We start from the raw sequence: 72,089 nt of genomic DNA on the forward strand, positions 1-72,089 counted from the left end.
ACTAGACCCATCGGTCGCTGATGATGAATTGCTAGTTTTGGCTGTCGTTATCTGCTCCACCGATTCTACCTTCACTCTCTCACACTCTCTACGAAGCTCCGATTCGAGGTCTTCGATTTTGGACTTGAGCTCGTTGATGTACGAGACGGCGTCGGACAAGAGGGACGCTTTGTCCATGCGGGACACGTTGGGGACTACAGCTCGGAGTGCGTAGAATCTGTGGTTCAGCTTCTCCCGGCGTTGCCTTTCGGCTTCCACGTGGTTCAACAACGGCTCTCGTCCCGAACCGGGTTTTCTTCCACGTTTCTTTGGGGTTCTATTCTCCGTCTTCGTGTTGTTTCCGGCAAGCAATGGACAATCGGAATCCGAATGCTCTAAGTTAACAAAAGACGATTCCTCGGGTCTTGTAGAATCTTTCGCGGCTTCGTTGTTGTTGTCTTCTTGAACACCGGCGATTAGGCCGATGTCAGAAAATGAGATGCTTCTATCAAGGAACTGGATTTGATTTCGCCCTGGGTTTGGAGTTGATTGTTTTGGTAGCATGCCGTTGAGATCCGACCCGAATAAGAACTTCACTTGTTGGACTAATCCCCAGTTTTCCCTGATAATTTCCGAGGAGCCAAGTTCAAGAACGCCACAAGAAGTCGGTATACAGACCATCGTTTCAATGCCATTCAACTGTGCTTCTTTAGCCCTTTCGCAATTATAAAACTGCAACTCGCGGGCACCGGTTAACCACACCAAAGAGCCGGTCGTAAGAGACTTTCCCGGGATCCCTTCGCCGGCAGAGAAACTCCGGGTCAAAGACAACATGTAGAACCATTCAGCATCGCTGATATCCGTCCCGTCGATCATCGACATATCGAAGTCGTGGTTGTCTCCGACGAGGGCTTGGATTCCTTCCATCACCTTCCTTCGTTCATCGTGCAACCCCTGAATGTCTGAACTTTTGTTGGCACGTAATTTCGGGGACGTATCTTTGGTGCCTTGAAAATGACCGTCTCCCCAAGCCAAAAACAACCGACCCTGGTCATCGTTCGACGTTTGCCAAAATATAGCGTACGCCCACCAATCCAGCTGCCTTTCAATTACATGTTGAAGCCTCTGCTGGAGAGTCAGAGGAGGAGTTTCATGTGAAAAGGAAACTAATGAAGGAGATGAGGATGGTGAGATTATTACTTCTTCCATGGCCGACAGACAGTAAAAAGAAAGATCACGTGTGAACTGGTCGAGGTTTTTGTCTTTGGCTTTTTAATGATCAGTACTACAATGTTTTCCTACAGGTAGGAAACGGTGTATTGAGTGTATATATAGAGAAGCGACGTGGGAAGCCGATAAAAGGTTAAAAACAGAGAAATAAACAACAGTTGATGAGATTGATGTATACAAAGAAACCGTTGAGTTTGGTGTTAGGTGACCTGTGGTTCATGCAAGGCTATTAGCGAGTAGGCATAGGGGCGAGTCACACTGTGGGACCACCTACTCTGTGATTGACATGCGTAGGCCCAGTATTACTAATGTTGTTGGGCGTTCTTCTCTTTCCATTTACAGACTTAATTATTTTCTAATTTCTTAAATGATGTATTACTTCACACCTTTAATCGATTTGATGTTAGGTCAATCCAATCACATTTTAAAGTGCAATCTATCTTATTAGAATTAAATGTGATTGTTTTTGTTAATTATTAATCATCCATTTTAAAAACATTATATTTTAATTATTTATATTACTTTATTAAATTTTAATCATTTATATTATAATTTGTGGAATAAATTATTAAAATATCTAAAAGATTTTAAAGATAATTTTTGATTTTAGAAAATATACTTTATTTTTATTTTATTTTCCTATAAAATAAAAAAAACATTAAAGAAAACGTTGGTTGTGAAATTAGAAAATAATTATTGAAAATAAAAATAAGTAAATATATCAAAACATAAAAAATGCGTTTTCATTAAAATTATTTTGAAAAATTAGAAAATAAGAGAATATGAGATCTAGATTTTTTAACTTAATTTACACGAGTTTGAATCCTCCTAATATTTTTAAATTAATGGTATCTAAAATCTTCAAATTTAAAAAAAAAAAAATCAAAATGATCCCTGAATATTTTTACACTTAATGTAGTCTTTAAATTAATTTTTTAATACTTTATTTTTGTGGTATTTTTATATTTAATGTATTAATATCTTAATAATTGTTTATATTTTAAAATTAAATAGTTTCTTAATTTTTAAAAAATATATATATATAAGTCCTCAAGTTTTTTTTTAAAAAAAATCAATGATACCCTCAAACTTAACAAAGAAAAAAATAATTAAACTCATCTATCATATAATCATCCATCGTGTACTATTATAACAATATCATTGAACTATTACATTAAAATATTGTAGATTGTTATGTAAATTTTATAAATTGTCATGTAAGCATCGTGATGATCAACTTCTGTCGATTAAAGAGTTAGATTGATTTTATTCAGTTTAAGGGTCACATTAAATGTAAAAACGTATGGTGACTACACTATTTTTTTACTAAAAAGTTTAAAGGCCTCAATTATCACTGAACGTATTTATATTTTGATGTCACTTTTGTGTGCTCTTACTTACAATAATATTTTTCTTATTTTTAAATTTAATTGATGTCCATAAGCATTAACATTATATTCTTATTATAAATCAAAATAATTTTTATGTTATGAAATTTCTTATCAACTTTATTGTTTTATATTTGCATAACTCATATGTTAAATTTATATAATAATTTTAAGGATTATAATTTAATTTAATTATTTAATAACTATTTGTTCATTTCTATTTTTAAAAAATTAGATATCAAATATATTTTCATTATTTTTATTTATGAGCTCAAATGAGCATATAAAACAAATGAGCATTTATATGATAGCGTCCTTTGAAAGACTTTTCTCTAAAGAAGCGTTTCTGTTTACATGACAGATCGAAAAGTTTATTTCTTTGAACTCTAACATCTTCCTGAGTCTGTTACGTGAATAAAAATGCTTCTTTGAGAAAAAGTCTTTCAAAAGACGTTATCACATAATCACAACTTTATCTTATATAATTTAAACGACTAAAATATAAAATACGTGCTCAAACTATACATGTTTTCATAAATAAGTGTTAAAATATTTTTTTACTCATCAGATACCTAATATTACAACGTTATCTATTTAGGTGTTCAACTGTCAACGACGATAATTTTCTTGTGAAGTGTCCATTATGTCGTCCTTGCAATTATTGGTATTTTGGTTTCGCCTGAATTGAACGAAAGGAGGACTAAAATATTTTAACGAATTGCCATGGTCCCCGATATATTTGGAAATGTGCTTTTTCAGATGTAGTCAGAAAATTTAGAGCAATTTTTGCCTATATCATTACCCCTCATTATATCTTTCTTTTTTTTTCCTTTTTCTAAGATTTTTTATAATTGAAATGAATTGATTGTATAATATAAGCGATATGAGGATCTCCTCGATTGGAGTTTTTTAATATATTTTCTATTTAATATATTTTTATAAAATGGTCTAATACCTTTTTATCCCCTTACGTTTACTTGTTTTCTCATCTTGGTATTTTTTATTTTTATCTATAATGCCCTTTAACATTTACAAATGTCACCTCAAACCCGTTAAAAATCATCCGACTTCAAGTAAATAAATGACTTGTCAATTTTTTCAGATTTTTAAATTTAATTCCTAAAATATTTTATTATCTTAAATTGATATATATTTAATTTTAAATTTTATTATTTAATTCAATACTTATAATAGTAAAATATTTTTCTTTAATAAATTATCATCATCTTATTACTATAAAGTGAATAAAATATGTTTTAACATTGGTTAGGATCACTTACACCTAGCGAAAAGTTTTATACCTTTTTAGGATCGTTGGATAAGAGAAAATCAAAAGCATAGATTAACTCTTTACTTTTTCTAGTCAATATATTCTTATTTTTCTATTGTTAATCTCATTCATCGATCTTAAAAAAGTGATTTTTTTTAGTTTTACACTATGTAATTGGATCATAGTCCTTTAAAAAAGTTTTACACTATATAATTGGATCCTAGCACTTTAACGTTAGAAGAATTTATTCTAGGGCTTTGAAAATAATGGTTATGCAAAAATTGTAATTTTTCCCTTTTTCCTCAACACATTAAGTTAAATTTAACCACTTTTCCAAAATAATGAGATGTACTTGGCCCCTATGGGGGCTTAGTGCATCTGCCACTGACAAGACACACATATTTGATAAACACAATTACTCGAACCTAATAAGAGAGCATAATATTTTTCTTTTAGTATTGAAACTACTCAACAAATTCAAATCCCAAATGTTTAAAAGCATACAATTAATAGCAATATATGAGTTATTGTATTCAAATGCATCACGTTAATTGTGTATAAATCCAATAGGATCAAATGTTTAAAAACGTGCGATTGATAGTAATGTTCGTTTTCAGATTAATTTGGGTAAAGTTGACGTTGTTAGTGCAATTAGTTTATGCTTAGAATATATATCATGGACGGTGAATAATTGGAGTTTTCCCAAAGTGGTAATACTTTATTTATTTTTTGAAAGACAACTTCACATGTTTCTCGTGATCCACCACTATATTATATAGTAATATTTATGCCCGGTGAGGTTTAAATTTAAATTAAAATAACAAGCTTTTTAAAATTTATTTTTCTTTTAAGGCTTATATGATAAACATGTATTTAAAGTATACTGTTTTCATTTTAAGTATTTAAAATATTTATTAGTCAAAGTAATTAAAGTATATTAAAGTATTTAAAATATTTAAAGTTATTTTCATTTTAAGTTCGGTTGAATTTTAAGATAAACTCATTTGTTGTGTTATATTACAGTAGCTTAATAATGCTACCATGAATCCTGCCATGCCAATAAATATAGCTCTGATGCGTTATTTCTAGACAAATACAACAGTGACGATGAAGATGTTCGACTTAGGAAAGTATCTTGATATGCTTCATCACATGAAGTTGACCTTTTATTTAAATTACGGTTACAATCATATTTTTGGTTACGTTACATTTATCATAATTATGGACATAATAAATATTATTACGATCATTACATTTATGATCATGCAATAAGAGTTTCTAACTATACTATTATTGTTATATAATAACAACTGTTCTGATAGCAAACCACTATTTAAATATATGCCACAAGACGCTTATGTGGTCGATAAACTTTGATCGAAACCATGCAGTACCGACATCATGAGAAGGAGACGTGTGTTTCGTACCATTTGCTACAGAAGGAGAAAGAATCTTATATAGATCATTCCCTAACCTCTCTCTGCTAGTATGTTATAAATATATTTAAAATAACATATATATATATTATAAAAATTGTATTTTTAGTGACATTAAGAATAGTTAACAAAAGTATCAAATTTAGTCATTAAATATTATAATGGTAAAATTTTTGAGTCGTCAATTGTCGTCACTACTACATTAATTATATTTTTTGTGACTATGTTTTTTGATATAGAAAGATTAATAGCAATGATGAAAATTCAGTCACTAATATTATCTTTATTGGTGATAAATATTTTATCACAACTACATAATTAAATTTAAATTGATTAATTAAAAATTTTATTATGAAATCAATTATAGTAGATATTATATTTTTAGTTGTATCTAGTCTTCTTTAGGAACTTGCATTACAATCATTGTCCTCAGTTAGTTATTCAAAGACTAATCTGGACCGGGTACTACATAAGCGAGTTCGACCCTCTTAACTCAATTTGCTTAACTTATCTAGTGTCTCATCCCGCTAGATCAATTGTTTATTGACTCTACATGTTATTTTTTGATAAATTAATATAATACATTGATTTTAAGATGATCGAACTTGAGACCTTCAAGGAAGAGTAAACCTAATAACTATGCTAATAAAGAAATATTTGTTTTTTAATAAACAATTTAATGAAAACTTCACTTTGGTCTCCAAATTTATTTAAATTTCACTTTAGTCCTCAAAATTAATATTAAAAAAATTAAACAGTATTTTGGAGCGTGACAAAGATAATTTAATAATGAAATCAAACATTAAATATTGAAAATTTTAAAAATTTAAGAGACAATTAAATAAAATAAATATGCTTTAAGGGGAAATAGTTCATTAAGTAAAACAATTATGATCAGTAAGGTTGACAAGCAACAGTTGATTCTCTAGTAAATTGATATTTTACTGAGTGAAACAAAAAACATTTAATTATGAACTAATTAGGTAATGGATTAAAGCATATGCTATTAATATTAAAGAGACGTCAACTATATCAATTAAATATCACTTTCATTTCAGGAAAATAAATAGTCCAATTAGGCATTTTCAAATTGCAAGTGGAGTAAAAAGTTGATTAAAATAATATTTTTTAACCCATCAATTTGCTGTCCATTTCTTTAGGTTTATGGCGCAACCCCTAATGGTGAGTTTGATTGGAAAAATGTGAGATTCACATGGAAATGAAATTCATATTTTCCCGTTTGGTTTGTCGGGAATATCATTCCCGGTAATCTTACATTACCAATAGTGAATTTTTTTTGGATATATTACTAGAAATGTCATTACCTCCATTTCCTTAGGTATTATTGGATTACCGGTGTTTTTGACTAAAATGCCCTTAAAAAATTTTTTATTTCAAAAATATCATTTTTCTGTCATTGAATAATAAAAATTTTACGAATGTTAAATTACAAATTTATCCTTAAACTATTTTAGATTTATAAAAAAAAATCTATAATTAAAATTTTATATGAAGTTCAGGGGTTAAAATAAAATTTTACCCTTTCATTAAACCTTTTTATATTTTCAATTTTGTAAAAAATATATATAAATTTTATGAATTTAAATTTTTTAAAGAAAACATATAAATATTTTCCAACTTGTTAAAAAACAAATATATAATAAGGACAATTTGGTCAAATATACATTCCAATAATCTTTTACTTCTTTAACCAAAAACAATATTATTACATTCCTGCTAAACTAACCAAACACAAATTATAACATTCTTAGTAATGTTATTCCCTGATAATCTTTTATTTCCACTGGTAATCTTACATTCCGTGAACCAAACGCACCCTAAAAGGCAAGCTATTCATTTTTAAATACTAGCCTTTTTAAATTTAATCGAGATAGAGTTAGAAAAATATTTGTGAAAAAGAAAATTTTTAATGATTTATTTCAAAATAGTAAATATTTAACAAATTATGTTAATTTTTACAATATCTAATAAAATTTTAATTTATATTAATAAAAATTCATTGTAAAAGATATTTATACCACTATATTGAGTCGAAGATATTTTTACCTCAAATTTTAATCAGACTCAGATTTATCATTCACAAAATCTAATCCAACCTAAGCTCAGTTTAAAAAAAAACAATTCTATAGAATTAAATCGGATCGGAATCCATCATATTCGAATATCTAACCATCCTAACAATCACACAATTGATTGAGGCTTGATTTTGGGGAAAAAAAGGGATAATTTCTTACTCGGTTTCTCATACTTTTGTTATGTTTACTTTCATCCCTGAATTCTTACTTTAATAAATAATTTTTATTTTTTTATAATTTAATCCGAAATTACTGATAGCTAATAACAATTTTCTTAAGTTTTTTGGTCGTCTATGGCAATTTCTCAATGTCAAAAATTGAGCTCTAATTAGTTCAAAGTTGTCATCAATTATAGTCAATTTTTGTTAGGCACTACAAAATTTGACATAATTTATAAAATATTTTCCGGTTTAAGGTAAATTATTTTTTCAAATCATTTCCTGATTTTAACATTAATCGAATATATTCTTCTTTATTTTCTTAAATTTCATAAAAACATTTTTTCATCTTTTTCTCTTACATAATTAAACTTTAAGAGAAAATTTAGTGGGACGTCAAGACACTAGACCTCTTAAGCAAGGTCAGGGATTCAAATCCTCACGATTATTAATGAAGTAAACTAAGTTAGGAGGGTCGTACTTATCTTTACAGTAACTGACTCAGATTAATCAATTAATAGATTAGATACCGATGATTATAAAAAAAATTAAACCCTAGACCCCCTTAAGTAAGGTCAGAGGTTCAAATCCTCACGATTATGAATGAAGCAAACTGAGTTAGAAGAGTCGTACTTATCTCTACAGTAACTGACTCAGATTAATCAATTAATATATTAAATACCGATGATTATAAAAAAAATTAAACTCTAACATAAACTGTCCAACGCGAGACTCACAAGAATACGGGAAACTGTCCCTCTCAACTTTTGAAAATGATTAAATTAAGATTTATCCTTTCCTGGTTTATTGTCTAACCATGTGCCATATTGATTAAGAATATATTCATTCTTTAAAAAATAATATTTTTGTAAAAAGAAGGAAAGCATTTTTAACATTTATCATGACGTTGAGGTTTTGCTCGAGTTTATCTATTGCCAATTATGGATTCCATCATAGTAAAGAAAACATCATTGAGTTGTCTGTGAAAACAACCCAAATGATTCTAAAATAATAAAATAATATTATTATGGATTGAGTAGTTAAGGATATTAGTTGAAATCTCCACCAGTATGCATTGTCATTACTGCTGGACACATATTGTCTTTAATAAAAACATAATATAGTTGTGCAATCTAACCAACCCAACTGAAAAAAAATAACTATGTTTAGCTGTTGGATAACATAATTTTTAATGATAATTTTCTTTGGAAGAAAAGAAATGAGAATTTTTGATAAAGAATTCAAATAGAAAAGTGTTGGGTAGGATCGTCGGATGAATGAAAATAAACGGTTGAGATTGACAATAGAAAAGATAATATTAAAATTTATATGTAATATATTATCTATAACTAAAGTTGATGTATAATTTTAATATTTATCATTAATGTATAAATAGTGAATTCAATCCATGCTTAATATTTATCAGTGCATCACCTGCTCCGGTGTAAGGGAATCAAAAACTCCATTTTGAAGTTCTCAAAGCCATGCCTATGAAAACATTTCGAGTACATGTACAGCCGCCAATTAAGCAATTCTTGTAATGATCTCTTTCACGAAAGAGCATGGATTAGCAAGGCACGTTTATTGTTGTTTTGTTGAATCTAAACCGGAGGGGGAAAGGAACTTCAAAAGCGATGTTGGAAACAAGACTATTACGCCGGTGAGGTGAACACTGTAGTGACCGTGAACAGAAAAACAGTTATTAGCAGAGGAAGACGATGAACAGAAACTGTAACTAGAGAAATATGCAATGTAAACTACATGTTATTATCGTTGTTGATCCATCTCATGGCCCGACCAAATACAAACGTTTTATACCCAAATTATAACAAACTCTAACCATCAAGCCCAACTAACTCATAAAATGCCTAACTGCCAACTATTCATCTTAACATCATAACTAACAATCAGTCAACTACCTGAGCTTAATTGTCGATATTCACCCTGCTTCCTTTAAATTCGAATTTTCTTTAATTAATAACTTACTTTTTTTTATAGTGTTTATTCAAAAAAATTATTTGTACCCAGGAATGTAATGTCAGAAGTGACTGACATTAATGAAGAATTGGGTTTTGGGTGTTTCTGGATTTTGTTTGAAGAACATGAAGTGAATAGAAGAGGCAAATAGAAATGCAGATGGGCAAGGAAGGAGTTACAACCGTATGAACCCGATTTTCATCTAGTTCAACAACTATTTTTAAATATTATTATATTAAAACATGATAAAGATAATATTTTTGAATTTTATATTGATTTAAAATAATTAAATGAGCACGAATCAAACGTTCTCGGTGATAAAAAAATTGTTGTTATTTATTAAGGTTTTGGGTTCGAGTATCATGAATGCTAGAAGTGTGGGCGTTCAATGTCAAATGGTTGAAACTTAAAAATTATCTTTCAACATATATTAACTTATATTTATCCCAGAATAATTAAATAATAAGAATTGAGATAATAACTAAGATTAGAAAATTAAAAAATAAATTATTGGAGAAAAAAGAATAATTTCAATGATAATTTTATTTATCCAATGATCTAAAATTAGTGTACAATTTTAAATTTTTTATATTGCATAGGTGAATCTTATCCCATTAAAATAAACTATCATTTGTTTGTAGTTAATAGATTATTAAATATTAAAATTTCTTATTATGTTATACTATAAATATTTAATATAACTTTAAAAATATTATTAATTAATAATTTAAAGATTTAGCATAGTTATATTTCATATTAGTATATATAAATATTTTATGTTTATAAATATAATATGATCTATTTATATGTCTTTAAAATTTATTTTTGCATTATTTTAAGATCATCTAATAACTAAAAGTGAAAGAATATAATTATCTCTTTAATTTTTTTTATAAATCCCTTTATCTTCTATGTTAATTCCAATTATCAATGTTTACTTATGCAATCTTAAAAGTATACACCTTTTAATTTTACATTGATCCTACCTCTTCATAAATATAGCATATTACTATTTTATTTATAAATTATATTAAATTATTCGATACAGTCAATATACATGTATTCTATTAATAAAGAAATTTAAAAGTTCAACAAAAATATGTTTATTTTTATTTTATATCTATTTTTTTAATAGTAAGGAGGCAAAGCCATTACATTAGGTGGGGCAAGCCCTTACATGGGGAGGACCAAGAGTGTCCCGCAAAAGGAAGTCTGAGAAGGCGGAGGAGCTGTCTGAAGGGTTCTTAGAGAGACGTCAGTGTTGGTATGCTGTTTGGCGAGGAAGTCAGCTGCAAAATTTGCTTCACGTTTAATCAGGGCGAGGTCGTCCATCCAAGACTTCGAGCAGAGGCGATCAATGGCGCGTACAAGGGCAATGTGGTTAGAGGATGCGTTTGGGGGAAGTAAGGAGCTTGTGAGCTTCGACATTATCGGTTTGGTGTTGGATCTTTTCGAAACCATAATGCCATGCAAGAGTGAGACCTTCGTGGATCGCCCAAAGCTCGGTTTCAATGACAGTGGAAGGGCTAATAAGTTTGTTGAAACCAGCGATGAAGCGACCTTCATGGCAGCGGATGAGTCCCCCAATAGTTCCCACGGTTGTCAAGCAGTTGAGGGCACCATCGGTATTAAGAGTCATCTAGTTCTCTTTAGCGGCTTTCCATTGAATGATCTCAGGAGAGGAGTGAACCGCTTTTTTTAGGGAAGAGTCGAGTTAAAATGTTGCGCCCATGAGAGGCTGAGGGAGTAGAGCTCAGCATTAGACATGCCTTCTCCAGAGAAAATGACGGAGTTACGCCTCTTCCAAACCTTCCAAAGAAGAGAGGGAAACACAGATTTCCATGGAATAGCAGTGCCAAATAAAAGACAATTAGTTTAAAGGTTTCGAATTAACCAGTTCTCAAGAGGGAGGTCGAAAAAGTCAGGCAGTGGCTGGATCTGGCTAATGGCAAGCCAAAAGTCCTTCGTCATGGGGCAATCACTGAGGACGTGGGTGGTTGTTTCATTATCAATATCACATATGCTATAAATGGGACTGTCAAATGATTTTTCACTTAGTGTCTTTTGGTTCCCAAGAGCTAGAAACGAGTTGGGCATAGGCGGATTTAACCGAAAAATTACCATGTTTATCCTGAGGCCAAGTACAGCGATCGTGGCTAGAAGAAGGGGAAGGTGCAAGGATGTTGTGAAAGTGTTGAAGGATTGAGTTAGGGAGGAGGTTATTAAGGGCGTTCCAATTCCAACAACTGTTGGAGGAGGCCACATCACGAATCATGAGGTTATCATCTATAGGAGTGCTCTCGGTAGAGTGGTTGATTAAGGGACCAACTATTTTTCCTCTTTCTTGGATTTGGATTCCATAAAGTGAATACTTAATATATTTTCAACAAACCAAGCAAAATAATGTTATCCCTCATGTATTTAATTCAATCAATCAAGCAATATATTTTAATACAATTGTTTTTTTTAATGCTTTTGCAAAGGTTAAAAGGATCCATTCCCCACTGTTTTTAGAACAATAAAATGGCTGTTCCTTTTTCCCATATGTATGGGGTAAGGGGAGGTAAAATAGTAGGCTACCCCCAACACCAGGTTGAGAGCAGCTTCCGTAAGAGACATTCGAATTATGAAATGCCCTCCGTAAGACTCGATCCCACGACCTCAAAGTTTAGAATAATATGGAGAGAATAGTATAGAAAAAAAGCGACCAATAGGACGTATCTAAAATCCAGTGATTAGAACCAGATATAGAAACATTAATTGCTTTAAAGAATTTTTTTCTAAAATTTGGAAACAAGTTTTTAGTAGTTTTTTTTTAATTATATATCATCATTTATTTATAAAAATATGAAATTATATAGAAAGGAAAGGAGTGAGAAGCAAAACAAGTGGGATAAATAACGTGACATATAATCTAAAGCCTGTCAATCTTTCTAATCAACTGTTCCTTCATGTGTTCTGTTCCTCGTCCCCATGAGTAAAGCAAATTCCAAATTATGTAAATTTGATGTAAAATGATCTTCACACCTCGTTTTTTGTTCCCTAATTCCAAAATATGCACCAAAAGAAGCAGCAAGACGATTCAAACCCTGAACCTGGATTAAGATTCTAGGGTTTTTAGATTAAGATGTCATGGGCGTTCAATGAAAGCTCCATTATTTATTTTAGCTATAGCTATAGCTAGCTGGCTGGCTGTGTATATATAGAAACTACTATATAATAAATATACTGAGATATACAGAACTAAAGTCCTTCATTTCCATGGGATTTTCAAACTGTTGTCAATGTTGTAAAAGATCTTTAATTTCATGGGATTTTCAAACTGTTAAAGCAAGGGAGAGTCTTTCATTTCCATTTACCTTTGGTCCTGTACCCAGCCGAAGCATTGTTCAAAAAGGATTCATTTTGAGGAAGATCTAACAAAGCTCTCCACTTGAAACCCTAGAGAGATGAAAAAGAAGAAGAAAAATACCATAGCTCAAAGGTAGATCTAACAACAGCTGAAAGAGACAGATCTGATACTGGAAGCCATCATGATGAACCAGAAAGGAAGCGTTAGGCCTGACAAAATAAACCAATATCATAACATCACAGAAAAAAAAGAGTAATGATGAAACCTTTTTTCCATATGATGAAAAGAAAATTGGTCAAACCCCTTATCATTACTCCAATCTGCAAATAAAATAATACCCTTTATTGCTCTGGAAAAAAAAACATAACACCCAATGATCTAAAACCTCCAAATTTCCCATAACAGGCAAAGAAAAATACCCAAAATAATCGCTCGAGCTAAACATCAAACATTTTTTCACATGATTAGAATACAGCCTTTGTTGGGATGTTCGAAATAGGAGTAGTGATTGGGGGGAATGAAGCCTGGTCCGACGGCGCTGCCACAAACTCAAATCCCTTACAACAACAACAAGATCCATAAGAACAAACTAATGCAAGAAAAATTTGTTTCACAAAAACATCCTCGAGCCAGACAACATTCCCCTCAAAGAGAAACCCCTTTAGAACATCAGGATTAAAACTATGTTTCAAAAGAAACTCTTTTTAAAGTGCTTTGTGTATGTGTGTCTTCTCGGATTCTCTTATCTCTATAATCTATATCGCCCCAGGAGAGTCGCCTGCGTTCAGGGGGGGGGACTAAGACAGAGACAAGAGAAGATAACGAGAGATGAGAGTGATCATGTGATGAAGTGAATTTAGGGTGCGAGCAAAGGAGGGGGGTTAAAGATGAGTAAAACGGAGTGGAAAGCCCACGTTAAAATATGACAAAAACGTAGCTGCAGAATCGACCGACCCTACCAGCTGTTTTTCTAAGTTCCATAAATGACATGCACTCTACTCTCTCTCTCCACTTTGGGTGTTACCCAAATGTATCAGAGATCTTGTTTTCCAACCGTCGGATTCTATTGATGTGATGATTAAGAAGTTGATTGATGAAATGAGTACATTGCATCGAAACAAAACCCACAATTAGATTTAGGGGCATGATGGTTGATGCCTGATGGTGTCATCAAACATAATAAACAAATCTACACAGGCTGTACTGTCTAATCCCTTCATGAAAGCCTCCAGCCAGACCCCTTAAGAACCGTAGGATTTGTGAGATTTAGGGGCATGTATGGTTCATATTAAATTATTTTCCTAATTTAATTTTTAATACTTTATATATAATCTATTGAATATCTTAATAATTGTTTATATTTTATATTTCTAATTTAAATATTTTTTTTTATTTTTTAAAAATTAATAAGTCCTCTAACTTTCTAAAATAATCAATTAAGTTCATCCAACACATCATCATCCATCGAGTATTGTCACAACAATATCATCGTCCAACAACTCCAGCATGAATTTTCTTTGACTCATCTAGAGACATTCATTGCCTCGTTTAACCTCTATCCCAAGAAAGAAGCTTAGCTCCCCTAAATCTTTTAGCAAGAACCTCTCACTCAATATTCTGACAACCTCGTTAATTTGTAGAGACGAGTGTCCGATTTTGACTATATCGTCTACATACACAAGAATGTATATGCACTCATCACCTTTGCTCTTCATAAACATAGAGGAATAAGCTCGAGTGACACTAAAGCCCAATTGAAGAAGTGTATCTCTAAGCTTTGTATGTCATATACGAGGGGCCTGTCGTATGCCATACAACGTCTTCTTCAACTTGCATACAAGTTGAGCACCATCCTCATCCACCTGCTCGAAACCTGACGACTTTTGCATATATACATCTTCGTTTAAGTTGTTAAAAAAGACGTTGTTTATGTCTATGTGCCTTAATTTCCATTGGTTGTTCATAACTAATGCTAAAACGTATTAAATGAAGAAAACTTCACAACAGGACTGAAGGTGTCCATGAAGTCATAACTAGGAATCTATGAGTAACCTTTAGTAACTAGACGAGCTTTATAACTGTGCACCGAGTCATCAAGATTACGCTTTAACTTAAGCAGCCACTTGCACCCAATTGATGTCCTTTCTTCAGGTAGTTTGACAAGCGTCTAGGTTTTATACTTTTAAAGGTATCAAACTCATCACATACTGTAGAAATTTGTGGGATGATTGCATCATTTTTATAAAAAATATAAAATGTCGAAGAAAATATGTTTGGTTGTAAAATTAAAAAATAATTTATGAAAAATAAAAATAAGTGAAAATATGAAAACATATAAAAAGATGTTTTCACTATTTTCATTAAAATTATTTTGAAAATTTAAAAAATAAGGAAACATTATCTCTAGATTTTTAACTTAACTTACACATGTTTAATGGTATCTTAAATCCTCAAACTTTTGTAAACAATTCAATATGGTCCCTAAATTTTTTTTACACTCAATGTAATCCTAAAATTAAATTATTTTAATAATTTAATTTTTAGTACTTTATATATAATCTATTGAATATCTTAATAATTGTTTATATTTTATATTTCTAATTTAAATTTTTTTTTTTTTAAAAATAATAAGTCCTCAAACTTTCTAAAATAATCAATTAAGTTCATCCAACACATCATCATCCATCGAGTATTGTCACAACAATATCATCGTCCAACAACTCCAGCATGAATTTTCTTTGACTCATCTAGAGACATTCATTGCCTCGTTTAACCTCTATCCCAAGAAAGAAGCTTAGCTCCCCTAAATCTTTTAGCAAGAACCTCTCACTCAATATTCTGACAACCTCGTTAATTTGTAGAGACAAGTGTCCGATTTTGACTATATCGTCTACATACACAAGAACGTATATGTACTCATCACCTTTGCCTTTCATAAACATAGAGGAATAAGCTCGAGTGACACTAAAGCCCAATTGAAAAAAGTGTATCTCTAAGCTTTGTATGTCATATACGAGGGGCCTGTCATGTGCCATACAACGCCTTCTTCAACTTGCATACAAGTGCCTTAATTTCCATTAATTTCCATTGGTTGTTCATAGCTAATGCTAAAACCGTATTAAATGAAGAAAACTTCACAACAGGACTGAAGGTGTCCATGAAGACATAACTAGGAATCTATGAGTAACCTTTAGTAACTAGACGAGCTTTATACCTGTGCACCGAGCCATCAGGATTACGCTTTAACTTAAGCAGTCACTTGCACCCAACTGATGTCCTTTCTTCAGGTAGTTTGACAAGCGTCCAGGTTTTATACTTTTAAAGGTATCAAACTCATCACATACTGTAGAATTTTAGTGGGATGATTGCATGGCTTCATGCACATATGTTGGATCATTATCTTCAAAACACCTTGTAAAGAATTTAGGTTTAAAAATCTCGCATTTGCTTCTTGTCATCATATGTTGATTATTCTATTAAGTGACATGTGTATGAAAATTATCCCATGGTTCTTCACTAGTACCCATTTCTTCACATATTTCAACCTCATTTGTGCCTACTCCAAGTGTAGAGGTGGGAGCGTTAATCGAATTCACATAATTAGTTGTACTATGATTTGCATCACTTGTCATGTCAGGTGTTGAATTATACATACCAGGGCTTGTACTTAAATCCACATGTTGTTGCAGGTACGGAGTTGTGTTAGTTGCACTATTGGACACGCCATCTTCTATAGGCTCCAACACTTCACCTTGCAACCTCCTAGGATTGACCACATTATTAATACCTTGTGATCTTTGCCCTGTTGCCTTATTAGATTTTTTATGACTATAACTACTTGTAAGTGGAAAAACAAATTCATTGAACACCACATGCCTCGATATATATACACGTCCATCACTATAAGACATTGAAATCCTCTATGTTTAGGGTTGACTCCTAGATATGTACATGGCTGAGACATATAAGACATCTTGTGTTGCTGGAAAGGTCTTAAATGTGGAAAACATAAGCAGTCGAACCCTCATCTCTTTATAATTTGGTTTCTTCCCAAACAGCTTCTCATAAGGTGAAACACCCTGAAGTACTTTAGTTGGCAGTCTACTAATAAACTGCACAACAATCACAACTGCATATGACCAATGTTTAAATGGAATAGATGCCTAAGCTAATAAAATCATGGCTAGCTCAAATTTATGTCGATGTTTTTGTTCCACTACACCGTTTTGCTCAGACGTATGTGAGCACGTCAACCAGTGAGTGATCCCAGATTCAGCTAGCATTGATGAGAAGGTTCGAATTCTCCACCCCAATCACTCTACACAACCTTAATGGAGGCACCAAAATGAGTTTCTACCATTTTACGAAAATTTCGAAAAGCTGAAAGGGCTTGAACCTTGTCCTTAAGAAGATAAAGCCATGTGTATAGAGAAAATATATCCATAAAACTAATGTAATACCAAAAACCATTAGATGTTATATGAGAAGGTTCCCAAAGATAAGTGAATATAAGTTGAAAATGTGCATCATACTGAGTATTAGATTCAACTAAAGGTAGTTTATGACTTCTACCCATGTGACAAGCCACACACATCTTATTAACATCAGAAACAATTTTTACATTTAGTTCTTTTGCTATTATATCAAGAGTATGCTTGGCAGGATGTAACACTTTAAATTCTTCTTGCTTCTCAACTTTGATCTACCATGTTTGTGATTATTGCTTTGGCCATATTCTGTTGATCTCTCTCTCATTGTTGTCAACGTTTTTGCTTGTTGCAGATTTGCTTGTCTGTCTTCCTTGCTCTTACGTCGATTTTCTTCTTGTAGAACAACAGATGCAACATCATCGAAGACTAGAATGGTGACATTACTTTTTGTCAAGTTGATGATGAGTTGATCATACGAATCATGTAGACTTTGAAGTAGAAGTTCAACACGTTCTTCTCATGTTGTACAACTTAGGGATGTAAGTTAAGAAAATAAAGTGATTAGTGTGTTTAAGTGATCCGTCACTGAAGTAGATTCTTGCATCTGGAGAGTATATAGTTTCCTCTTAAGGAAAATTTTATTGTGCAACGATGTGGCCTCGTACAGTTTGGTGATATATCTCATATCTCCTTGGTTGTCTTTTTCTCCTCAATGCTTGACAATACTTTATCTACTAATACTAGATAAAGGTTTTCCATAGCATTCTCATCCATCTCGTTCCATTTTCTATCACTTGTGAAATCTACCAACCTTTCACTAATAGCCGCTAGACAACCGCCTTTCCTCATGATGACTTTCATCTTCAATTTCCACAATGAGAAGTTTCTCCCATTGAACTTTTTAATATCAAATTTTGTTGTCATAGCTTCTATTACGAATAACTCTAACTATTTCACTATCATGAATAGTTCTCTGGAATATTCAAGGAATGGGTAATACCTTTTTACTTTCTTATGTTGGAGGATTCACCTTTTGGTGGCAACCACAAAGACAATAAGTAGATATTACACACTTAAATCTGGTTCTAATACCAATTGTTGCGCAATACGGCTATCGAATAGGGCAAAATCGTAACTTATAATTTGAGAAAAAAAAAATGAAGATAAAGAAGACACAAATTTTACGTGAAAACCCCTAAATAATATAGGGTAAAAACCACGAGTAAAGGTAGAAGAATTTCACTATGAGAAAATAGAAATTACATCTTCTCTCGATCTAACAAGGAGAAAACAATGACAATTCTCTCTTGATAAAAAGGATAAAACAACTCTAAAGAAAACTCTCTAATTTCTCTAGTATTGGGAGAAATCTAGAATGATTTGGGATGATTTTGAAGCCAAAATGACTAGGGTATTTATAGTTAAAGCTTTGGGACTAATATTGTAAATAGGTTAAAGTTTAGGGACTAATATTGTAAATAGCCTAAAGTTTAGGAAGTAATTAGATATTTTTTCCTTGTCAATTTTCAACCAAAATATATTGTAAATCTTGAATTTTACCATTGCACCATTCGGTACATTAATGCACCAAAAAATTCTTTGACTTTTAACATTTGTTGGATTTATAAACCATGTTCAACATCTGAAAGATGGAAAGAAAAACACTCTTGCATCCCCACTGATACAACGAATGAGGATTATTTACGACATTCACCATATTTAAGAAAATAGTCATAGATGGATATAAATACATGCAATCATAATTCAGTAGTAAGAAAGTAGCTGCGAATATAAAATCATAATTACAAACCTTCATCAAAGATTTACAGAGCAAACAAAGATGAAAAAAACATAAAACCATAATGCTCAACAACGTGTTATTTGATCTCCAACAAAATTCTAAGCGATAGATCAACTAAATTAATCGTAGTGGCTATAGAGATATCCCAAAAACTTCGATCCCATTTTAAAAAAAATGAAATAAAGAAAGCATTGTTGGGTTGATGCGATAGTCATTGATTCGTAGAAAATGGAATTGACAACACCAATGTCTTCCCTCATGGAAAGGGTATTAGTTTCTGTCCAAAATATGATTATAACAAAAGAGCCGAAGATCCGATTTGACCAATAAATTCAAATGGAATATATGGTTGATATGAAGCTGAAGAGCTGCTGTGGTTTGGGGCGGTGAATATAGAAACCTACGGTCATTATATATGCTGCAACTTACTCCATTTTCTGTTCTCTTCTCACAGTTTTCATGAAAACGCTGCTCACATGCATAATTAAATAGTAACTGTGGATAACGTCGCTGGGAATAATACGAGACTAGTGATTTCTTTGTACATTTCCATATTCAGATGTCATTTAAATTAAGAACCGTACTGAACCCTAAACAATTAGTTAATTCGGTATTGATGGGATAACGGAGTCGGCGTTTTGATTGAGCGGTTATCGACAATTTTGAAAGAATAAATAAAGGGAATTGCCCGGGAGATGTGCTGCCATGCATGTTGTATCTATATGCGAAGGCTCCACCACTTTCTATCTGTGTCCACTGTTCATCAGGGTGATAGACGGAGACGACGATACTGGCTCCAGATTTCAACGCCTTTCAATATTGAAAGTTGTGTAAATGAGAAGGCCCTGAGAGCGACATGGGAAAGAAACAATACGTATCATAAATGACTTTTCAGTGCTTGGATTCTCTCGTTACAATATCAAATAAATATTTAGAAAGAAATCCAAAGGTACATTATTTTATTTATAGAATATTTCTCTCATCGGATATGTTTTAGTTACTCATCGATGATATTAATTTGATATGACGTGTCATTATTTATGCGAATAAAATAACAAAACTTCCATTTGCTCCCAATGTGATTCAAACCCTAATATTTTAGCAAGAGAGCCATCCGCCTGGCATAGCCAGTCATGATATTCGTACCAAATCTATTATTTGATTTTTCTATGTGATCTCACAAAATAAATGCATTTGGTAGGGCTTGGGATTCAAATCTAGGAGTATGATATTACACAAAAAAGTATATTTAATTTATATAAATGTATAATTAAAAGGGAGAAACAAATAAAGAAAGCCTAACCAACCAATGTCACAAAGTTTGAGCCACGCAAAGTTTAATAACACAAAATTTAAACAGACTCTTTTCTTTCCATTTTAAACCAGGAAATTAGCTGAGCTTGGTTATCATCGAAGTGCAAGAAATTCAAATAGAAATTTCTGAATGTTTACAAGTACCGCAGGAGAACCAAAGATGGTCGAACTGGCAAGGCTGTTGGCAAGACTTATCCCAACCTTATCAGCATGGTTGAAGCAGCCGATGGTTCTTTAACGTCTCCACAAGATTGCCCAAGTTTTGACTCTGTGATAAGCGCAGTACTAGTGTTCATCAGTGGTGCGATTTTCGGCATTGAACAAATGACTCTCCTCGAATTTTTCCTTTGGCCTTGAAACCTAGTTTTTTTCAAAGACAGTGGCCTAAATTTGCAAATCGAATACATCTAAAAGTGATCCCACTTGTATATCATAATAAATTTTTATTATTCCTTAAGGTTATAGGTTCGAGTACGACATTTGTAAAGGTGTATAGATGTTCATTATCGAATGATTAAGGTCTGAAGAAATGGAATGCTGGTGGAAACAGTAAGGTCTGGGAGCATTAGTTGATATGTTTTAGTTAACTACAGAAGAAGGAAAGAAAAACCAAAGTGATATAAACTAAATAATTTAAGATCCGATATCATTAAGAACAAAAATTAGATTTTAAAGTGTATTTAAATCCAACTTTTGCATTTTTTTAACCTTTGGTCAATATTGCTTACACTAATAAAATTTAATTTTGATGTGCGAAAAAAAATCTGTTGATAAATTAAAAAATTTAAAATTTAATGATGCAATCTCACATCTTTATGGATTTGATCTTTTAAATTAACGAACAAAAATTTTAAAATTTGCATCTTCATTTTCTAAAGACGGGATGTTATAAAAGTTAATTCATGTGTAATCTAGTGATTATAACTATCACACCCCAAAATTTGGGGTTGAATTGAATGGTTTATAAATTTTCAGAACTTTTTACAAGTTTTTAAAAGTTGGGGGCTGATAACTTAATTTACCCATTTCCAATTTTAAACAACCAACCACTCTTTCCCTCTTTTTTTTTTTTTCCTTCTTGAACCCGTAACTGTTTTATTTCTTTTATTTTTTCTCACCCAACCATTGTCTTTCCATTTTGCTTTGATTCGTCGTCGTCCATGCTGCCATGAGTCTAACTGCCAGTGCCGTTCGACTTAGTTCAACGGTTTCGTTCGTCCGATACCCTCGGTTTTTCGGTTGTCGTCGCCATTTGTGAGATAAGGAGGAAGTAGTTTTGGTCATTTTCTATTTCTTCACTGCCGCCTCTTTGTCCCCTTTACCACAATTATTTAAATTAAATGAGAAATCCAAAAAATTTAAATTAAAGTCATAATTATTTTTAAAATGTAATTAATTTTTTAAAAAATGGTTATTACACACCTCAATAAAAAATTATGGGACTATAACTTTTCTAAGCAAGATAAATAAGAAACTCCATTAAAACCCAAAAATAAAAAACGTGAAAAGAATTGGAAACAAACTCAATCTAACTGTCTGTGATAGGATTGTCTGCCGTTTTGGGACGCCGCCGCTCTACCCTTGTGGTTAGTCTTCTGAGTCTTGCTCAGTGTTTTTCTAGTCTTGTTAGTGTGTTTTTTTTTCTCTGTGTTAAATTTATATGAGTTGATGATTAATCTGCCACTTCCCCCTTTCCTATCCTCTGTGTCTGACATGAGAAGCTTGGTGTAAACTAAAATCCCAAAGCACATTTGGAATTGAAGGCAATAAACGTTGGATTTGGTATTTGTTGGGGTTATGTATGATGGTTGAACTTTTGTTCAGTTTCTTCCTGTAGAATGGGACTCAAGTTAGCTATAGCAGCAGATGGACCTAGGAGGGTGGGTAGAGTGTCATCTGAAATTTTAAAATTATAATTATTTTATATATTTTTTATATATTTTCACCCCTAAAATTTTATAAGTTTAAATCTGTCTCTTTCTAGCATAAAATAATGCATCCCTCCTTAGCCACGGGTTCACCAGCAGGATGCACAAGTTGCTTCGGTTGTTGACAGAAAAAGGAACACTATATGTTCTCTGGATTCGACAAAGACGATGAAAAACCGTTAATTTTTGGAGATGGGGTCTGTTGAATGCCATGTTTTGCGGGAAAAACAACAATGGCTTCGGTTATGATCCTCCTCATTAATGAATGCTAACAATGATGGGAAAGTTAAGCACCGAACATCTTATTTTTTTTGGCAATCTCCATCCATTATATGCTATAAAATTAATACCAATAGCAATATCTGGACACGTTAGCACCGATGTCGTGGGATTATGTAATAACGGTGCACGCCAAAATCGTTTAAATATTATTTTTGTGATTAAAAAAAACTAAATGCACATCACGTTCTTCTCACTCACCTCGATTCAAGAAACTCTCACGTGTTCTTCACGAGCTTCACGTCTTTACGAGTTTAGTATAATAAAAATATATTATTTTTATTATTAAACCAAATAATGTTATTTTTTTCCTTGGAGGGTTTGGTATAACTTCCATTGGTTTTGCCTTAGATTCTACTCAATTTAAACCACTGGGGTGTTTTATTATGGCCCTAATTACAAAATTAATCTTCAAGCCTTAAAGTTGCTGGTCACTTCCCTTGGGATTTATCTTTTGCTAAACTTTCAGTATAAAAGTCATATTCAGTACATCGTAATTTTAAGGCTTAAGAGTCGCTTCTATTTTATATTTGCCGAAAATTTAATTTATTATTTTTACCCTTATAATATTTCCGTATTAGTTTAATTTTTGAAATTACACAATTTACATCTATGTTTAAAATATTTATTATTGTTTAGGATTTTAAGTTAGGGTTTATATGTTAGGAGTTAGGAGTTAAAGATTTGTAATTTTTAGGATCTAGAATTTAGGATTTAGGAGATAATATTAGGTAATTAAATAGTTTTTGAGGACTATATTGATGCAAATATACTACAGGGATGAAAATGATAATTTTAGTCTATTACAGAGAAAAAATAACCCTTAACCCTAATTTTAATTAGACATTCATATAAACAAATATACATAATATAAAATTATTTTTTAAATTGTATTTTTTAAATTTATAATTTATTATTTTTTAAATTTGTAATTTTATGACTTTTATTTATTTTTAATTTTTTTATAAATACTTAGAATTATTCTAATATTTTTAAAATTACAATATTTCTATCCAAATATTAAATAAACTTTCAAACTTTTAATTAAAATTAATAATATATTTAATTAGTAAAATATCAAATATATTATACAATTTAACTAAATATTTAATTAATTTCTATATCAATCCATCATTATAATATTAATTTCAATTAAAATAATGGATTTAAAGATAAAATTGATGCACACTGAATTTAATTTAAAACAGAAATAAAACTATGTTTAAGAAAAAAAATAAAAAGATCCAAACAAATTGAAGCACGGTGAGTTTTAACCCTGAGTTGGAATGCTTAACCATGGTCCGCTTTTTGCAGTTACAAAAATGAACATTATACAACAAATCCTTCCCCTCTTCCCCTCTTACCCTTTCCCTCCCTATTCCTCCCTTAATTTTCTGTCTCGTGATTTGCTACAAAGAGGGAAATTTAACGGAACCCCCTTTTTACTTCTGCTTGCACCTCAACTCTTAACTGATCCTTTTGTTTTCTGTGGAAGTTTTCTTTTTACTCCTCAAAGAACACTGCCCAGCGACTTTTCGACACTCTTCTGCTGAACCGATACTTGCTTTTCCCTCTAAACCGGTGTGTATTACCGCCTCTCTTTTTTTACGCTTTGATTGAATTTTTTTTGGGTTCTCTTGATTATTTTTACAGGACCGTGAGATCTGGAAATGAAAAAAAATGGTTGCTTTATATTGTTCATGTAAAGAAAGCCTCCTGGTGGTTATAGTTTAGTTAGAAATGCATTGAGGAAAAGATTTGTTTATTTTTTAATTGTTTTAAGGGGTGAGATTTGATTTGGGTATTTGTTGAAAATTGCATCTTCATTGATTATTCAGTTTTATTGAGGTAGTTTAGGGGATGGAAATTGAAGTGGGAATGGGGGGTGAAGCATGGAAGGATGAAGAGAAGGCAATTATTGCCTCTGTTTTAGGAACAAAAGCATTTGACTACTTGATGTCAAGCTCGATTTCGAATGAGAACCTTTTGATGTCCGTATGTAGTGACGAGAATCTTCAAAACAAGCTCTCAGATCTCGTGGACCGACCCAACGCCTCTAACTTTAGCTGGAACTATGCCATTTTTGGCAAATTTCGCGGTCCGATTCGAGCGGTTGGGTCCTTGGCTGGGGAGATGGGTGTTGCAGAGAGCCTAAACAAGGAGAAGAATATGAAGCTATTCGGATTCTTAATCTGCGGCTCGAAGAAGAGACTCAGCAGAAGATGAGGAAAACTGTTTTGCAGAAATTGCACGATGTTTTTGGTGGATCAGACGAGGATAATTACGCACTTGGTTTGGATAAGGTTACTGATACTGAGATGTTCTTTTTAGCATCCATGTACTTTTCTTTTCCACCAGGAGAAGGTGGTCCGGGTAAATGTTTTGCGTCTGGGAAACATGTTTGGATTATGGATGCTTTGAAGTCGGGTTCTGATTATTGTGTTCGGTCCTTTTTGACAAGGTCTGCTGGAGTTCAGACCATTGTTTTGGTCCCTACTGATGTTGGTGTTGTTGAATTGGGATCCGTGAGACTGGTACCTGAAAGCTTAGAGTTGTTGCAATCGATAGTAAGTTCATTCTCATCTAAGTCGGCATTGTTTCGGGAAAGGCAACTGGAAGTAGCAATGCCGTTGGTGCATGAGAAGAACATTATTTTGAATTCAGCTATTGTGGAGGGATTGCAAGTGGGAGTAGCAATGCCAATGGTGCATGAGAAGAACGATGAAAATACTGTTGTTTTGAATTCGACAATTGTGGAGAGATTTCAAGGCATTCCCAAGATTTTTGGGCAGGATCTGAACAACACTTCGAATGGTCGATCCAGTTATCGGGAGAAACTTGCTGTTAGACCGACATGGGGAGCACATGTTAATGGAGGTAGGCTTTCATTTTCAAGTAATCAAAATGGTCATAATTGGTCACATGTTCATGGTGTGAAACAAGGGAGCCCAATAGAGTTTCAAGAGTTTGCCAATGAGGCTCGGGATGAGTTTCGGTTTAACCATCATCAGTCACAAAAGCCAGTTCAAAAGCAGATTGATTTCTCTGGGGCTACGTCAAGGCCTTACATGAGTACTCAGCCATTGGGTGCTGAATCTGAACACTCGGATCTCGAAGCACCATGCAAGGAAGAGAAGCCGAGTGCAGCTGATGAGAGGAAGCCCAGGAAAAGAGGTAGGAAGCCTGCTAATGGAAGAGAAGAAGCTCTTAATCATGTTGAAGCAGAGAGGCAGCGGCGTGAGAAGCTGAACCAACGGTTCTATGCCTTGCGAGCCGTTGTGCCCAACATATCAAAGATGGACAAAGCTTCATTGTTAGGAGACGCAATTGCTTACATCAATGAGCTTCAAGCAAAACTTCAGGCCATGGAAGCAGAGAGGGAGAAGTTTGGTAGTACTTCAAGACTTTCACCAGGGTTGGATCCTAATATAACCGTAGAGAGTCATAGCCGTGCTCCTGATATCGATGTACAAGCTGTTGATGGAGCAGTTGTTGTAAGAGTTAACTGCCCTTTAGATTCACATCCTGCATCAAGAGTAATCCAAGCATTCAAAGAGGCACAGATTAATATAGTCGACTCGAAACTTGTTGCAACAGATGATACCGTGTTCCATACATTTGTGATCAAGTCTCACGGACCGGAACCTCTAACAAGGGAACAGTTGATAGCCGCATTTTCAGGTGAACCGAATTCCTTGAAGCCATTTTCATCGCATGGATAGCACGCTCGGTTGCATTTAAAACAGTCCATAGGATTTAAAAAATTATAGCAAGGGAACGAGATTCGAAGCTCCTTCAAAGGTTTTTGACATACAAGGTAGTGCAGCAGCAAATTGTGTGTGATTGTTTATATTATATATTATGCCATAGTGAGGTATATTTGCAGGATTACTTAAAATGTTAAACTTTAAGTTTAACCAACTTATGCCTTGTTGGTTGCTTTAGAAACTGATTCCCCCTTCCTTCCTTCATTTTTTCTTTATTTACCCCTAGTCTTTTAAATATGGGTATACTCTGCTATGCCATTTTGAGAAAAAAGGAAACTTATTTGTCCAATTGAAACAGAATCTATGATAAGCTAGAGAATCATGTTTCGGGGGTATGAAATTTGACAGTGAAGATGTTTTGGGTTTTGTAAGCATTTGGTTACACTTTCCACTTTTTTCTCTCTTTAACTCTTCTGTGCCCTGATGCTCTCTCACAATTGTGGTACTCTTTCAACCGGGTATGAGCGATCGATCGAGTATAGTAAATTTTTTAAAATTATTCGACTTGACGAGTCTTATTTTACAATTCGAACTTGGTTTGAAAATTTTTCAAGTCGGGTATATAAAATTCTAGTGAAGTCGAATTTTTAAACTTTTGTTTAGATTTAATTATAAATATTTATAATATTATGATATAATTATATTCCAATCTAAATGATTTTTTATAATCATATACAATACATATGTATTTCTTCTTCACATTTTTTTTTCATGTGTGATATATAGTCGATTGATTCTATTCAAACTTAAAAATTAAACCATTAATTATTAAAAATTTATATTTTATAACTCGATTTGATCTTAATTTTTTAAAGTCAAATTATAATTTGAAGTCAATTGGGATTGAGTTTTTTCTTCTTTAGTTAAGTTAAAAATTTGATTTTTCGAGTTAAGTTGTGTTTTACTTACTCATTACTGAGTTTAATATTTTTTCGATAGAATACGTATTTAGTTCCTAAACTATCAGTTTTTGATTCGTTTTAGTGTTTAAATTTTTAATTTTTTCAAAATTATATCTAATGTGTAGTTTTTATTTCATTTAATACTTCACTGTAAACATTCAATATTTTTTTAAAAATTGATGTTAAATTTTGAACATAAGTATTACAATGAAACAAAAGTCAAATTATAATATAGTTTTAAAAATAAAAAAATTAAATATTAAAATAAATCAAAATAGATAATCTAAATATTAAATACGTAATCTATTTTAAAAAATAATTCACAACTTACCATTTAAAATATTTAAATTTGTTAAAATTTGAGATGATCAAAATCTAAATTCTCTCAAAAATATTTTTTTATTTATAATATGAAGTCGGATTTTAAACACACCAGTTATATAAGTAATATGAACTCTCATAATAAATGTCTGAGACTGAGAGTGTCTATTTACGTATATTTCAATTTTATGACGAATGGTAATTTCGACACCTAAATTCAATAATTATCCAAAATCGTAATATCTATAAAAGAACCTACAATCACGTTGGTCCCCAAAACATAAATAAACGTGGAAATCTCAATGTAACAAAATTTCAAAATCTTTATAAACTTATGATATGAATTTAAGATTAATTTATTCTAGGTTCAGGTTAACGTGTTATTCAAATTTTATTAAATGAAAATTTCAGTTCAGTACTATAATTAACAAATTTTAAATTTAATGGTATAAACAATATAATGTTAAAAGTTAAGTAATAATATCCAACGTAATTTAACTTTAAAATACATTAGTTTATTACATGAATCAATTTTGATGGATACAATAATTAAGCATTAGGATACCAAAATTCTAATAAATCTGGAGTAAGTATAATAAAACATCTATTCTAAAAGAACTATCAATCATTTGACATTAAATGCTTACGTTTTCTGACAATTTTGGTTTTCGAACCCTGAACCACAAATAATAATAGTAATTCTTAAACTAGTCAAGCTTTATATGGTAAAATAATTAATATAATTTTGTTTAAATTGACCTACTCAAGATTGAACCTATTCTTAGAGAGCTAGCGGTAACATTTACCCATTTGGGTTAAGATTTTGAATGCCGAAAGGGTCATAAGGATGATAAACGGGTATAATTTTGTGGATTTCGTATCGTGCCCACTCCAATTGGGGCGGGGATGAGTATAATTTTAGTGGGTAGTGGGCGGGTGTGGATTTATAAAGTGGCACCCGTCGCGGGTAGTGGGCGGGTGATGAGTTTGAGACCTTACTCGGCCCGTATCCGCCCGCCCTCTATCTGCCCACCCCATATCCGTCCGCCCACTAAATACTCATTAAATTTTGGACAATTATGAATTTATGTATAATTTTAGAGACTAATTTATAAATCTTAATATTGTATAAGATATAACTTGTAATTTATGTACTTTAAAATCTATGTTAACACTTAACTCAGATAATCCTTAGTTTATTTTATTATGCTTCTTAATGAATGTGTTTGTTTTATGTTTGTTGCTTATGTATAACTTAAGGTTGTTGTCAGGCGAGTCTAGTCGGATACGTCTCCAGTTGGGTAGTGAGTGTGAGGATGTATTTGAGAATTTACCCGCTTAGACAGGTGTGGATTTAAAATTTTTTATCTATCAAAAATAATAAACGAGTGGTAAATTTAAAAATATTAGATAGATATAAAGATGGAGAGTATCCGCGCACCCGACACGGTCATTTGTCATCCTTAGCCATCTTGAAGGTCTGCTTAATGAAATGCCACGTATATCAAGTTTTAAGCTCAGAAACCGCCTCTATCCAGTTGACTGTTGAAAATTAACAGAGGCTATAAATTTGGGATTTTGAAGAAAAAAATTAAGAGAGAAAAATTAGAGAACTGATACGATTGGGGAATGGCGATGGAGATGGAGGAGCGAGGAAAAGTTGGGACTTTGATAGAAAAAGCTACAAACTCGACGGCTTCCGAGGTTGATCCACGCTTCCTCAAAGCAATCAAATCGGTGGTCCGTTCATCCGATAAGGAACTCCGACTGGCGGCCCATACCCTCATGGACCTCATGAAGCGCGATCATTCCCAGGTCCTTCTATCCATCCTTCTTCAATGAGTTTCTAAAAAACATATTTTGATTTCAGCTACATTTCCGGGTTTCCCCCTTGCTTTAATCCAATTTTAGTTTCCTTTATGCATGTTGTGCAGTCGGATTTCAAGAGTTTCTAGTTTTTATTTTTGAATTGAAATTTCGGATCTGTTCCTTTTAATTATAATTCATTTAGTTTTATAAATTATGAAAACAAAAATCCAAAGAGACTGGTGTTGAGAGAATTTTAGCTTATGAGAGTTGTGATTGCAGGTTCGTTATCTCACGCTTCTTATAATCGATGAGCTTTTCATGCGGTCTAAGCTTTTCAGAACCCTTGTGGTTGAGAAGTTAGATCAGTTGTTGGCCTTAAGTGTTGGGTTTAGAAGAAATATGCCACTCCCAGCTCCTTCAGCAATTGCTTCCACTTTGCGTTCTAAGGCAATTGAGTTCTTGGAGAAGTGGAATGCATCTTTTGGGATTCATTACAGGCAGCTTAGATTAGGTTTTGATTATCTTAAGAATACTCTCAGGTTTCAATTTCCTAATCTTCAGGAGACCGAGGCCAGAATAGAACGAGAGAGAAGGGAAAGGGAGAGAAGGACTCGGGAGATTTTACAGAACAAGTTTGAAACACTGAAGACGAATTTTAGTTCTGTTAAGGAAGAAATACGGGCTACGGTTGATGAGATTAGACAATGTTTAGATATTGTTCGTACTAAAGAGGAATGTGTGCCTCCCATCCTATTGGATGATGAAGATTTTGTAGAGTTTCGTTCTGCTGAATTGAGGCAGATCCGCCTTGACTCATTGAAGGAAGGAGAAAAAGTACATGAGAACAATGATAACAAAGTGGTTTTCGATGCATTAAGAGAGCTGTATAAGCTTTTAGTGACTAAGCATCTGGTTTCAGTACAAGAAAGCATTTCTATTCTCATAAGGGTTGAAGTGGCTGACAACAGGTCACGAGATTCCATGCTAAAGGAGTTGATTGATATACGGAACAGTCTTATGTCTGTGAAGAAGGATTGTGAAGAATCTGGTTGTGCTTTACCCAAAACTGCAAAAAATAAAGAAGAGGAGGAGGAAGATTTCTGGGAGGAAGGTGACTTTGGATCAACCAACAATGGAGCTACTACTGAACCTGAGAAGCGTAAGGAGGTAGAAAGTTCTAATGCAGATGAGAAAAGTAGATCTGTTGAGGATAGGAATTCCAAGAAATCCAATAATCGAAGCGAAAATCTTGCTAAACTTCCAGCTTCAAGCAAGGTGAAAGCCAAAGATAAAGAACGCGGTAACTTGAGTTCTAAGGGCAAAGAGATTCTGGGACCTGAAAATTCTGTCTGGAGTGACCTTTTGGCCGAAGCTCCAGTTCTCAATTGGGGTTCTTTCTTGGATAATTGGGGCTCAGTCTCTAATAGGGATACATTAGCAAATCAGAAAGGCTTGGAGCTTGACAATCACTGGGGAAGAGTAGATTATGATGCTGTGATTCCAGCTGAGAAAATTGCTGAATTGAATCTTCAGGCTACTATTTACCTGGAAAAGTTGGGAGAAATCCAACCGTGCCGTGCACCTTTGAATAAAGGTGGACTTTGTCAGAGAAGAGATTTGAAGATTTGTCCATTTCATGGGCCCATTATATCTCGAGATGATGCAGGAAACCCAATCAATCAGAATTCTTCAACAGATAATACAGATCCTGATTTAGGCTCTGGTTTAGCAGAGCAGTTGGCAAAAAAAGCTGTGAATAATGTTAGGGAGCGAGATAAAGAGGAAGCAAGGAAGAGAAAACTTGCAAAACAGTCATTAAAGCGGGAAAAGCTTGCTAAAGTTCGGGAACACAATGAAGTTGTTCTTCGTGACGCTGCAATGGCTTCAACATCAATATCAGCAGCTTTTGGAGAAGACATGGAGGAGACTATTGGAGAGAGGTCAGTGGGGAGAAGAAACAAACAAACTCTGGCATCCATGCTGCGGAAGAAAGTTACGACAAAAGATAGGTTAGCTCAGAGGCTTCTAAACACCAGGGCAATAGATGCAACAATAAGACAGATGACCCAGGGTGAGGATGCAACTTATAAAGAAGCCTTTCCCAATCAATGGTAGATGGTTTCCTATTGAGTATGCAGGCATTTCTTGAAGGGCCATGCCGATAAATCCTTGGGCAAGTACTGGTCAAACAATTTCAATGGTGTTCGTGCGAATATATAAAGCACAAACTGATTGAATATTCATTGCATTAATGAAGCTATTTCAATCAAATTCCTCTTCGAGCTTGAGGAATCTAGTTGTACCATTGTGAATCAGGTATGATGAAACATTTAAGCAAAGAGTCATTGTATTGTCAGTTTTGTGACATTCACGTGTTTTACTCAGTTTTTGAGGATTTCATTTTACATATTCTTGGAAATAAATAAAGAGCTAGAATGTTAGGCCAGTGTTTTATACAATAAAGGAGATTTTCTCTCATTGCTAACTCCATCTGATATATTGACTGGAAATTGAGCAGGGACTGCTTGACAAAAACTCCAATGACAACTTCATGCAGGTTGATTGCTTGTATGGAAAATGATTCTGCCATGTAATTTTCTGTCAAAAACAAATTAAGAAAGCTATGGAGTTATATATTTTCATGATTTATCCGGCCTAGGACATAAGATGTAGTGTCCATAAAACTGTTTACATCATTTGGATAGGTACAATACAAGTTCTTCCAGGACACAAATTGCTATAATGTTCCTTACATACAAAACCAGGAGGAACCAAAAGGTATATTTTGTAAGCCAGCTCGGACTTGGGACATAGGAAGAAGGTTGGAACTGTTCTTTTTTTTTTTGCTTAGTTTATATGGCAGATTGGATGGCGACCGATGGTATTAGTTAATGTAGTAGGGTGAGCAGGTGACCTTCCTTATCAAACCAGTAAATATAAAAGTACCAACTTCAAGTTTAATTCAATTAATTCATGTATTCACTTAAAAAAAATCAACATTTACAGGGTTAGAATTGTTTGGTGCTGATTAGCCTGATTTCTCTGAAGTTTAAGTAACGTTGATCCCAAGTCACCTCTTTATGCTATTGTTATCCCAATATTTATATACGACCATGACAACAATGATGTTGACCTGAGAGAGACATCCCATTTTGAATATTCGGTTGCCAAAAATAGGATAAATTCTCAAGCAAAAATCATTGAGTACATTTTTCTCCATCCTAAATAAACACCAGGCTTTCACCATGACATGAATTTGAGCCTGGTTTCAACTCATGTCATATCCCACCGCATTTCTTAAATACTAAAGTGGTGGTATTGGGCTTCAAAATTTTTCTTTAAAATTTTAAAAATAAATAAATCAATTAAATTCAAAGTAACATATATTCGATCATACTAAAATAATTAATTGTTACAAAAATAAAAATACATACGAAAATTAATAAATATCTAATATAACATGGATTTTTAGGAAAATATATATATATATAGAAATAGAAAAGGTTTCACCCACCCCATACAATAAACTTAATCCAAGTCGTGGCTTAGACATGGTTGAGATGGAAAGAATTTAATGAGCAGCGCCCACTAGCAGTAAATATATAGCAAGCAGCCAAGAACATGATCGGGGTAATGGAGACAACTCACCGCAAAATCATATTCCAAGCTCTTTATATATACATATATTTTTTAACAAAGGCTGTTTAACTATTGAAAAGTTGAAAACTTTGAATCCTTTAATACTACGTAAATGCTACTAGACGCAGTAGTTCATCGTTCAGATGGAAGAGAACTGGTATCATTCAAATGGAAAAGAACTGGTATCCTAATAATTTTGACCTTTTTTAGTAAAGCTTTCTCTTTAACCTGAAACCCTTTGATGTTGATCATTTGTCTCTCTGGAAATATAGACGGTGACACTTACCGATGAAGAAAAGCAAAAGAGACTCCAAATGGTAGTTTTTTTCCCCTTTCTCCCTTCCTGTATAGAATCTAGATTCAATTAATCTTTTATAAGGTTCAACCCAGTTCATTCTTTGTTTGCTCTTCGATTTAACTCAAAAAAACTGAATCGCCATCCCACATCCAAAGAAAAGACCTTCTAGGGCTACGGAGCCTTAGCTTAGCTTTTAACCATTTGACTTTATTTCTTCTTTTAATTTATTATCGTTGATTTCTGCGTATTCTTATCTTTATATTTCCTCTCTTTAAATTTAGTCGGATCTTACGTTTCTGTCTATAGACAGAGACTTTTAAGTAGGGATTTATTTACGGGATTTATTTATATATTTATTTATTTATACATACATTGCATTTTATCTTTACTTTTAATTTCCACGTAACTTATTCTCAACCTGACATTGGGACAGCCTACTACCCTACCTCCCTTTATCTCATTGTATATTATATGGGAATAGAGTTTTGTTGTTGTTGTTGTCAAGATTTTAAATCACGGTCGCGTTTATGTTATTTCGAATTTACTGTGATTGCGACCGTCGCGAGCGCTATTACGACCTTCGCGAGCGCTATTACGATCTTCGCGAGAGCTATTGCGGCCGTCGCGGATAACTAGGACGGCGACGAAATTGCTATGTCGGAGCCGAAATCACGGTCGCGGACCATTTTTTAAAACCCTGATTGTTGTTGTTGTTATACCCATTGTGGAATAGCAGATCAAATTTGATTGCTTTTTATCTCCTTTCGTATGGAATAAGATAGCATAGATTGTATGACATCTTCAGATGTGATTGATGATGATGAGATCCATCATCAGAACCAGCTGCCTCCATTGTCGAAGCCCCGTAGCAACAATAAGAGTGCTGTGTCATCAGCGGTTCATCCAAGTACCACCAGTGTTCATGAACTCCTTGAATGTCCTGTCTGTACCAATTCTATGTACCCTCCTATCCATCAGGTCAGTCTTTAATCCAGTTTCTTTTGTGGGTTCCTCTTTTCTTGGAGAGAAATCACTTTCTTTTCGGGGTTTGAATAGTTTGGATTTCTTTCTTTTTTCTTGGTTCTTATGGTCACTTCCTGGTTTGAGTGATTCCTTTAAGTTTAATCTCTTATGTTGGATCTGTGTTTTATCGGGTTAGAATAGTACTAAGATTGTTGAAACTTGTTGCCTTGTATGTTATTTTTGGGAGACTTTGTTTAATTGATTCATTGATGTGGGGTTGTACTTGTGTTGGAGAGGCTGAATTGAGCATGGCATCAGTCTAAAGTTACATGTTCTGGGAATTCGATTTTTGGAATTCTTTAGTTCGGTTTTGATGGTTTACTTAGAAGTACGGTCCACTGTTTCATCAAGATGAATTCTTTGTCTTGCTTTTCTTATCAGCCCTTTCTATGAGTTGCCTACTGTCTCGGTTTTTATCGATCGATGAAGTAAACATGAGAACCCTTCGGCATATAATGATGAACTTTGATAGCTTTTCTATGACTAGTGTAGAAAAGGAGCAAATACAAAAGGACGATGAACTGATCACATTCTAATTGTGAGAAATCAACACTTTAGCTTTCTACCTATCTGGCCCTCTATTCATAACGATGTCTTTTCCGATCTGGCATAGCAATCTATGAATTGTAAACAGAAGTGACCTGTGTACATGTTTGTTATGGGCTTATGGGAAGGATATTAGAAATGTGAAGTTTCAAGTGATTTTCTGGAAGCTAAGAAGGTCAAATTGAAAAGAAAACTAAATGCTATCCAGTTAGGAAAATATATGAATCCATATCGATTCCCACGAGAGTTCACTAGGATGTTTCGTAAGACAAACCAGTGATATGTCTTTCAAGTTGCTTAATTTCACAGAAAAAATTAGAATAATAATTTCTTCTACAGGGTAAGAATGCTGATAAAAAAATGTGTTTATAACTATAGTAATTGAAGAGTGTCTTAGGGTCTGTTGTTTCATTCATCGTTCTCGCAACTGTATGCATTGCATTAGATGAAGCATTGCCTTGAAATCAAGTAAATACTGTTCATTCTTTCTGAGGATGAGGTGGCTGGTTAGGCTTTTGACATAAAGCTCTGCTGATGCTTAGAACACCCTTGTTTCGTTCGTCGTGTGCCAAAGTTTGGCATATTGTATTTTTTTTTTTGTTTTGGTTTAGACAAGTTGCACCTGCATGTTTCTATGTTTTCCCCTGTTGTGTTCTGATAGAACATATTGATCAGAAAATGGTTCACAAGTTGTACCAATTACTTAAATTGAACATTTCAATAGGACTGGAATTCTCATTGTCTTATGCGGAGCGAATCTACCTTCTCAAAACAATTTGGGACCTTATTATAGGTGTTTTAACTATTTGTTGTACCTTAGTACCACAATGGGCATACCCTCTGTTTAGCCTGTAAAACAAGGTACACAATCGGTGTCCTACTTGTAGACAGGAGCTTGGTGATGTTAGGTGTCTAGCACTAGAGAAGGTAACTGAATCACATGAACTGCCTTGCAAACATACATCGCTTGGATGCCCACTGTACCACAGTAAACTCTAACACGAAGCATTATGTAACTTCAGGCCATACAATTGCTCATATTCTGGATCAGAATGTTCCGTTTTTGGTGATATTTCATTTCTTGTTGCTCATCTAAGGGATGACCACAAGGTGGACATGCATTCTGAATGTACATTTAACCATCGCTACGTCAAATACAATCCTCGGGAAGTAGAAAACGCCACCTGGATGCTTACGGTGAATTACATTCATTTTAAAACGCCTTCCTTCTGATTAAGAATTGAGCTATGTATAATTTATAGATGATGAAAATGAGATGTACATCTTGCTGGTAGTCTATTTCATTCTTATGCAACATGGTCTTGCCAAATGTAAAACTCCATTTTTCTGCTTGGTCTCTTTGCCTCACTGAATCAGTTTGGCGATTTACTTTCTTTAAAAAATATAATGGAAATATATATTTAACTATGTAATCCTTCCTAATCTTCTTTGATGTTGATAACGAAGAACATGATGTCGATGGATGCTCGTTGCCAGTTATTCAAAATTTCCAGCCCTGAAATTGCAAAGTATATTAGTTTCTTTTAATTTCCCGAACATGAAATGGTTTGTATCTTTTGTCATGTATGTTCAGGTATTCCACTGTTTTGGCCAGTACTTTTGTCTTCATTTCGAAGCCTTCCAGCTCGGGATGGCCCCTGTTTGTATGGCATTCCTTCTTTCATGGGCGATGAGATCGAAGCTTGCAACTACGGTTACAGCCTAGAAGCTGGGGGAAATGGTAGGAAACTCATCTGGGAAGGCACCCCAAGAAGCATAAGAGAGAGCCACCTAAAGGTTAGAGATGGCCACGACGGCCTTATCATACAACGTAACATGGCACTTTTCTGTTAAAAGTCCAAAGGTTGCAATCAACTTTGAAAATGGTTTTTAAAGTTTGGTAAATGTTTTTTTGAAAATGGTTTTCAAAGTTTGGTAAATGTTTCTTGGAAAATTGTTTTTCAAAGTTTGGTAAATGTTTCTTTGAAAAATGTTTTTTAAAATTTGGTAGATGTTTGTTGAAAATAGGAATGTGTTAGGATTTTCGGAAGCTCGAAACGACAACCGGAACGATTTGCAAAGAGGGGTCGGAACGGTTTTGTGTTTAGGGAGTAAGGAGATTGAAAGATAGAGAATTGCACAGTGATTTATAGTGGTTCGAATTTCTCAAACAAAGTCTACGTCCACTACCTTAGCTCCTCACCAAGGATTTTCCAACAAATTCACTAATTTGTTCTTTCTTTTGAGGATAAAGAGTAACCTTACAAACTCCCTAGTTTTCCGGGCTAAACTAGAACCTTTCCCTAGCTTTTACACGGGATAGCTAGAACCTTTCCCCTTTACAAAAGGATAAAATAAGTAAACAAGAAAACCTCTCTAAGGTAGGTGTTTACAAGATTGAGCTCACAAGAACAAAATATTTACAAGAGAAAGATGAAATAAGATTGAAAAACTCTTCTCTTGTATTTGATTGCTTGGATAGTTGTTCTCTCACTTCTTCAAGTGTCCTTAGCTTGTATTTATAGCTTGGAATGTGTTTGAAGTCATATCTAGCCGTTGGGAATGTTTTGGAGCCGTTTGGGAATGATTTTTCAGCAAAAATAGGCTGCCCAGAATGGAGGGAATCGGTACCCCCTTGGGGGGAATCGGTTCCCCTTTTACATACTGGAATTTTTGAGCCTCGGGTTACTGTTCAAACAATGATTTACTGTTCAAATAGTAATTTACTGTTCAAATAGTAAATTACTATTCATAAAAACATTTTTGTGCTCAATTTTAAATTAAAAGAACTTTGAATTATTTTTGTAAATTTTGAATAAATTCAATTAAGTCCAAATACATTTTGTAAATTCAATTCAAGTCCAAAAACCATTTTGCCTTAAATTGTTATATCGAAACATAGTTCAACAATCTCCCCCTTTTTGATATAACAAAACATTTGAAAATTTATTTTTGGCAAAACTCTCCCTTAGTAAAATGTTTAATGAAAAAGATACTAGTTGTTGGAAAACATATGAAAATGTTAAGCTCCCCCTTTTTCATTAAGAAATTGAATTTTTCAAACCATAACTTCTCCCCCTTTTTGTTATATTAAAAATAATTCAATCTTTGATGTTCAAAATAACTTTGGAGAGTAAGTAGTAAATTTTAAATTTAAAATCATTTGAAAAATCAAAAGCTCCCCCTCAATAAATGCATTTCAAACAATATTAAGCTTTTTAAGATAATGACACTTAAACAAAATTGAATTTCAACAAAGAATAACAAACATGTTAGTAGTACATGAAATTCAATGTATCCAAGTCTAAAATACTTTATGCAATACCAATTGTTAAAATTAAGTTCATATGCATAAAGTTTTTCCAAAAATGTTATGCATTTGAAAATTTTGATATCAATTGTTAGAGAGATATCATTTTCATTTAAACCACATGCATAAACATTCAAATTTAGGTCAATTTTTTTTTTAAATTTGTAAAATCAAAGTGTTTGAAAAATTGATATCAATTGTTAGAGAGATATCAATTGCATTACAACCAATTTTGACCAAAATTTTATTATGATGAACTAAAAATTCTTAAAAATTAATATAACTTTAAAATGTTCATCATAATCATCTTTTCAACATACATGAGATTAAAACAATGATGCATAATCATTTAAAACCAAAACTCATGCATGCTTAAAATCAAATGAGCAACTAAATAACCAAAATTAAAAGCATTAAGCTTAGAGGTTACCCATTCCTTTTTCATGTGTGGCTAGAGCATCTTGAATATCATCATTTTCATCACAATTGCTTCCACACACCTGCAAGAGACATTTAAGTAGATTTTGGTATCCAAATTGCTTTGGATCCTTGAACGTTAGTTACAATGCCCCTTGTTCCTTTTGGAACCCATACTTGCCTAATTTTAAAACGTTTTCCCTTCTTTAAAGGACAAGTATGTTCCTTATGACCATGATAATGACAATGTGAGCATATTGTCATTATTGAACTAAATGAATTATTTAAAATGATTTCTTTTTCTTTTGTTAAGCATTCAAGCTTAACTTTTAAATCAAAATTTTCTTTTTCAAACTTTCAATTTTTATTTTGAAAGCTCTAAATCCTTTTTCAAAATTTCATTTTGTCTTTCAAAATCTATTTTTGTTTTCAAAAGAAAATCATTTTCGATTTTAAATTTTGAAATCATTTTCTTATATTTGGAGTTCATGGTCTCAAACTCCGAATATAACCTATTAAAAGCATCTTGTAACTCATCAAACGTATATGAATTAAATTCATTTGAGTTAGAAGATACCTCGGGCTCTTCACAAGCCATTAGAGACACCACCTTTGTTGGTTCTTCTTTCTTGTGGATTTCCTCAAGCTTATTCCAAAGCTCCTTGGCACTTGAACATGAAGAAACCCCTTCATAGATTTCATGACCAAATGCACAAAACAACATGTGCATGGCCTTGGCATTAAGTTGAGCTTTCTTCCGTTCTTTGTCACTCATCTTCTTCTCCTTCTTCTTTGGAGAAGAGTAGCCGTTCTCGATTATCTCCCATGCATCAAGATCATTGGATTGGATGAATACTTTTATTAATTTCTTCCAATGATGATAGTTGACTCCATTGAAGTATGGAGGTTTGTCGGTTGGTAGGGAGTCTTCCATGTGGAACGAGCCGGAGGTGGAAGCCATCTTCTCGGTTGTGTCGGGAATTGGTAGAGCTTCTTCGAGGATCGTCTCAAGGTGGTTAAACCTTCTTAACGAGTTAGGCTCTGATGCCAATTGTTAGGATTTTCGGAAGCTCGAAACGACAACCGGAACGATTTGCAAAGAGGGGTCGGAACGGTTTTGTGTTTAGGGAGTAAGGAGATTGAAAGATAGAGAATTGCACAGTGATTTATAGTGGTTCGACTTTCTCAAACAAAGTCTACGTCCACTACCTTAGCTCCTCACCAAGGATTTTCCAACAAATTCACTAATTTGTTCTTTCTTTTGAGGATAAAGAGTAACCTTACAAACTCCCTAGTTTTTCCGGGCTAAACTAGAACCTTTCCCTAGCTTTTACACGGGATAGCTAGAACCTTTCCCCTTTACAAAAGGATAAAATAAGTAAACAAGAAAACCTCTCTAAGGTAGGTGTTTACAAGATTGAGCTCACAAGAACAAAATATTTACAAGAGAAAGATGAAATAAGATTGAAAAACTCTTCTCTTGTATTTGATTGCTTGGATAGTTGTTCTCTCACTTCTTCAAGTGTCCTTAGCTTGTATTTATAGCTTGGAATGTGTTTGAAGTCATATCTAGCCGTTGGGGATGTTTTGGAGCCGTTTGGGAATGATTTTTCGGCAAAAATAGGCTGCCCAGAATGGGGGGAATCGATACCCCTTCATAGGGAATCAATACCCCTTCATAATATTCAAATATTATGACCGTTGGGCTGATGAACAGTGAGGGAATCGGTACCCCCTTGGGGGGGAATCGGTTCCCCTTTTACATACTAGAATTTTTGAGCCTCGGGTTACTGTTCAAACAGTGATTTACTGTTCAAATAGTAATTTACTGTTCAAATAGTAAATTACTATTCATAAAAACATTTTTGTGCTCAATTTTAAATTAAAAGAACTTTGAATTATTTTTGTAAATTTTGAATAAATTCAATTAAGTCCAAATACATTTTGTAAATTCAATTCAAGTCCAAAAACCATTTTGCCTTAAATTGTTATATCGAAACATAGTTCAACAGAATGAATAAATTCACTTTAGTCATTGCAATGTAGGGTATTTTCAAAGATTAGTCCCTAAGTTTCAACTATAAATACCCTAGCTCATTTAGCTTCAAAATCTCAAATCCCAAAAATCAGTTCTTTATCCCAATACTAGAGAGGTTTCTTGTGAGCAGTGAGTGTTTTTGTAAACACCTGTAAATTTTCTCTCTTAGTAAAAGATCTACAGCAGTCCGGAGACGTAAGCACAATTGGTTGAACTCCGTTATCAATTTCGGGTATTATTTTTCCGCTTTTATTTTGTATTCTCACTAATCTGGTTATAGGGAAATTACTCGTACTCGGTTTATTTCCCAATAACTGGTAATCAGAGCTTTTGGTTGTGAATTTTGTCAATTTTTGCGAGGTTACTATTCATAACTATTCACGTGAATAGTAAATTTTTCGTGAATAGTAAAAAAATTTGTCGGCGATACGAGTTTGTCGACGGAGGTGTTATAATATACGGTGGTTCGCACAAATTGTCAGAAACGATCCGAAGAAGCCAGATTCGAGTAGGAGCGATGACTGCAGACGAAGGGAAGGTGAAAATTTGAAAAGTTCGATGGTGCGAACTTTGGCTTTTGGAAGATGCAGATTGAAGATTTTCTGTACCAGAAAAATCTATATAAACCTCTCTCAGGAAAACAATCAGAGGGCATGAAGAATGAAGACTGGGCTCTTCTCGACAGTCAAGCCATCGGAGTTATCCGACTGACGTTGTCCCGAAATGTTGCTTTCAATATAGCAAAGGAAAAAACCACGACGGGTCTTATGGCGGCTCTCTCCAGTATGTATGAGAAGCCATTGGCCTTAAAAAAAGTTCATTTGATGAGACGATTATTCAATTTGCAGATGGCGGAAGGGGCATTAGTGACTCAACACCTAAATGAGCTCAACACAATCATAACCCAGTTGAGTTACGTGGAAATTGAATTTGATGATGAAGTTCGAGCTTTAATTCTTTTATCATCTCTACCAGACAGTTGGAATGCTACTGTTACAGCAGTCAACAGCTCGTCGGGAAACAGTAAATTAAAATTCGACGATGTTCGGGATCTGGTATTGAGTGAAGAAATTCGACGAAGAGAATCGAGTGAAGCATCAACCTCCTCAGCCTTGCACATGGAGTCTAGAGGGAGAACTTCAGAAAGAAATTCAAACCGAGGCAGATCGAAATCCAGAACGGGAAAATCAAGAACGGGAAAGAAATATTTTACCTGTTATAACTGCGGCAAGAAGGGTCATTTTAAAAGAGATTGTCGAGCACCGAAGAAAAATATCTGCGCAAAGGATTCTGCCAACGTGATAGGGGAGACAGGTGATGCTATGATTCTAAGCGTCAACAGTCCGATTGAATCATGTATCTTGGATTCATGAGCATCTTTCCACTCCACCCCATGCCGAGAAATCATGGAGAACTACGTCAGTGGTGATTTTGGGAAGGTTCATCTAGCCGATGATGAAACCTTGAAGATCGTCGGAAAAGGAGACATCCGATTAAAGTTACCAAACCAGACCACATGGATGTTGAAAGGAGTGAGACATATTCCTGGCCTCAAAAGAAATTTGATTTCTGTAGGACAGCTTGATGGTGAAGGATTTTGCACAACCTTTTCAGGCTGTGAATGGAAGATTACCAAAGGAGCACTCGTCATTTCTCGTGGTAAGAAAACTGATACTCTCTATATAACCTCAAATTTAGAGAATATCATTGCAGTAACATATGCTGATGAAATATCAAACATATGGCACCAAAGGCTTGGCCATATGAGCGAGAAAGGGATGAAGACACTTTTGTCAAAGGGGAAGTTGTCGGATCTAAAGAATGTAGATGTCGGACTATGCGAGGATTGCATCTTTGGCAAACAAAAGAAAGTCAGCTTTGCAAAGATTGGTAAGACACCCAATGCTGAAAAGTTAGAGTTGGTTCATACTGATGTATGGGGACCATCTCCAGTTCCATCTCTTGTCGGCTCATTATATTATGTCACCTTCATCGATGATTCTACAAGGAAGGTGTGGGTTTATTTTCTGAAGAAGAAATCAAAAGTCTTTGATACTTTCAGAAAATGGAAGGCCATGGTGGAAAATGAGACTAGTTTGAAAGTCAAGCGGTTGAGGTCTGACAATGGAGGAGAGTACAGAAATAGGATATTCAGAGATTTCTGCGCAAAAAAATGGGATCAAGATGGAGACAACAGTTCCCATGACACCGCAGCAGAATGGCGTAGCAGAGCGCATGAACAGAACTCTAAATGAACGTGCCAGAAGCATGATGATACATGCCGGATTACCCAAATTTCTATGAGCTGAAGCTATCAACACTGCAGCTTACCTGATCAACCGTAGGCCCTCAGTTCCTTTGGATGACAGAATACCAGAGGAAGTTTGGAGCAAGAAAGAAATAAACATTTCACACTTAAGAGTATTTGGTTGTATTTCTTATGTACACATAAACTCCGCTGAAAGAAGTAAACTTGATGTTAAGTCCAACAAATGTGCCTTTGTTGGTTATGGTGGTGATGAGTTCGGCTACCTGTTTTGGGACTATGAAAATCGGAAGATCATCAGAAGCAGAGATGTCATTTTCAATGAGAATGTGATGTACAAAGACAGGTCAACTGTAGAATCAAGCAGTTCCAATACCAAAGCTGAAACAAAGGAATTTGCTGAGTTCGATGAGATTTCTGGAAATGATGTTCAGATCAGTCCAGAAGCAGTTCAAGAAGAACCAAGCACACAGGAACTAAGACGCTTATCTAGAATTCCTAAACCAACCCAACGGTATTCTCCTTCTTTGCACTACTTGTTGCCAACTGACAATGGTGAACCAGAGTGTTATGATGAAGCAATGCAAGTGGATGATTCAGTCAAGTGGGAGTCTTCCATGAAAGATGAGATGGACTCGCTTATGTCAAATCAGACGTGGGAATTAGCTGAATTACCACCAGGCAAGAAAGCTCTTCACAACAAGTGGATTTACAGGATCAAGGAATAGCACGATAGGAGCAAACGCTACAAAGCGAGATTGGTTGTCAAAGGTTTTCAACAGAAAGAAGGTATTGACTACAATGAAATTTTCTCCCCAGTCGTGAAGCTGTCTACAATCAGACTGGTATTGAAAATTGTAGCTGCAGAGAATTTACATCTTGAGCAGTTAAATGTAAAGACAGCTTTCCTTCATGGTGATTTGGAGGAAGAAATCTATATGAGGCAGCTAGAAGGCTTCATAGAGACAGGCAAGAAAAACCTGGTATGCAGGTTGAAGAAGAGCTTGTATGGTTTAAAACAAACTCCTAGACAGTGGTACAAGAAGTTCGATAGCTTCATGGGTAGCAGTGGTTTTACCAGATGCCAAGCAGATCATTGCTGCTACATCAAGAGGTTCGACAATAGCTTCATTATTTTATTGTTGTACGTTGATGACATGCTCGTTGCAGGCTCAAACATGCAAGAGATTATACACTTGAAGCAAAAATTGTCGAAGCAGTTTGCTATGAAGGATCTGGGCGCTGCAAAGCAGATTCTTGGGATGAGGATCAAGAGAAACACAAAGTCGGGGACTTTGATGTTATCACAGGCTGAGTACATCAACAAAGTACTCTCCAGGTTCAACATGCAAGATGTTAAACAGTAATTACACCTTTAGGTGTTCATTTTAGACTCTCCAAAAAACAGTCACCAAAGACGGAGGAAGAACGTGCACACATGATGAAGGTGTCGTATGCCTCAACAATTGGAAGTTTGATGTATGCCATGGTTTGTACCAGACCAGATATTGCTCATGCAGTGGGAGCTGTTAGCAGGTACATGAATAATCCGGGCAAGGTACATTGGGAAGCAGTCAAATGGATCCTCAGATATCTGCGAGGTACCACAAACAAAGCACTTTGTTTCAAAGGTGGAGATACGATACTGACAGGCTATGTAGATGCTGACTTAGCTGTAAATGTTGACATCAGAAAGAGCACTACAGGGTATGTCTATACTCTAGGAGGAACCGCAGTGAGTTGGGTTTCTCAACTACAGAAGATAGTTGCTCTCTCCACAACTGAAGCAGAATATGTCGCTGTTACGGAAGCCAGCAAGGAGATGGTATGGCTCCAAAGTTTCTTGGAAGAGTTAGGCAAGAAACAAGAAAACAATATCTTGTATTGCAACAGTCAAAGTGCTATTCATCTAGCAAAGAATCCGTCTTTTCATTCCAAGACGAAGCACATACAATTGCGATATCATTTTATTATGTCTCTTCTGGAAGATGAGATTTTGAAACTTGAAAAGATTAGCGGAACTCAAAATCTGGCAGACATGTTGACAAAGACGGTGACCACGGACAAACTGAAGTTGTGTTCAGCTTCAGTTGGCATGCAAGAATAACAACACTAGAAATGTTGATGCATCGATCGAGGTGTGAAGACAGATTAAAATCAGTCTTCAAGTGGGAGATTGTTAAAAGTCCAAAGGTTGGCAACCAACTTTGAAAATGGTTTTCAAAGTTTGGTAAATGTTTCTTTGAAAATGGTTTTCAAAGTTTGATAAATGTTTCTTTGAAAAATGTTTTTCAAAGTTTGGTAGATGTTTGTTGAAAATATGAATGGGTAAATTCACTTTAGTCATTGCACTGTAGGGTATTTTCAAAGATTAGTCCCTAAGTTTCAACTACAAATACCCTAGCTCATTTAGCTTTAAAATCTCAAATCCCAAATCCCAAAAATCATTTCTTTCTCCCAATACTAGAAAGCTTTCTTGTGAGTAGTGAGTGTTTTTGTAAATACCTGTAAATTTTCTCTCTTAGTAAAAGATCTGCAGCAGTCCGGAGACGTAAGCACAATTGGCTGAACTCCGTTATCAATTTCGGGTATTATTTTTCCGCTTTTATTTCGCATTCTCACTAATCTGGTTATAGAGAAATTACTCGTACTCGGTTTATTTCCCAACATTTTCTTCTCTGGTGGGGATAGAAAAGAGCTGAAGCTACGAGTAACGGGGCGGATATGGAAAGAACAACAAAACCGCGAAGGCGGTGCCTGCATACCCAACCTTTGTAGTTAAAAACACTCCGTTTTGGAACTCTGTTGCAAAATTCGTTATGCTGTTTGCTGCATCTTCTTGTGTAATATTAGCAGTAACCTGCAAATCATTATTGAGAGTTGTTGATTTTGTATGTATATTGGAAGGCTTTAGCCCTTTCCTATAGCCCCAACAAAAAAGTTGAAGAAATGCAGTCTAAAAATGAAGTTGCTCCATTAATTCCCTAGCAAAAATCTATCTTTTTAGTATCAAATAAAGAAAGATAATGAAATCATCATATAATATCATGGTTTTCAGAACCGGATCGGCGAACCGGTCATGCTATCGATTTACTAGTTTAACCGGTTGAATCGGTTCGATCGGTCAGAAGAATCGGACGACGTCATAATTATTTAAAAAATTAAAAAAAAAATACCAAAAATATTTAATAAAAAAATAATTTTGTATATCACAAGTCATATTCAAAGCAAGTCATAACATATATAAGTTAAAAACCATAAAATCAAGTGAAACAAAATGATTCAAATTAACTACAACATAATATTTAAGGTAAAACATATTAAATAATAAATATAATTATATAACTATAATTAAAAAAATAAATTTGGGGCTAAAAAAATCATAACAAAATGATATTGTTTGGTTTAATTTTTAAAAAAAAAATAATCTCACATGGCTAAGAAACATAGAAGAGCATCCCAAAAGTCTAAAGAGTAAAAATATGAGAACAAAACAATCTCACATGGCTAAGAAACATAGAAGAGCATCTCAACTAACTTCTATAAATAATAGAGGTAATTTGACATTCAAAATCATAGAGCCTTTTAGTGAGCATAGAGTGAACTATTCTCACTTCAATCAAGCTCGAATTTTAGGCTTCAATCGAGCTTCTAAATTTTTTTTGAGTTCAAGCTTTTTCGAGTTCAAGTTTCAATATTATATTTCGAGTTCGAGTTAAACTTGATAATTTTTAGTTCGTGAGTTTGTGTCGAGTTGAGCTTACTTTTAAAGTTTGAGTTGATCTCAGCAATACTCGAGTTCGACTTGGCTCGTTTAACAAACGACGTCGTTTGGTTTAATTTTAAAAAAAAAACAAAATTTCTGATTTTTCCCTTTTTTCCGATTTTCAGCCGGTCCGGTTCGAACGGTCCAGTGGTTTTGGCCGGTTCACTAGTAACGGTTTAATCGGTGTAGTTTGAACCGAATTAGACAACGATTTCCGGTTGAACCTGTCGGTCCGATCCGATTTTCAAAACAGTGTATAATATCCAACGTCAAAACTTTGAAGACACATGGAAATACATGAATGGTTAGTTGCATAAACAATAAAAAAGATATCTTTTTTTTGTTTAAGATTAACCAAGTGATTAAGGGCTTAATTAAGTAATTAACTGGAAGGGGTGAGTTCTTTGGGGAGAAGAGAGAAAAACTGATGGTAATCCTAGAAAGTCGTAGAATAGCCAATCCTTTTCTTTCATCTTCCTCGAGGATGAAAAGAAACAAAAACAGGTCAGACCAAGACAACAATGGGGATCATCGCACTTTTGATCATCATTTTCCTTCACCTCTCTACCATTGTTTTAACGTCACCATCTTCTCAGCACAGAAATTCAGTGAGACATCCCATCTCTCGACCGCTCCCTCTCCCTCTCCCTCGAAGACCAGACGCCGATCAAAAGCCAGTGCCCCGGAAACCAAATAAACCACCTCGCCATCAGCCAAAGTACCACCTTCCTCGATCGGAGATAAAACAAATCCTCAAGGCACATAACGAAGCTCGAGCACACGAATCCGAACCACTCTACGTGTGGGATGAAAGCCTGGCCCTGTACGCTCGCCAATGGGCGGATAAGCGCATCAATGATTGCCGTATTGTCCACTCCAATGGACCCTATGGAGAGAACATCTTCTTGGCGGCCAAAGACCACTGGAGCATTCCTAAAGCCGTGAAATCATGGGTGAACGAAGAGAAGTACTATGACAAGGAAAGCAATGTTTGCCAGCCAGGGAAAATGTGCGGCCATTATACACAGATTGTGTGGAGGGATACGATGAAAGTAGGATGTGCTCGAGTAAAGTGTGAAATGGGGGGCGTCTTCATTATGTGCTCCTACGATCCCCCTGGGAATTACCAAGATGAAAACCCTTTTGCCTCGCACGAACAGTGAGGCAGGCAGCCCATCATCATAGAGAAAGGTACTTAGGGTTGTTTTGTAATGGTGACTAATTGTTAGGATCATTTTTGTTAGACTGAAATATTCTCTTAGCGAAACTAAACCTATTTCTCATTGTACTAAAACCCGACCCTTGGGATGTTAGGGTTGTTTAAATAAAATAAAAGTAGAAAGCTTTTCTCTGTATATTTTCTCTGCTTAATTTTAACGGCCTCCATCTTAGGGATGGGCATTTAAATCCGACCCAATCGGGGTGGGGTTTTTCTAAAAATATTTGAGTTCAGATCAGGTTTGGTGTAAAAAAATCATACCCGACCCGAAAAAATATATAATTTTACCTTATATATTTATAGATAATTACAATAATAGCTTTCTATATATAATTTTTTTTCAATTAAGTTACTATTTTTATTAAATAAAAATAATTTTTTATTATTATTTCGGTTCGGATCGGGTCGGTGAAACCTTATTTTGATCTGATCGGATATCGGGTGGAGGCTCTCTTATTCTCGGGTCGGATGAACCAAAAACCCGACCCATACCCATCCGTGACCATACTCAACAGATGGAGGCCATTAACATTAAGCAGAGAAAATATACAGAGAAAAGCTTTCTACTTTTATTTTATTTAAACAACCCTAACATCCCAAGGGACGGGTTTTAGTACAATGAGAAATAGGTTTAGTTTCGCTAAGAGAATATTTCAATCTAACAAAAAAGATCCTATTCTTTTTACATTTTCTACTCCTTTTATTGTTTGTTTAATAACTGGAAATCTTCATTTTTTGGCTACTTTTTGACTCAGTTGTGATAGTTCAGTTTTCTCCGAAGTCCCATTTATAATTCCATTTTTAAAATAATTCCATTTTTTTCTTATTCAATTGAATTATTGGATTAATAATTTTTATTAATTGTCATTGATAGTTATTATGTTAAAGCTTGATGAAAAAAAATTAAGGGTCTAATATTTTTTTCATTTTATGTGTCTAATGTATTTTTCGTTCGAATAAGGTGTTCAATGTTTTCGACGTTATTATTTTAAGTGTCTATTATGTAACGGTCGTTAAAAGAACTCATTACTTTGCCTATATTTTTTTAGCATTTTAACTCCAACATTTCAATTTTGGTCAAAACAACCCTGATGAATAGAAACTGTTAGTTACCTAACGTTCAACACATATTGTTTAAGTGGTGACATGTCACATGCCACGTAATCAAAGTATGAAAATGGCATGCTAATAACATGTATTGATAATTAGTTAATTAACAGTATACATCCAAGATGAATTGTTTTGACCAAAAATTAAAATGTTGAGAGTTAAAGTAATTAAAAAGGAAAAATACGTAAAATAATTATTAATTTAAATGTCTAAGAGCTATTTTTTTAATTTAAACATTGTTCTTGGTTAGAGAATTAGGGAAAACTTAAGTAACAAAAATATGAAAGAGCATTTTTTTAAAAATTTTATAACTTGTAAAAAACTCAAAATTATACTTTTAGAAAATATTTTTAAATTTTAAAAACAAATTATGAATATTTTTATATTTTTCATAAATTATTGTTTAAAAATGTTATAAAACTATTAAAACAGTGTTTTAATTAAAATTAAAAAAATAAATAAAACATTACTTATTAATTTAATATATTACATTATAACTTTAACAACAATTAATGAAAATTAACAACCACATACACATTATATAACTTTTAATAAATTGAATAATTAAAAATATTGTTTTAATATAATTCCCTATATATATATAAAATCGTTAATCACCGGGTTTATCAGCACTGCAAATTACTTAGTCTGTCTACTTCAGATTAAAGTTTAGGGTAAACTACGTCAGATGCACTTGAACTTTAGTCTATATATAAATCATAATATTAAACTTTCAATTGCTTAAATTATAGGACCAAATTTTAATTTTATATTTGGTCATATTATTTCACCATTAACTCTTTAGTGAGATGATAATCTGAATGGCAGTTATGATGATGTCCAAAATGATCTAAAATGAAGTTGTTTTATTAAAGAAAAAATTGAAGGAAAAAACATCAAATGCACTTTTAGAAATTTAATGCGAAATAAATCAATTTAAAATGGTCTAAAATGATTTTTTTTAGAAATTTAATGCGAAACAAATATGAACGAAATTAAAAAAAAATCAAATTATATCCCATCGAAATTCATTGGAAAACAAATCAATTTTTCTCACTTTTGTCAAGCTTTCTATTGTAATTTGTGAATGGATGAATAAATATTTATATAAAAAATTTCAAGTAAAATTATTATGAAAAATACTATATAAAATTAATATATTTCTTATATAAATAATCTTTTAACTAATAAATATTATTAATTAAATTAAATTTTAATATATAAATATATAACCAATAGAGATTAATATTATTTAAATAATTGATTGAGTTCGAGTAAATTATATAGATATATAGAGTTTACGACTTTGATGGCCCACGAGCTATAACTCGACCTACCTGATCTCGTGATTACCAAATGCGGAATGACTATAAGTAGTAGTCCCCCAATCAGCCAAACTCCACAGCATCAGAAACACAAGTCCTCAGAGCCAAATTTCAATTTCTAGGCTTTTAGCTAAAAACGTCTCTTCATGTTGCTTTAATCCCAAGCTCAGGCATGGGTCATCTTCAAGCAATGCTCAGACTTGGTGCCTCTCTTATCCACCAACAATGTGCACTCATTTTAATCACTTCTCACCCTGTTGTTTCTTCAGCTGAATCTCAGCTTATCTCCAATTTTCTCTCTGCATTTCCTCAGGTTAACGAGAAGAAGATCACACTCATCCCTATTGATCCCACCACTGACCCTTTTGCACTCCAATGAGCTACCATTTGTCACTCTGCTCACCTGTTTTCTCCTCCGTTCTCGTTTGTCGTCACTGATGTGACACTGCTGGCGTCTGTGATCGAAATCACTGAAAATCTCCGTCTACCTAACTACGTTCTCTCTATTTCGTCGGCTCGAATGTTTTCCCTTGTCTCTTCTTTTCCTTCTATCCCATCATTGATCCCGAAGACATCGATTCCGCCGCCACTTCTGGACTCGAATAGCTATTTCGCAAAGAATTTCCCAGACAACAGTAAGAGCATCAAGCGTTTTGATGGCGTTTTGATCAATTCATTCGAAGGGCTCGAAAAGGAATGCTTTGAGATATTTGCTGCTGCAGAATTAACAGACGGGTTGCCGCCAGCTTTCCCCCTTGGACCGTTTCTGCCATTGCCATTCGAGGGGGGGGGGTCTTCGCCTTCTTCACTGATGGAGTGGCTGGACGATCAGAAGGAAAGTTCAGTGGTTTTCGCCTGCTTCGGCAGTAGATCATCGATATCTAAAAAGCAAATAAGGGAGCTAGGCAATGGGCTAATACTAAGTGGATATAAGTTTTTGTGGGTGGTGAGGACTAAAGTTTTCGACAAAGAAGAAAAAGGAGTCGACTTTGATGAGATTGTAGGACACCAAGTGATGAACGAAGTGAAGAACAACAAAGCGTTTGTTGTGAAAGAGTGGGTGGATCAATGGCGGATACCGAGTCACAAAGCGGTGGGTTTGTTCCCATGTCATTTCGGATGGAACTCGGTAGTGGAAACATCTTGGCATGGGATCCCAATCCTGGGATGGCCACATGGTGGAGATCAGATGATCGCCGGGGAGGTCATGGAGGCAGCTGGGTGGGGGATTTGTATGAAGAAGTGGGGATGGGGAATGAACAACCATTTGGTGAAAGGAGTGGAGATTGGATACAAAATCAAGGAAGTGATGGAGAATAAACAATCAGAAACCAAGCTGAAAGAATCGGTGATGTGGCCAAGTAAACAACAGAGGCTGGTGGGAGGTGCGATGATGTGATGAAGAAGCTTCTTCAGAGCTTGAAGAAGCACTAAACAAGTGAATTTCCGTTCGTGTTTCTGTCAGTCTCTATTTATGATGGAGGTGTTTACATTTTAATATATTTGATAAATAATTATGTAATTTATTTTTTAAAAAGTAAAACATTAATAAATCAAGGAGTGTCTTAGGATTAAGACCAACTAAACTGAGAAACCACCAAAGCCTCGCCTGACACTTGGTTTGAAGGATCATTTAAATGCCTTACCTTCAAACAATAACGCGTCCTATGCACCGCCAAATATTGGAATTCACATAAGATTAATAATAACTTATGTGATGGATTTTTAATAACTTTCAATTTTTTTTAAATAATATTGGTTGTCCCTTGTTCCCATATGTAATGGGGTATGGGATAAGGGAGGAAAGATAGTAGGTTGTCCCCAATACCAGATTGTCACTACGCATAAATACTTGACCTCAATCAATCACGAGACTTTCCGAACCACCATGCGAGCCTCTCTATTCTTCCTTACCTATATTTGTATCAACAAATCCAAATGTATATTTTGTAAAATAAAAAATATATTGTCAAGTGATGCACGTAGCCGAGTGCTTCGAGCGCGTAGGAACCATGATTCATAGGATTAAAGTTGGTGGACTTAAGTGGAAAAGAATGTCGATAAAAGCTAGGGTTACTCTTATAAAAGATAAGAAACGCTTGAGGAGAAGATCAACGATGCACATCAATGTTGGAACATTTAAGATTTTCCACAAATCCAAACATTCAGTTTAGGCAAAGAGAAGTCAATTTTACCTAACAGGGTTTCACCTTACAAGAACCAAATCATACAGTATTAAACATGACGAGAAATATACACATTTCTTGGTTTGATAAAAAGAACACTCCTTAGCAATACATTTACGTCGTTATATGAAGCCTCACCCTACTACATGGTTATTTCATTTCTTTGCAAGCAACTTCTTTGGAAGCTTATCGAAAGGGGTAGACTTTAGCAAGAAAAGACGAGCAGCTCGCTCTTGCAATGTACCACCGCATTTTAGTCCGCGTGCCAGCAGTTCAGATTTCAGCCGCTCCAATCCAAGAGCCTATAGAAATGATAAAACAGTTAACGATATATCATCGTTAAGCATTGTAAAAGCAACAGCATCACCATGAGGCCCATGACAATTCAATTCATATACTGATTTTAAATTTCACTCCATGGTATCTTTTCTTCAATTATTCAATTTGTCTGGCCCAACAACTTTGTACACAAGAACATGAAGACAAAGCTAAAATAACATCAAATAGCTATGGCCAAGTTTACTTGGGCTAAAGGAAAGCATTTGATAAAATTGCAACAACTACAAACTGCTGAATATCCTATATCATCTAGGTACGCAATCATTGAGTTGATTGAAAGAAGTATTTTTTTAACGAGCTAGATGTATCAATGGTATTGATCTTTATTAGTATTAAGCCTAGAAAACAGGTAAAAAACTTCAAGTGTTCAACCATACCTCCATTTCTTCTGAAGAATTGAAGTCGTTAAAATTCAATGGCTTTTCTGGTTCTGTAATGTTAGCATTTGAAACAACTGTTTCTTTGTGAACTTCTGATTCTGGTTTAGAAGAGCAATTGACTTCATTATTAAGTTCACTTCCAACTCCTCCATTTTCTGCAACTGGAACACTGGAATGTTGACCGAATATTTCGGCCGGATCTTCCGTTTTAGTTCCAATATGTTCCAGCATCTCATCAGCTTGAGCTGCTTCACTTCCAGCAATGGCATCTGCTTCAACCATGGCAGGAGCATCATCACCACAAGATTCCGAGCTTTGCTGCAGAACAACCTCTTTCTCTTCCTCAGAGCCAGTCTCACTTGAGGCTCCACCTGAAAATTCCATATGGATCATATCCTGATTTCCCACCGAAACCAAACCAGAACTCTCCTCGGTTCCCTTGCTAGAATCAGAATGATTCCCATTTTTCAAAACTACAGATTTCTCATTCTCTTCTTCATCCTCACTGCTATCATCACTATCATTCTCATCCACTTTCCTTTTCCCCATCCTAAAAGAGCAAAGAAAAACGAATAAATGATCAAAAACATTAATACCAACCAAAATTACCAGCAAATTAAATTATCTTAAGAACTTACCAAATCTTCAATTTTTTGGGGTCAGCTCCTCCCGTCACCATCTTCCGCTTTCCATTTTGGCACGCTGCCCTAACGGACTCTTCAACCACCGCCACACACCTCGCTGATTGCTCCCTATACTTCGCTACATACTTCTCGGCCTCTCCATCTCCAACTCCCTTTTTCCCAGTTTTTGCTTTCTTCTTAATAAAATCTTCCGCGATCTTCTCCAATCTCCTCTGTTCCTCCTCCGCTTTCCACTCCTCCAACCTCTTCTCCGCGTTCACATGCCTCAGCCTCCTCCCGCTCATGTCTCGGCACGCCTCGAAATTGCTCGTCTTTTTTTGCCCAGCCTTCGTGGCTGCGCCACGTAGCAGCGATCCGAAACCTCCTTTGCCACCAATAAGCCGGAGGGAGAGATTGAGGGTGGCGTTGGAGTGGGAAATCTCCGAATCGTCATTGAGTTGATGGCCGCGAATCAGGCGCTGGAAGTTGATAGGGATTTTGCTAATTTCATGAATTCGGTGCTTGACATCGCCGACTTGGATTTGAGGGGTCGGGAATTGGAGTGACAAAGTCCCGCCATTGAGAAGTTTAACGAACAGCTGTAGCTGCCTTGGGTTGAGATCCTTGTTGTTGACATCGTTTCCGATAATTTGATGATCTTCCATAACCGATACGTGATTTGAGAGAAAAACTTCTTTGTTCCGTCTAAAACGAATTTGGGGATCGAGAGGAAATTAGGGTTGGGAATTGGTATCCCGATTGAAAGGAAAGCTTAATTTCCCAGAGTTCAAATTTATATGTTAACATAATTGGTATTCGGGTCAACTCCACCGGATGTGGGTAACCCTAAAAGAAAAATGTCAAATATTTGTTTTAGTCCATTTTCATGCAAAACATTGAAATTTAACCCTTTTATAAGCAAACAGCACAGGTACATTGGGTGCAAGATGGGGACTTAGGCACCAGATTCTTTCATTCTATGGTTGATAAAAATAAAATGAGGAAAATGGTTCGTTTACTTTATGATGGAGATGGTAATCGTTTGGAATAATTTGAAGCCATGTCTAGTGAAATGGTTCGATTTTTCACTAATCTTATCGGCAGGCGTGATCCTAATGTCCAAGACTGTTCTATGGAGGTTCTTAAAGATTTGGTGGGCAGGGGCTTGCCAGAGTCTGATGAGCCTGAGTTGACTAAAGAGGTGACAGTGTTAGAAATCAAAGAGGTCTTATTTCGTCAAGGTGATGATAAAAGCCCAGGTCCATATAGGTTCACTGCTGGCTTCTTCAAGGCTATGTGGGAGCTTGTCATTGATGATTTTTTGGCTGTTGTTCGATTTTTCTTTCAGAATTCCTCTGTGTTACCTGCTTTTAACGCCATGGTCATGGTCCTTATTCCCAAGGTGCCAAATACTTCCATGGCTAAGGACTTTTGTCCTATATCATGTTGCTCTGTGGTATATAAAACAGTCACCAGGATTCTTGTTGGCAGGTTGGCTAGGTTCTTTCCTAGAAGGATCGACATTCACAGTTGAGGTGCATGAAGGAAGCGATTCTATTTTACATTTTAATTTCTGCTTAGGAATGAACCTTGTTTTTATTTTATGAATTACAATAAATGTATTTTATTATCGGTATTAGTTCATCATTATATGCCTGGATTGAACGTTGTTCCTAGATTAATTATTTTTTTTATAAAAACAATTAATTTTATTCAAAAATAAAAAAAGATTTCAAATTATAATAAAGATTTACACCCGTAATAGTAAATTAAGCACATAATTAGTAACAATTCATATAATCATTAAAACAAAATTATCAACTTAAGATTATATAAGAACTATACAATGAAAGATTAAAAATCTAACTAAGAAACTCGAACAAAGATAAATATAAACAAATCTGATTGCATCGGCAAATGAACTACAAAAGGGAATCAAGCTATTGAAAGACCAATGAAAAACCGTAAATCAGACTCGAGCAAGGTGGAAAGTTATCTACAAAAGCAAATCGGGTATCTACATCTAATCTGAAGGTCCAATGCAGGGAAGATCAAGAAGATATTAGATAAGCGTCATCCTGATCAATCGTGACAATATCAAAACAATCCTTAAGAAAAAATTAATAAAAAAACATGTCAATTAACATAAGAAAATGTCATAAAGACATATGAAAACATGTCGATAAACTTATTTAAAATCAAAAAAATTAAAAGATATAGATATAATATTAAAAAATGATAAAATATCGATGGTCGACGACTAATGTTAAATTTAATGTCGCCACCCATGTACAAAGATGAAAAAAAAAGAAAGGAAGAGACGACGGGACAGCCTTAATTACTTCCTTTTATCTATTCAGTTTTTAGCTTAATAAATTGAATTAAAACAAAACCATTATGCGCTTCTTTTCATGTGCTAGTCATTTTAATTATTTTATATAAGTAATCTAATTAATTATTTATAATATTATATAAATCAAATCAAAGGTTAAACTAATTAAATTTTTTATTTTTAATTAAATTAAGTAAACCATAATTTAATATAAAATAGGATTTATATCAATAAACTTGTGATTTAACACGCTTTATCAAGCTTTCAAATGACTGAAATAATAGGTCAATAAACCTCAATTGTCAAATTTCCTAAAAGCTTGGGTTTCGGGTTAGCATGTTTGTCAAGTAATGTAAAGGTCAGAGTAAAAGAAATTGAATCTTTTGATTTAATTTGATCCGACTTAAAAAATATTGAAGTTTAAAGTAAATTATAAAATAAATTTAAATAACTTGAATAATTTAAAATTTGCACAATTATTATAAAAAGGTTTCTTTGAATACCCTTTTCCCTAAACACAATATCTACTTTCTCCTTGATGTACATTAACCTTTTCTTCCAGGGCTTTCTCTGCACTCTGATTTTCAAATACAAAATTACATCAGTTCAGTTCTGCTACGACACCCAACTTACAAAGTTTCCCAAACATAGTTTCAGTCCCTAACAAACAACTACCACTACTATTTCATCCCTCTACCAACTGTCAGCAGTAGTTTGGGGCTTGTAATTATGCCAAAACTACATGCTTCTGCCCGACTTAAAATGTCAAAATTAACTCGGCTGTAAATTGTTTTCACTTCCTCAGCTGGCGGCCACTGCGTCGGTTCTTGGACTCGCGTCCAGGAGTTGATGCAGCTTGACACCGGACTTTTTCTTGTACATTTCACCCTCTTTGCCTTCGTTTTTGTGCGTAGTGATTTCCTGTGCCTGTCCCAGTTTAGAAGCTTTCAGTCCCTCCTGTATATTACAAGAGGCAAGGTTAGTTTAAGGAGATAAATCAGGCATGTCGTAAATTAAAATAAAATCGAAAAAGTTGAGGAAGCTTAAAGTGCGTACCACTAATGTAGCATTTTCTACCCTTAGTTTCTCTGATTTTTCAGTTAGTTGATTTATTTCAGATCTTAGTGTCGCATTCTCTGCAGTCAAGTACTCGACTTTACGGGAGAGCTCTTCCGTCTCAGCCTACAAAATAATAATATGGCATTTGCTTCACATTATTCATTGTTATACCTCAAATCTGGTAAAAAGGCTCAAAGAAACCATGCGAATACCTGCTTCCTCAACCTTGACCTTCTAGCAGAGTCTCTATTTGATTGTTTCCTCCTCTCCCGTTTCAGCTCCCGTTCATTCTAGTTAAATTTCATGTACGTTAGCAACGGCTTAAGATAGCACAACCCATTGACTCAATGTATAAAACACTAAAAAGTGCATTGACTACTTCAGAAAGAAACAAAATGGGTTCAAATTATACACAAGCTAAAAAGTATATCTTAGATAAGCTGAACAGTAGTAGAAATACAAGAAATGCACCCACAAATACCTGCATCCAGACTTCAGGAGGCATTACTGCACAAGGTACGTTCGTAGGTCTAGACTTAGGATTCATAGAGGGAGGGTTCCTAAGCTCCAATGTTGTGCTCATGCCACGAGAAAGTACAGCTCCAACTGGTTTAGGACAAATAGTTGTAGTTACCTCCACCAGAGCCTTTGCCTCATTTTTCCCATCTCCACCTGATACAACAGAGACAATACATCAATAAACTAAACCTCCAGACATGGAGGTGACCAAATGTATCCCCAGATGGAATTTTCTTTTTTCATTTTCTAACACAAGTTACTTTTAGGAATCACAAAAAAACTTCTAATTATCAGGGACATGAACCAAGCCCAGTAGGGCACGTTAAAGGAACCATGCAATTGCAAAATGCCTCAGATTTGACAATCATCCACTACTATACAGAAGTCTGATTAAAACATCACGTGAACTCTATTATTCATCAAGAATATACATGGTGAAGAATGGAGTCATACCAATGGTTGGTGTTCCCTCCCTGCTTCTTTTCCGTCTACTTTCATCCGTCTGATCAAAGATGCACAGTGATAAAAATAAACTTTAGCACTCTATCCTTAAATCATTTTCTAACTTACAGTCGTATAAAACTAAAACCAAAAAAGATGTTGGAAAACAGGATAACCAGATGGGAAAGAGATCTCACCCCCGTCGTATTTCCATCACTACCATCGGTAGAAGCTTCAGTCTCCGCACTGCACACATTATCAAAAAAAAAGTCAAAATAAGAGGAAAAAGAACTTGGCTTTGTGATCTCTAACAAATGAGTTGCTATGGCAAAGTTCTTTAATCTTCTTAATAAATTACTAGTTGGCCTTGAAAAGATTAACAAACCTCTGGGACATTCTATGCTTGGCTGCACCCTCATCGTTCTCAGCAGTACCATTACCTATTGACATAGCAAGGCTATCAAATCCTTTCATCTTCTTCGTTAAACCGCATTCTGTATTTCCTGATGACTTTGAAGGAGTTTCCACGGCGGTGGCAGTCTGCAGTGCAATGCTCCGGTTATATTCAGCATATGCTAAATACAATAAGCAAAAAGTAACAACTCCCATTAAATCAGTGTATGTGCATGGGCATAAAAAATAGACATGAATAAAAACAAAATAGCAGCAGTTCAAGATGAATCACTCAACAGACAACCAGAGTTCCTGCAGGAGATGGTGGAATATCATGTCCATCTTATCCTTGGATTTCAAGAGCAATCAGATAAAAAATACATTAAGGTATAATACAGTACAATAAAACCAGAGTTTCGGTGTTATTTAGCACTCAAATAATATCCTAAAGGGGAAAAACGCATATTTTCTTTATTGTTTTGTTAACTGTACTATAAGGAACTTGCTGAGTATTACCAAGTTGATAGTTGTATAAAATAGACAGCTGTATAGAAATAAGGCAGAAAGAAAAGGGGAATTATGCAACTGTACATGCACTATCCAAATTCAAACCTCTGAAAAGCTAAGCTCCTAGATGATTTGGTACAAAATTAATACTGTACTCAAAAAGATAGTGACAAAGTAAACTTACTAAAGGAACTGCAGGATGGGCATAAACTCCCCCATGCGGGTAGATTGTTGCATAAGGTGCCCCATAAGGCGGCATCATAGGCTAAACGAAAAAAACAAATCAGTATTTTTAATAATTATTTACAGAAACAAATTAGTAACTTAATAATTATTTACAGAGTTATTCAATGATGAACTTAAATAAAAGTTAAATGCCTTGGAGCTGTGGGCAATACCTGTGGAGGACCCCACATATAAGGGTGAGGAGCATGGCCAGAGGCCACAGCTGAGTTGTAATATGGTGGCATAGTGACTCGAGGACCATAATATGCCTATATACGCAATAAAGAACCATAAAATCCCCATTGGCAATTTCATTAGCAATATAGTTTAGAATATGAATATATGGTGAAAAACTTAGTGAGAGAAGCTCCTCCTCCTCTCTAAAAATCAGGTGTTTTGGATAAGTTTTTCTATTTTCATTTCTTATCATTTCTCTTAATGGCGAGTAAGGTGAGAGTTCCGGTTGGGAAAAACTGTGCAACTGTGATCATTTTCAACATTCCAGAGAGTTTTCATTACAAAGGTCTTTGGTTATTTTTCGATAAATATGGAGAGGTGGTGGATTCTTTCATCCCCAATAAAAGAAGCAAGGGAGGAAGTAGGTTTGGTTTTGTTCGTTTCACCAAAACTGGAGGACGCGAGGAAGGCTATCAACTGTGTTGATAGATCTTGGATTCAAGGCAACAAAATTAGAGTATTTATGGCGAGATATCTTCCTCGTGATGTTTTCTGGAGGAAGAAGTTCTCTGGTCCTCATTCAGTCGAGGGAAACAATGTAAGGAAGGATGTTAGTCACACGGTGGCTCCCATTGCTAGTTCTGTTGACGACAGTAAATTCTCAACTCTCAAAGACAGCTTGTTAGGATGGTGCAGAATTTTTATTAAGTGGGTAGAGTCGTCTTCTTTTGAAGAGGCAGTCGTATCCCCGTTATCCAAGGTGAGGGAGCTCGTTGGTGCCTTTCCAGTTAAGTTTCCTAAGCTGGAAGAGGGTTCTAAAGAAGCTAGAAGATCCATTCACTTTTCGGAGGTGCAGTCGGCCGTGAGGTGTTCTGAGAATGAAGAAATTTTTTTTCTGCTGTTTGGGGACTAGTGCTAGAGGCAGCCTCCTGTCGGGTGAGGGTGTGGAGGACAGGAACATAGGAGAGGCTTTGATGATGGGTCCGAGGAGCGACGTTGGGGGTTAGAGGATGGTTCTTTCCTAAATGGAGGGAGTGGGGGAACACAAGACATTGTTGGTGCATGCGGAGAGAGAAGCAGTGGATGTCTTTAAGGACACTTGTTTGCCTGCACGTGGTTTTGTGGAGAGTAAGGATTTTTTAATTAATTCTCCCATCCAGGATGGTCTCTTAGTGTCAAAGGAATTGGAAGATGTGAGCCTAAAGGATAAAGTGGATCTGTTGGTTCACGTGGAGAAGGATAATGAAGTTGCCTTTAGGAAAAATAGTAGTCTGCATGTGCTTTTGTAGGCTCAAAGGATTATTTTAATGATTTCCCCATGTTGGATGGACGGGTTGAGATTAGGGAGGTGGAGGAAGGGATTCACGAGGGTTGTTCTTACAACTACGCATTCGTAAATCCAAAGGGTATCGCAAGGCAGTACATGAGACCTAAGGTGGGTTCTGGCAACAAATTTAGATCTAAACAATTTTTTCAAGGGAATTTTACAGCTCCTAAAAGAAAGTATAGGGGTTCCCGAAGCAAGAGCCATCAGAGTAAGGTGCATTGGGAGGAAGAGGTGTCTGTTTTTGATGGCAGATTCACTTATGAATCTGATTTTCCAGCATTGGGGCAGTCTCAACAGAAGGATACGTTCAATTCCTTGCCTTTTGGGAAAGATTTGGGTTGTGAGTCTAATGGCGCAATAGTGTATCTATTGTCGGAAGACGATGGCGGGGGAAGGAGTAGAAGGTTCAGGTGATCTACACCATGCTTTTTGTCTGGAGCTGGAAGTTCGGACGGTCTTTAGCCAACAAGACGTGGTGATGTGGTGGAAAGGCGGCTATATGAGTTTTTTTTTCTTCATGTGAAAGCTCCGTGGCCTTTGAGTTAGAAGTTGGCTTTTATGGTTTTAGTCAGCTGTCACCCTTGGCTTTTTTCTGGTTGTTTTGTTTGATTGAGTGTCTATCGGGCCTCGTTTAGGTTTTTTGTTTGGCCAGTCTTTTTTAGGCTGTTGTTGTTGCTTTGTTGGATTAGGCTGGTTCTGGTAGGATTGTTGGTGGCTGTTTTTTGTGTTTTATTCATATTGGGGGTGGCTCCCTGGTTGTATCGTGTTCTTTCTATGGTTAATAAAATCTTAAGGCACTCTTTTCCTCCTTCCGTTGATTAAGGAGCTTCTCAATAAGCTCCTTTAATCATGAAGGAGGTTTTTAACGAGGCCTGCAATTCCTATCAAAAAAAAATTAGGAATATAGATTGGGCATTTTAATTGAATAAATGCCTTAACAACAGCAGTGGGAAAGAGTGAAGTAGGTGCACGAATAAGAAGATAACCTGCATGGCTGCCCAATTGGGATAGACATGAATATTGGCCTGATCCTGTGAATGGAAAAGTATTGACCGATACTATGAATATGAGCATAAAAAATTAATAGATTCAATACAAAGCAAATTGTGCAACTACTACTTTAGAGATCCATCTTAATTCAATTAAACATGCATAAGCTCTTAGCTTACAGTTGGCACCGATGAAGATTTTTCTGACTTGGACTTTCCTTCCTCATTGTTTCCCATTGTCAGGCACCAAATTTGGAAACCTATTTTCTAGAAATTTGTTTGCCTCTCTCTGTCAACTGCAATCAAGGAGAGAAACATGAAGTTGCACATCACAGCAAATTTTCTCAAGAGCAATAGGAAGGGTTCAGAAATAGGATTAGCAAGCAAAATGGAGTTAAATGGTTCAGAAAGTTTTTTTTCTCCATTACTCTTTATGCAAAATATAAGCCAATGGTTTGATTTTTAGAAGGCCAGTATCCCTCAAGTTGGAGTGCAGACCCAACGAATAAGATGTTATTCAATGTTTAAAAACACACCATCAAAATAACCAAAGCTAAACCTGTAATCATTGAAGGCTTGGTGCATGTCAATAGCTACCTATAGCAACAAACATGATTTCCAGATATCTAATTTCATCTTCGGATTAATCCAACCAGCTTATCATATACAACTCTACATAAATTAAAGCAAGTACAGTATGATGTAATTTGGTGTTCTATTTCATAATATCTTATCAAATTTCACCAAAGCCTTGACGGGCTATTTAAATATTGGATTTTAAGTGCAAAAAATACAACAAGATATAGTCTTCTACCAACATAAACCAATATTGAAACTTGACTCATCGTAAGACTTAACTTTGGTAATATAAGTTGACACAAAAGGATGAACACAAATAGGCTACTTTTGAAAAGTTATTGCAACTAAACACTAGGATTATCGCCAACAAAGGGTTTTCATTCAGTTTCAAAACATATAAATTTTCGTCAACAAAATAATCCCTGAGAAGAAAGGAGAAAATCTTTGAATTTTATGTTCACCAAAAAATTATTAAAAAAAAAATCCTTCAAATGAAGAGATAGGAGAAAGGTTCTTAACCCGGAAAAAAATAGGGGAAGGTGAGGGTATAACCGACTTTCAAGTACCCACACCTCAAAGTAAAGATCAATTGCAAATTTTGAAATATAATCCACCGGATTAATATGTCAACTAAACGACAAAAATACCCTTGAGACCGAGGTCGAAGATTTCAGCACTCATCCTGCAAGCTTTTCTCTAAGCAATAAAATTTTGAGTTTTGAAAAACTAGTTTTCTTAGTAGATAAATCTAGGGAGAATCATCTATCGGTTAAGTTCTGGTTCAGTTTTCAACGTCTAATTCCCCCCTCTCAATTTCTTTGCTTCGACAATTCTCCTTGAAAATTGTTCTAAATATTTCGGGCAAAAAAGTCATGCAGATTCGATGTTTCTTATCACAAATTACGACGAACTTAAATAGATCCATGAAAAAGAAGATTGCTAAAAGTATCTAAAAGGACCGGAAGATGAAGGACGTATATGAATTACTTTAATAAATCCAACAAAATACCTTTTATATCTATTGAAATGGTTTAGTTCAGTAAAGAGCTAGAGACACTATTTTTTCACATAACAATTAAAAACTTGAATTGAATCCACTGCCCTACATTACCTCACCAATCTTTTAAAAGTAAAACACCAGATTCCAGAACTAGATTTAATTCGCAAAGACAAAATTTCCCGCAAGTTCATCAGCCCTCCAAACAACCAAACAAAACCAAAATGCACTAATCCACCACTTAGTAAATATTTTTGGAAAACCCTAAAAAACAATTACCGGAACTTTAACTTCAACGTACCTTGAAAATCCGAATCCAGAAATCCTCTACTCAGAAGCGAAATTGGACAACCCTCAATTGTGAAAAAGGAAAAAAGAAAAATTATAAAACAAAATAGTTAAAAGGACTGCATTATATTTATATTCACTCGAAAACAAAGAGAAACACGATTGAGCATTTTTTTTTTCTTTCTTTTCCAAATCCGCAGGGAGATAGAGAGAGAGATTTGAGGAGGAGGAGAAGAAGAAGGAGAGCGGCAAGGCAACAGCCACGTCACCGAAAACGTGTCGTAGAAAAGCAAGCGTATAAATACAGCGTATATACGGAGGGGCAAAGTTGGTGGTTGAGTTGGCCCATCGGTATTCGCGCTGGCCAATTTTATTTTATTCAAACGTCAGATATCCGTACACGTGTTGTTAATCAGTCGATCTACGCATGTCGGGTAAAGGGGTCCAGCCTATTCCACCCGTCATGTGGGCTTACGTGGTCATGTTTAGTGATTTAAGTAGAATGAACAAATCTTTTGGAATCCACCAATAGCCACTTGTTGATGACCTAATTCTAATTGGGGCCGTAACCCACGCTTTTGTCACGTAGGCATTATATTTTTAATATTTATTTATTGATTTTTTTTACAATTGTCAATATCATAATTATATATTTAACGACTTATTTGTGAGTTTAAAAACATATATCTTATTACATCAATTTTATTTGCTTTCATAAAAGAACGATTTAATATATATATATATATATATGTGGAAGTTTATCTTAAACAAATACAATGCTAGCAAATTTCTTTATTGTTTATAGAAAGCCTTTTATGATATAAATTTTAGAGAACGTTTTCATATTGTTTATACCACCTAAACACAACTAGGAACCACATAGAATTGACAAAAATTAAAAAAATATATTATAACAAATATCATTCAACTTTAAATAATATAATGTTTATACCATTAAACTTTTAATTGCTTTAATTATAGCATTAAATTTTAATTTTAACTCCAGTTAAATCATTAAGGGTGTGTTTGGTTTACAAAATGTAAGATTACCGCTGGGAATAAGATTATTGGAATGTTGCATTTTATGTTTAGTTGGTTTTGCAAGAATGTAAGATTACCATGTTTGGTTAAAGGAATAAAAGATTATTGAAATGTATATTTGACCAATTGTTCTTATTGTATATTTGTTTTTTAACAAGTTGAAAAATATTTATATATTTTCTTAAAAAATTTAAATTAAAAAAATTTATATAATTTTTTTTACAAAATTGAAAATATAAAAAGGTTTAATGAAAGGGTAAAATTTTATTTTAACCCCTTAACTTCATATAAAATTTTAATTATAGATTTTTTTTTGTAAATCTAAAATAGTTTAAGGATAAATTTGTAATTTAACCTTCGTATAATTTTTATTATTCAATGACAGAAGAATGATATTTTTGAAAAAAAAATTAAGGGCATTTTAGTCAAAAACACCGGTAATCCAACAATACATAAGGAAGGGGAGGTAATGACATTCCCGCTAATATACGCAAAAAAATCTACTATTGTTAATCTTACATTACCGGGAATGGGATTCCCAGGCTAACCAAACGGGGGAATATAGATTTCATTCTCATGGGAATCCACATTCCTCATCCAAACGCCCCTTAAGTTGTTAAATTCCAAAGACGTAATGACTTTGACATATCATTCTATCATTATAATAACATGGACAAAACGATGCCATTTTGATGTGATTATCTATGTTCAAAATGATATCGTTTCAGACGCTAAACTTTAGAAGTGTATCGTTTTATCGCTGGACTTCTAGATAATTCACTTTTTTGTACGAATTTTTTTCGGTCATAATTGGTAGTCAATTGTCACTTATCACTAATCTTCATTTGCATCAAGATTAACACTAAAATTTTTACATTTTACTCTTATTTTTTTCACGTGATTGAATTTTTATGAGACTAACTCAAAATCAACAAAAATTAATCTAAAGGTTCAACATGTCAATAATTTGGTCTCCTCCAATGATTTTGACGATGCTAATTTTGAGTTATATATTAATGTCTCAAGATAATACTTCTCACCGTTTTGAATTTTGGAGGGGAAAATCAAACAACTAAAATTTGAGAAATCCTCGGACTCCAAAAAATTAGGAGTGTTCAAAAAAATATGAAATCGTTAACCGTAACTATTAACCGATATAAATATTATATTTAACATGTTAATTAACCGAACCGTTAATACTAAACAGTTTCGATTAATCGAACTGCTAAAACTTATAGTTAACAGTTAAAGTTACGAATTTTGATAATCGATTAACCAATAGTTAACCATTAATAAATTAAATTTATAATTAATTTCTAATTTATTATATTTTTACATAAGTAACTTGATATAATTTTATATTATTTAGTTTATATATATTTTTAATAAATTTATATACAAATAACTTAAAATATATAAATATTTATTTCTTTGAAAATATAAAACATACTTACACCAATATAATTTTGTGTTATGAGTACTTAAAAAAATATGTTTATTTTTAGGTATTACGTTATGAGCGATGTATATATTTACATCGGTGTAAGTATTTATTAAGTAATACATTATTTATTTTATTTACTTACACTGGCGTAAGTATTTATTAAGTGATACGTTTTTTTATTTTACTAAATTACACCGATGTAAGTATATGTTTTGTGTTACACCTTTTTGTAATATGAATTATGAAAAAAAATTCACAAATAATTGTAACATATTAACCGTATGTTAACCTTTAACCAAACCATTAATATCTGTTAATCATTAATAGTTTAATGTCCATGAACAACTCTTCAAAAAAGGGTAGAGTTTTTGTTTAATTTTGCTGAGTTTAGATGAATTTCATGGGAAAAAGTCTTAGAAAAAATAAAATGAACATATAAAATTTTAGAAACAAAAATAAATTATTAATAAAAGATATAAAAACAATTAAAATATATAATAAATTAAAATTTTAGGACCCAACCTGACTCCTTATCGATCCATCGGTATATCATACACCATTGAATACAACAAACATTTCCCAGGGATCCTGAATCCTATACACATATTTTTGTAAACCTTGTGTCTACCCATTAAAATCTTGAATAATGTACACTGATGTATATTTAGGAGTGTCGTATAAAAGTAGAGTTTAAAATTTAATTATTTGAAATTAATGTTAAAAATTGAATTTAAAATGATAAAACGTTTATTATAGACATTATATTTGTAAATTTAAAATATTATTAAATTATATTTACACTTATATAGGCATATCAATTTGAATTATAATAAATTCAAAAAATATTATTATATATGAATTATAATAAATCATATTATATAACTCACTATTAATATTTTAATATATAAATCATAAATTTTATTTATTTTTTAAGTAATGAAAATAAATTATTTTTAAGGGTGTTAATATTAAATTATTAAAATAAAATGTAAATACATAATTGTGTGGATCCCATGTATTAATAAGGGTAGAATTATTATTTGCTTTCAAACATAAAGTTAAAATTAAAAAATTAAAAATCTTAGTTTTTACGGTTAGTTTAAAACCATTGTTCCCCCAATTTTTTCGTTTAACATTAATTTTACTATTAAAACGTACATTTTAACTAAAAGTGTTTTTATAAAGTTTTACCAAATAGAGCCTAACTCAAAGTAAATACATGTTTTTTTATGTCTATCACACACATTTAGTTAAGTTGTTGCTTTTAAGCTTTTTATTACTCCACACTTGAGTTTCATGTCCTTTGTCAAATTATCATTCTCACTTAAGAATTAAACATCCAATCACACTCTCGAATTCTCACCATCAGGTCCTTATTGTAAAGTTAATTAATCAATCACTAATGGTATAGGTGCATATACGCGCCTCCCATACTAACCTACTATCTTACCTCCCCTTATCTCATTACATATGAGAACAATAGACAATCATTTTTTAATAAAAAATTACTTTCAAATAATTTTTTTTAAATCAAATATTTTAATCTCATGTTATTATTAAAATAAATAAAATAATATAATGATATTATTAAGAATATATTAGAAGATACTAAAATTTCAAAATAATTTTTTTAAAAATAATTTATGTTTTATTAATCAAACGTCCTTTAAAACAATTAATTCAGTTAACAATCACCGTCCATCTTTAATCTTTATGCTGAATCAAACTAACTTTCCCAAGTTTCTCAACCAAAGTGACGCCACGTGTACTACCACAGTTTTTCCATCCGATCAACAAATAAAAAAAGAGAGAAATCATCCATCTCTGACGTAAAGGTATCGACGGTCTAAATTTAGTGAATCGGAGGGATAAAAATGAACCACGATGCGAGGAAGAGATAAAGTATCCCACTGCTTAATACGTAAGCGGAGTGGTGTCCCCACATGCTCCGTCATATGTCGGTGTGTGTAAGTGGTCCCATCCAGCTCATGTTTACGCCGATTGGACCTTGTAGAGATCATCAGTGGCCCACGTGTCATCGCCATATCTCCACGTGGGAGGATCCTACGTCTTCCACTCCTCTAATTACTCCCCCTCTTAAACCTCCTTTTTATGCCCCAGAACTACATGTTTACAAAAAATTCGAATATTTGATTTTGTGTAAAAAAATATTCAAAATTAGATTTGGGAAAAATCGGTTTTTTTAAATCGAATCGGATATTTTAAAACCGGATAGTATGACCGGTTTGAGAAAAAATTGGACGACAAGATTTTTTACCGGATTAAAAACCGGTTTGAAAAAAACCAGATAAAAAACCAGTATTTTATCCGGAAAAAAATCCGGTCTGGAGTTTAAAAAATTGGATGATCGGATTTTTTACCGGATTAAAAACCGGTTTTTTTCAAACTGAAACCGGTTACATCATCCGGCCCTCCAAACGGGTTATGTCCGAACGATTTTTTTATAAACCAATTTTTTGACTTAGTGAAAAAACCGGATTGATTTTTATCCGATCCGAATCGAATTTAAATCCGGCTATGTGCATCTCTACCTAGAACCTTCCAGCTTAAACTGTAATTTAAAACAATAAATTAGTAATTTAAGCAGTCTACTTGATATTTTTTATATTTTAAAATACTTTTCAAATAATACAATTAAAAATAGTTTTTTAAATAATTTATAAAATTACCATTCAATTAATAATTACTATTACATAAATTTTTAAAATCATACTTTTAACAAAATATTTTTTCATGCATTAAGATGCGATGGATTAAAATAGATGCATAGAAGATACTACCACTATTTTATAAAATAAATTTTGTCAAATTTATTAAAAAAATATTTAAATGTGAACATATTTTAAATTATATATATTAAAAAATGATTAATTATGCTTTAAAGTTACCTAAAAGAATAAATGCTATAGTTTTTTATTTTATTTTTCTTCCAAGTATAAGAATAGTTATTATAAATTGGTTTGATTCACGTCGTTATTATCAAAATATCTTAATGGAGCATTTGGTTCACTGAATACCAAGATGAATTAAGGGGTGCGATTTTATTTCTTATAAATTTTAAATTCTCTTAAAATTTAAATATTTTTTATTTTTTATTAATTATCAAATTAGTATTTTTTAAAATTTTAAAAAGGGATAACTTAGACTTCGAATTTAACATCTTAAGTTCAAACTTCTAGTATTCATTATTGCATCCATTCCTAAAAAAAATATAAAATTATGGAACAAGACGTTAAAATATAACATTACTTTGAAAATATTATATTATCTAATTTGATTTATTTAATGAGAATATAAAATTACAGTACTTAATTAATGAAATACAAAATTATTTGAATATATATTTTTATCAAATTGTAGTTATGAAATAAATTATTTTCATCAAGTTAAGCTTTTAATATTAAATTATAAATATTTACATAAAAATTATAAAAATATTTTAATCATCATCTTCCATGGCGGCCACCGCCGTTTTGATTCCACGTGCCCCCGCGGCCGTTAGAATCACTCGCTGTTCTACCTTGCCGCTCCTGCCTCCTCGCGTTTCCGCCGCTACCTTTTCTTCGCCTGTTAAGCTTATTCCAGGTCCTGCTGTTAACATCAACGCCCACTTGCATGCGTGCTCTTTCCTTTTTATTTGATTCTATCTAAAGAAAATGAATGCTTAAATGTGTAGAATTAGAAATGTTGTATTGGTGATAATCACGCGTTAAGGAGTAGTTGCAGGAAACTAATTGTGGAGGATAATCGGTGATGGATGCCAATTCAAGTATTTTCCCCTTGCATCCATTGGTCTTGTTTTGTTTCAAAAACAGAATCCAGGAGGTTTCCTTTGCTTCAGAATAAAGCCACGGAGGAGACCTCTGTTGATGCCGGGGAGCTTTTCTCAGACTTGAAAGTAAAGGCGAGAAAAGATTGTCTTACCTGAATATAGTAACTATTAAACAATTACAGTCATTATATTATCTAGCAATCAATTCTTGTTCTTTAACCTGCTTAAGCTGAACTTTAGTACTGATTGGTCTTTTCCTTTTGGTGGTTTGCCAGTGGGATAAAGTTGAGAACAAGTCCACAGTTATTATTTATGGTGGCGGGGCAATAGTGGTGTGGCTATCATCTATTCTTGTTGTGCCATTAACTCAGTCCCTCTGGTAAGTTAAGTCATAATGCTACACTCTTTCTGTTTCATACCCTTCACTAAATTGCTATCCAGTTGTTATCTATGTATTTGTGTGGTTATCAGCTCCAAAGATAATGGAATTGGTGGGACTGGGATATACAATATGATTGTCTATAGATACCTTCTCTTCAAGGTAAGGTCGAGTCTATATATATATAAACATATTTATCCCATGAATCTTAATTGTGGATAATCTACGGTGTTTTTATGGCCGGAGAGGGAGGGGATGTTAGCCATTCTGCATTCATGGTCTTGCAAACACTTGCAAAGTTTTAAATTTGCATTCACATAAAGAAATAACATAACTCTAAAGGGAGATGAACAAGTGCATGAAGAGATAATGATGTGTTTGGTGATTTGTACCAACCTTTGAGAGTTACAAATTCTCAGTTCAAATTCTTAAATTTAGCTTATATTGGAGGTGGTATTCAACTTAGAAGAGTAGCATAGTTTACAATTAACAGCTTATCGGTTTCAGAATTGTCATATGTGGACACTGAAACTATTTGCAACATCTTATTTCTTCAGTCAAGAGAAAGAACTAGCTACCGATATCGAGGGAATTGAAAAGAGGATTGCTGGAGCTGAATAAATTCAGAGGTTGGCAATGGCATATGCCCATTGGCCTCTTTGCAACCTGTAAAAGAGACATATGTATCCTGTAATTGTGGGATTTCCTTGTATGAATTCTTTTGACCTTTACATTTTCCTGTGCCTGAAATAAAGTGTGTCAATTTTGTGTATGCCAATAATCTCCAACCCATATATGCCCTGTTTAATGCACAGAAAAAGTAGCAAATTTCTGCTATTCAAAGGGAACCTGATATATCCCTTTACCAACAATAACAAGACTGAAAAAGCTTATTGATATCATAGTTGAATTACCCCTATTTGATTACACATATAAAGATTCCAACCTGAATGTAATTCAGAAACTGGTGAAGTTTTCTAGAGGTAGAGGAACAAGCTGAAACGAATCTTGCATACCGGCATCGAACTATTTATATCACAACCCTTAAACCAGGCAACATACACTACTAACACATGAAATTGTCACCATCATCATGGTTACAGTCTAACGATGGTTATTAAAGGCCTTCCATTAAAGCAATGCTTCAGTTCTGCAGTCATATGAAGGAACAATCAAAATCTACCACAAGATGAAATTGAGGTGAAAACAGGAGCACCAAGCTAAACATCTAAATCAGGACTTCCTGGATCTTCTACCCTAAAATTTAACACCATTAAAGGAATCATATGAAAGCAAACAACAGCAAGTCCCACAAAACTCAGAAATTAAAGCACCCTCCAATCAAATTGAAAGCCTGGTAGAAAAAAGGCCCAGATTAGTCAAATCTTATCTAATTCTGTGAAGAGGATGACATCAAAGCATTTAACCAAAAGAAGATTTCATCATCGACCGGCTTTCCTCATAAATCAACACAAAATCTGAAAACATGTCAAATTTAAAGAGTAAACAATCATTAAGATAATAGAAGGTAAACCCATGTTGCAACACAAATCCAGCATCCATAGTGCATAATAAAGCATAAAAATATGCCATAACCGTCATCACGTCTTAAAATAAAATTTAAATAACAATAAAAAAAGAACTCTGACTTATCAATGTCCTCGTCCTCGAACTCGA

General features: G+C 34.0%; 4 protein-coding genes and 5 pseudogenes across 4 annotated transcripts in view; 5 read left to right on the forward strand and 4 right to left on the reverse strand.

Moving 5' to 3' along the window:
- Nucleotides 1-1,237, reverse strand: part of LOC120200536 (transcription factor MYC2-like) — a 1,579-nt gene extending 342 nt beyond the window's left edge. Inside the window, exon 1 of the mRNA XM_039201348.1 lies at nucleotides 1-1,237. This exon is cut by the window's left edge and continues 342 nt beyond it. Coding sequence (XP_039057279.1) covers nucleotides 1-1,188 — 1,188 coding nt within the window. The 5' untranslated portion in view covers nucleotides 1,189-1,237.
- Nucleotides 1,238-23,968: 22,731 nt separating this feature from the next.
- Nucleotides 23,969-26,519, forward strand: LOC120200539 (annotated as a pseudogene).
- A 2,678-nt stretch (nucleotides 26,520-29,197) lies between these two features.
- Nucleotides 29,198-31,915, forward strand: LOC120200540 (UV-stimulated scaffold protein A homolog). The gene is made up of 2 exons (XM_039201352.1): nucleotides 29,198-29,443; nucleotides 29,717-31,915. The coding sequence occupies exons 1-2, from the start codon at nucleotides 29,258-29,260 to the stop codon at nucleotides 31,550-31,552; spliced, it is 2,022 nt and encodes a 673-aa protein (XP_039057283.1). The 5' UTR covers nucleotides 29,198-29,257; the 3' UTR covers nucleotides 31,553-31,915.
- Nucleotides 31,916-34,142: 2,227 nt separating this feature from the next.
- Nucleotides 34,143-45,888, forward strand: LOC120200543 (annotated as a pseudogene).
- Nucleotides 45,889-47,261: 1,373 nt separating this feature from the next.
- Nucleotides 47,262-51,828, forward strand: LOC120200533 (annotated as a pseudogene).
- Nucleotides 51,829-52,515: 687 nt separating this feature from the next.
- On the reverse strand, nucleotides 52,516-54,688 carry LOC120200541 (replication stress response regulator SDE2-like). Its single transcript, XM_039201353.1, has 4 exons — nucleotides 53,938-54,688; nucleotides 53,297-53,849; nucleotides 52,705-52,882; nucleotides 52,516-52,661 (listed from the first exon to the last, which is right to left on the reverse strand). Exons 1-3 carry the CDS (start codon nucleotides 54,585-54,587, stop codon nucleotides 52,736-52,738), a joined length of 1,350 nt encoding a protein of 449 aa, XP_039057284.1. The 5' UTR covers nucleotides 54,588-54,688; the 3' UTR covers nucleotides 52,516-52,661; nucleotides 52,705-52,735.
- Nucleotides 54,689-56,714: 2,026 nt separating this feature from the next.
- On the reverse strand, nucleotides 56,715-63,920 carry LOC120200542 (G-box-binding factor 3-like). The gene is made up of 12 exons (XM_039201354.1): nucleotides 63,769-63,920; nucleotides 62,072-62,187; nucleotides 61,889-61,933; nucleotides 59,572-59,667; nucleotides 59,358-59,438; nucleotides 58,659-58,813; nucleotides 58,471-58,519; nucleotides 58,286-58,334; nucleotides 57,795-57,985; nucleotides 57,526-57,603; nucleotides 57,311-57,436; nucleotides 56,715-57,211 (listed from the first exon to the last, which is right to left on the reverse strand). The coding sequence occupies exons 2-12, from the start codon at nucleotides 62,126-62,128 to the stop codon at nucleotides 57,056-57,058; spliced, it is 1,083 nt and encodes a 360-aa protein (XP_039057285.1). The 5' UTR covers nucleotides 62,129-62,187; nucleotides 63,769-63,920; the 3' UTR covers nucleotides 56,715-57,055.
- A 5,784-nt stretch (nucleotides 63,921-69,704) lies between these two features.
- Nucleotides 69,705-71,033, forward strand: LOC120200534 (annotated as a pseudogene).
- Nucleotides 71,034-71,632: 599 nt separating this feature from the next.
- Nucleotides 71,633-72,089, reverse strand: part of LOC120200535 — a 950-nt pseudogene continuing 493 nt past the window's right edge.

Source organism: Hibiscus syriacus, unplaced genomic scaffold (genome assembly GCF_006381635.1).
Source record: "Hibiscus syriacus cultivar Baekdansim isolate YM2019G1 unplaced genomic scaffold, ASM638163v2 tig00006128_pilon, whole genome shotgun sequence".
Lineage (NCBI taxonomy): Eukaryota > Viridiplantae > Streptophyta > Magnoliopsida > Malvales > Malvaceae > Hibiscus > Hibiscus syriacus.

Coding starts and splice junctions, on each gene's coding strand:
- LOC120200540 (XM_039201352.1), top strand. CDS start 29,258: ATGGCGATGGAGATGGAGGAGCGAGGAAAAGTTGGGACTTTGATAGAA. Junction 29,444..29,716: donor TGAAGCGCGATCATTCCCAG/GTCCTTCTATCC, acceptor TTGTGATTGCAG/GTTCGTTATCTCACGCTTCT.
- LOC120200541 (XM_039201353.1), bottom strand. CDS start 54,587: ATGGAAGATCATCAAATTATCGGAAACGATGTCAACAACAAGGATCTC. Junction 53,850..53,937: donor CCCAAAAAATTGAAGATTTG/GTAAGTTCTTAA, acceptor TTGCTCTTTTAG/GATGGGGAAAAGGAAAGTGG. Junction 52,883..53,296: donor ATTCTTCAGAAGAAATGGAG/GTATGGTTGAAC, acceptor TCATTTCTATAG/GCTCTTGGATTGGAGCGGCT.
- LOC120200542 (XM_039201354.1), bottom strand. CDS start 62,128: ATGGGAAACAATGAGGAAGGAAAGTCCAAGTCAGAAAAATCTTCATCG. Junction 61,934..62,071: donor AATCTTCATCGGTGCCAACT/GTAAGCTAAGAG, acceptor TTCCATTCACAG/GATCAGGCCAATATTCATGT. Junction 57,604..57,794: donor CTCCTGAAGTCTGGATGCAG/GTATTTGTGGGT, acceptor AAATTTAACTAG/AATGAACGGGAGCTGAAACG.